The sequence below is a fragment of the Ochotona curzoniae genome, unplaced genomic scaffold (genome assembly GCF_017591425.1).
Source record: "Ochotona curzoniae isolate NIBS_2020 unplaced genomic scaffold, NIBS_Ocur_1.0 contig_3520, whole genome shotgun sequence".
Classification (NCBI taxonomy): Eukaryota; Metazoa; Chordata; class Mammalia; order Lagomorpha; family Ochotonidae; genus Ochotona; species Ochotona curzoniae.
The window spans coordinates 377256-446477 of NW_024465894.1; the positions used below are offsets into that span (position 1 = coordinate 377256).

Consider the following 69222-nt stretch of genomic DNA (forward strand, 5'->3'; position numbering starts at 1 on the left):
CACCGGCAGGACCAGAAAAGCTGGGGCAGAAATTACAGCCTGGGCAAGGAGCCGCTGGGTGGGAGGCAGGTGAACTGGAAGAGGCTTCCCAACATCTACAAGAACAGAGATTAAAGGGTAAATGCTCAAGGGAAGGATGAAAGTGCATGTGAAAACGAAAAAATGTTAAAATTAATTTCCTGCAGATTTCATTGTTTTATTCAAATCTTTCCCTCCCTGCCACCAAGCATGTGCTGAAAGAGCGGGGAGAGCTGAATAGCGCTTCCATCTGCTGATTCACTCCCTAAGTGGTTTTAAGGGCCCCAGGGCTGGGCCAGGATGACACCAGGCTGTCCCACGTGTGTGGCAGGGGCCCAGGGTCTGGGTCGTCATCAGGCAGCTGGCCTGCCGGTGCAGCAGTGGGGACTACACTGGCACTTACACGTGCTGCCAGTGTCGTCACAACACTGGTGCCTCAACTTACTCATCTTTTTTCTTTAAAAGATTTCTTTTTATTGGAAAGGCAGATTTGAAGAGAGGAAAAACAGAGATCAATCTTCCAACCGTTGGTTAACTCTCCAAATGGTTGCAACGTTGAGTTGAGCTGATTTAAAACCAGGAGCCAGCAGACTCTTTCAGGTCTCCCACATGGATGCAGGGGTCCTAGGACATGAGTCATCTTCTACTACATTCCCAGGCCACAAGCAGGGAGAGGGCTGGAAGCGGAGCAGCTGGGATTAGAACCAGCACCCACATGGGATGCAGGTGGATCAGCTTACTGAGCCACAGCGTCAGCACCAACCTACTTGAAATTTCTAGTCCTGGCTCCCATTTTGGTTTAGTTCCTTAGACATATCCTATGTGCTTGCATTCTACTCCACATTAGGAAAGGTGTGTTTTTATTCTCACTATGCATCCGTGAGCCCATGCTTCTGAGTGCCATCCTGAAGTACTCAACATGGGAATTAACAAGTGTCTTCCAGACAATCTGCACTGGCTCCTACGAACCATCGGTGGCCACCACTGCCTGGACATGCCTTTAAACTCCCTCCCACGCTAATTTTTTTCCAAGCATGCTCAATTTGGGGTCAGGGCTCTGAGACGACAGCCTTTTTGTCCACAACCCCTTCTCTACCCAAGATTCCTGGTCATAGTCCCTTCACTTTCTGTAAGGCAGGTTTCTGTGAAGTGTACCTCCTTGCTTTTAAGGGCGGCATCTCCTGGGTGCTTTCTGGCCACTGGCTGAAGTCTCCAGGCCACGCACTCAAGAGAGCTCAGGCTTCCAGGAGGCGAGAAGCTGGCCTGACTGCCAGCAGACCTGCTGGAGTCTAGAGTTCCCTTGCTATGTCAGTTCTGCCAGCTATGTTAAAGATCCAAGCCAAACTCTACCCAAGTGTCTGTGAAAACGCCAAGTACCTGGTCTGCAATATATATTAGGAAACAGAAGTCTCCTGGGCGGCTGCTGCCTCTCTCCGGCACCCGTGGGTGCTCCTTAGCAAGGCCACAGCAGAGTGCACACTGGGCTCGTCCACCCGGCCCTTCCTACAGAAACCTAGAGCTGAAGCCAAGATAGTTTTTGCTGAAGGACCCGAAGAAATGAAATTCTACTCAAAGTCTTTAACCTTGCAAAGTAGAAGAGCAAAGGTATAGAGCTGAAGGTAACTCAACCTGACTTCCGGAACAAAGCATTAACCAGTGTAAGAACCACGCGAGGCATCACTGCTGAGACATGATGTTTAAATACGGAAATGTTCAGTCCAGCTTCCCCCAGCCCCAAATAAAGCAGCTTTAAATTATCCTGATATACAAGATGTTTATTTCAGAAGCCACACATCTTTGCAAGTAACACGAGGTGCATGTTTTTTATTCTGACCTGATGTCACTCCTCACGAGTGCAGGGTACAGTCAATGAGATGCAGATCCCGAGTCCATACGGACACTGCTGGCACTTAGCCCAGCTAAAACCTGGGGGTGACTTTCCAAGAGGGAAAAAGAAAACTATTTTGGCGATACATGAAGTATCCTGATCTTGTAAATATCAGTTCTGAAACACCTGGCCCACGACTGAACTCATTCTAAAGAAGCAGACATTATTTTAACTTACAAGCAATTGAGTAGAGCCAATAGAGGACATATAGCAACTGCAGTGTGGCCATTCCAGGACAAGAGCCAGGGCAGAATTCAGAAACGCTAAGGCTCTGTGTTATAGTTCATGGGTGAAAGACAGAAAAAGTAGTGGGGAGTTTGGGTTTCTTTTAATTTTACAAAGTAGCACCTATCGATAGCCAAGTTCAAATACCAGAGTGAGGACACCAAGGGAAGCCTGCCGTGGACCAGCAGACGGAGATCTCTGCGAATGAGGATTAACACGCTGTGATTTGTTATGTTTAGAACCTTTAAAACGGCTTCACAGACCAAGGAGTTACAACAACCCGCAGGGGTAGAGCGAAAAGCAGGATTCTTCCATGGCAACTTCAACAAGTTCCTGAAACATAAAGCAACTTGTTTCGCTTTAATCTACTTCCTGTTTATCAAATGATCCCAGATCATATTTCCAGGTCCTCTTCAACCTAGATCATGAGGTATTTGGTTTTTACGTTTCAGATGAGGAATTCAAAGTTGTTACAGAGGAATCCAGAGAATTAAGAATACCTCCTAAAAAGTTTCTGGAAATTTCTATAGATAGTTAACAACACACATCCCCAATGGGAAGTCACAGTTCTTGTTGCAGAGAACTGAAAAGACTGCAAGTTGGATAAAAACAGTCAGGCAGTACTGACCATTTGGAAGACATCTGCCGGCAAAACTGGGGCCCATCATGATCACGTTCCCCATTAAACTGGGGCCCATCACCCAAACTGGATTAGAACACAGTTCTGATCACGTTCCCCATTAAACTGGTACAATCTTTTACTAAACAAAGTAATGCAGGTCCTACAAGAGTAACATGCGAGGTGTGAGACAGCTCCTAGAAGCCATGGGGAAAACCGGCCATTAGTTCTACTGAAGTGAAAATGGAAATGAAACGAGATCTGAGCTTTATAAGAAATATGTCACTCCAGGAGAGAATCAGGGATTCTCAAAACTGGCTCCAGTGCGGCAGTGCTGCAGATCCTCGGAGCCAGCTGCCTGCTCACCCGGAAATGCATGAGGAGCAGGAGGGCAGGCTGACAAAAGGACCAACGAACAATCCTCAACAGACTCACTCGTGATCTGGAAAGCACTTTAATTCTCTATCTTTCGACAGCCAGTCCTGTATTTACAAGCCCAGGGAGATCACACTGGAATAATCAGTGAACGCACAACTGCACAGATCTGCTTCCCACTTTTTCCACCATGATTCTACATCAAGGTAAAAAAAGATTCTTTTGTACAAATCCACGGTTGTCAACAGAGGTGGCAGCCCAAGGTGCCACAGCTGGCACATGACTCACTCCTGCAGGTGGCAACAGGGCACAGGGCAGGAAGAGAAGGTCCACGCCCGAACGTGGCTCAGTCGGTGGTGGACCTGCGGTACCAGAAGCGCGCTCGGAAGTCGTCGCTGCAAGTCATGAAGCCGGGGTTGGTGGGCGAGTGCACGATGCAGCGCACAATGTTGTTGTGTCCCAGGGAGAGCAGGTTCCTCCGCTCGGCGGTCCTCGAGTCCCAGCAGCACAGGCTGATGGTCCGCTCATCCGGCAGCAGCACGTAGTCCTCGGTGTGGTTGAACACGGCCTGCGTCCGGTGCACCTGCCGGCCACTCAACCCCGCGCCTGCCGCAGAAACAAGAGGTTAGTGGCCTGTGCACAGGGCTAGCCTTCCGAGCTTGCCTCTCTCAATGCTGCAGACTTCTTAAACCCTTCACTGGGAAAAAAAAAATCTACTACAGTGTTACGCTTTGAAGAAAACAACCTCAAGGCGCCCCCTGAGGCAACACTGAAACCGTTCTGCTGTACTTATAGGCATAAGATGTATTGTCATACACAGAACTAGGAGCCCAGTGCTGTGACACAGCAAGTCACCAGCATTCTGTTCTGGAGCGCCACTTCAGGCCCCGGCTGCTCAGCTTCTGCTCCGGCTCCCTGCTAAGGCACACAGCACGCTGTGGAGGACCACAAGTTCTGTCACTCTGCCTTTGGAACAAATAAATATTGTTTACAAATATGAGACTGGTGTCATATATATAGATATATATACATTTATCATAGTTTAAAATAGCTTTATGCTAGGTATATTTTAAAAAGTTTTAAATTATTTATTTGGAAAGTAAAGCGCCTGGGGGCAGGAGAGGGAGAGAGGTGGGCAGGCAGGCACACGGAACTGCATTTGCTCCTCACACACCCACAGCGCAGGGCCAGGCTAGGGCAGCGGGAGCTCTGTGCAGCCCAGGCCTGCTGGAGGCCTTCGGCTGCCTTCCCACGTGTGCCAGCCGGCAGAGCAGTAGTCAGGACTCGTCCCACTGCTGCTCTGACACGGGACAGCAGCAGCCGCAGCGCTGGCCCTCGCTACACTTCCTCACATCTCCATCAGGAGCAAAGCAGCCCAAGTGCGTACTGACCACCTCTGCTCAGTGAACACATCCGCCTGTACAGAAAGCTTTCTTTCCTATGAACATGGTAAAACGTAAGTGTAAGAACACCCACTTTCTAAAAAGAGATTTTCACTGCTTTCTATCATGAAATATGTATTTTATGTTTAAAGTACCACATAAAACAGGGGCATGAAACTTTCTTGCTGCCAAGGGCCATTCGGATAATTGTATCATTTGTGGGCCATAGGCCTAAAAATTAGCCTGTTGTAAATTTTGAGTTCTGCCCAGCTGCCTTGGCAGGGCCAGACATTCTTTACATGATAGACAAATGTTAAAACTGCAAACATCTTCACTATCCGTCTTTAGGTGACTAGCCTTTCCAAATAGCTTGTTTTAGTGGAGAGTTCCAGTTTGCATCACAGACCACCACAAAGACCTGGGGAAACATTTGTAAGCTGCTAAGCATGCCAGCAGGCCACTCACGCCAGCTGGGTAGGCAGAGGCTGCCCCCTCAGGACAGGCAGCACCCCTCGGGGCAGGCAGCACCCCTCAGGGCAGGCAGCACCCCTCAGGACAGGCAGCACCCCTCAGGGTGGCAGCACCCCTCGGGACAGGCAGCACCCCTTAGGGCGGCAGCACCCCTCAGGGCAGGCAGCACCACTCAGGGCAGCAGCCTGGCCCACAGCGGCTCTCACACTGATGGACTGTCACAGCAGTGTTCATGGCGAAATGTCCCAACCAAACCCCTGAGAATTCTTCCCTGCTTACACACCAGAAACCAGGACGAGGGTGGAGAAGTAAGCTTGGGTGACAGGAGACCAATCTGGGAGGGTTACGCTGCACAAAATGGTTCCATCTGCTGCCAACTCTGCTACAAGCATGTTCTAGAAGATGCTAATTGGTAACGCCTGGCAGGGGCCCCTGACATGAGTCATTTTCCTCTGGGCAGTGCTGTACACTGGACACTGACACCCTCTCACACAGGGAGCCTGGACGTTTTGTGCTAAGCAACAACACTTGCTACAAGGCAAAGAATGACACACATTTTAATAATATTAAATAACCATCCCTCAACCCTCACTGCTCACAGTAACATTTAATTAGGTATGCTATCAAGAGCCCACAGCAAGCAGTGAGGCAGCTGGCAATCAGTGGGAATGCAAGAACGCCCTGCCTGCTCGCCTCCTTGCTACCTAGCTCCCGTGAGCTCCTCTGCTTCCCGAGGGGGCGGCCAGCCCTCTCCTCGCGCCCTGCTGGACGCAGTCACCGAGCCCCACCAGTGGCTGCTCCTCAGATCCGGAAGAACACAGGCTGCCTGTCTGAACAGGCCGCAGTGTGGAATACAGACGAGCTCCTAGCGGAGGCGCACGGACAAGGTGAAGTCAGGAAGCAGTGGCGCCCTCTCGCAGCCCTGAGGCTGTTTCCCGGCTCAGACTAACCTGTGCCGAATGGAAAGCACCACAGAAAACGCTCCAATGCACCAACTTCCGACATACCTGTGTATCTGACCAGCGTCCGTCCTGTTGATATTTCCCAAAGTTTTGCAACAGAGTCTTTTCCACTGGAGAGGATGTATTTAGAATTTTTGGAAAAGATGGCGGAACAAACTTCAGCCCCATCATGTGCTTTCTCAAAGGTGGTGATGCAGCGGTTCGAGACGCCGTCCCACAGCTTGATGCAGCCGTCCTTGCTGCCGGTCACGTACATGTTGGCGCTGGGGTTGTAGCTGACAGAGCAGATGGCGTCGGTGTGCTGGTCCTGGGGGTTGCAGGAGACGAAGCACTGGAAGGTGTTGATGTCGTAGAGGCGAAGCGTGGGGTGCTGAGTGCCCACCAGGATGAAGTCTCCGGAAGGGTGGAAGGAGATGGAGCGCAGCATCTCCGCTTCCTGTCGGGACGGACAGTAAGGTGAGTCACTCACCGCTCAACAACCAGATCCAAAGGAAATGTGGGAAACACCGAACTGACGCAAGAGAAGGCGTAAAGCAATGGTCAGGTTCCATACAAGCAGCAGAAGGAACCAAAGCACTTTCTGGAATCTACCACAGTATCACTGGAACAAAGATCTATTTACTGCTGAGCCCAAAGCTACCAAAACGAGCTTCATCCTTTGAAAGTGAGCATCAGGTGTACTCGGAGTACACTATTACCTGACACACTCATCCACGGCTACTGGATAAACTCAATTTGCACATAAAAATAGCTTCTTCAAGAAAATGTGGAGGGTCCAGTGCAATGGCCTAGTGGCTAAAGTCCTAGCCTTGCACATGCCAAGATCCCATATGGGCGCCGGTTCTAATCCTGGCTGCCCTGCTTCCCATCCTGCTCCCTGCTTGTGGCCTGGGAAAGCGCAGCCTAGGATGACCCAAGGCCTTGGGACCCTGTACCCGAGTGGAAGACTCGAAGAGGCTCGGGGCTCCTGGCTTTGGATTGGCTCAGCTCCAGCCGTTGCAGTAACTTGGCGAGGGAATCCATGGAAGGAAGATTGGAAGATCTTCCTCTCTTCCTCTCCTCCTCTCTGTGTATCTGACTTTCCAATAACAATTAAAAAAAAAGAAATGTAAACAAGGGTCTCACCCACTATCCCCAAATCCTTGACTCTTCCCATCCTGATCAACTATATAAACATCACTAACAAAATTAACAAATAAATAAGTAAATAAACAAATAAATAGCTTCTTCAATTGACTCAAGGATTGCTAGCTTTGTCTGACATAGCAGTTAACATTTCTGTGGTGCACAAAACCAGCCGCATTTCCGGCACACACTTGACGTAGCACTTGTGGGACACTGTTTTGGTTCCCATGAGCCACACTCCATCGAGGGCAGGTGTTCTTGTTCCAAGCCTGTTGTGTGACCTGTGACCCACGGCCGTGCTGACTGGCCAGGGGAAGCAAGCACACAGCAGCACGTGATCCATGCGCCAACTGGCACGCGTCCTGCAGCTCTGCCTTGTGGGACAATCACGCAAACATGTCTAAAAAGAAATCAGCTAAATGACAGCTTACAGTACTTCAGAAAATCTCCTTTCTAAACATTCCCAACCTGAATGTACTTGAAGGCCCGCTTTGCAGATGGTTTAGAATAGTCAAATAATTTCAGAGTGTAATCCCGTGAGCCAGAGGCTAATATCTGCTCTGTGGGGTGGAAGGCGAGACACGTGACTTCATCCACATGGTCGTACAGAGTTCGAATCACCGGGTGGTTTTCCATATTCTGCTGCGCTGTCTCATTCATCATGACCTAGACCAAGCAGATGTTAAAGGGACAGAGCTGTGAGTCAGACCACAGAATCTAACAGCGGTTTAAACTGGACCCTCGTTCTCGCAGGAGAGAACACCATAAGTCCAACCGCGAGCGCGGGCCTGGGACCCTCACCTCTATGGGCATGGCACTCTTGGCCAACATCCTTTCCGTGTCGAGTATTTTTATGGACGCATCCGCAGAGCCCGTGGCTATGAGCTGCCCATCTCTGCTATAGGTAGCCACACGGCACGGTCCTTTATGGGATGTGACGTAGCAGGTTTCGTACTCGGAAGCCTCTGGGGACATGGTCTGGACATCCGCATCAAACTCCAGGTCGATGCCTGTGCCGGGAGCGACGGTATCGGAACGGCCAATCGCATACTGAACTGCGGTGTCATCATTTTCCATTCCTGAGAGAAAGCAAAATGAGGGCATGACAAAAACACGTTTCCTTGAAAAGTCAGGACTTAGTTCTGAATCTAAAGTGACAGACGTAAATCAGTGTGACCCTACTGTCCCCGGGAGCTCCCACGCCGCAGTGGGGCAGGCGGAGGCGTCTCCACTGGCACTCCCCACTCCAGCCTCCAGCAGCGACCAAGGCAATGGTCTTGGGGTCGAGTACCCGCTGTGCCTCCATCCCAAACGCCTGCATTTCAGGACTGAAATCGTTTGGTGGCTGCTCTTGACCGCATTAAGTCAGCTACATGGTCAACATTAACATCAGTGAAATGTTTCTGGAAGAACACAGTATTTAAATAAACCTAACTTTTTTTTTAATCAAGGGCATGTTTTAAATTTAAAAATCGGCACACCTCACATAACCAATACTTTTATTAGTACAGCAAGAATTAGGACCATTGATGAAGAAGATAAAAGATGACCCTGAATTTTAAACACCCAGAGATAATAACATCACAGAATTAATCTTTCTTCATGTTATCCAACGCTTATTTTTCTTCTAAACAACAATGGATCCATATAAAGTGTCATGCTGTGACTCATTTACTCATTAACCGTAAGAATAAAAATCCCTCTGGGCTAATTGCTATCCATCTGGAGCATTTACCATGTTACACTAACTGTGCAGTTTTACAGGTACTTAATTCTGTATTGTCGGGCTGCCCAGTTGATATTTATTTTCTCAGGACAAAACGCTGCCCTTGGCATAGCAAGCCAAAGGGCAGAAACGTGCCTGGGGAGCCAGCATCCAACCGAGTGCTTTCCACTGGGCAAACACTGGGCTATTCTGATCTTGGGGACACCTGTAGCACTGCTTGCCGCTGGGCAGAGGGCATGGGGTGGCAAAGGACATGACTGTGTGGCAGAGCCAACTGCCAACTGAGGAAGGCTGGGGTGGGCAGTGGGACGACCTGGGCTGAGGACTCTGAGATGGCCTGTGAGCTGACCTGGAGGGAGGCCAGCAAGCCCAGACCGCAAGCACCTCCATGTCCTCCCCACGTGCATCTGGTTGCCCCTCAGGCCTGAACTCCACTCCTGGCACACATCTGCCACCGAGGGAAACAACGGTGCTGCTGCAGCTGCGTGCCCCCTGAAGCCCGCGCCCAGCTACCGAGCTTGATGAGGTGCAGCAGCTGCTCCGAGGGCGCGCACACAGACTGCGGCTTGATCTCGTTGATGAGCCCGTTGGCGATGCTGATGTAGCCGTCGTAGAGCAGCTGGCTGATGATGAGGTTGTAGAGCTGCTGCCGGTCCTTCAGGCCCACTTTGGTTCTGTACATGGTGGAGAGGAGGACCGCGTCCTGGCCAGCTGCAACGACATGGGGAAGTGAGGCAGAGGCATGGGGAGCCACAAAGGGGACACAGGGCTCCTGGGTCCGCCTCCCTGGTCAGTGGGCCCCTCAGAGAGGGGCTCCTCAGCCACAACTCAAAGCGCTCAGCACCCTGAAAACCACACTGATCAAACAGCATAGCCCTCATCAATATTCATTCCTTGTAGTTTGTATTCTTTTTTTTTTTAAGATTTATTTATTGTCAGATATACAGAGAGGAGGAGACAGAGAGGAAGATCTTCTGTCCGATGACTCACTCCCCAAGTGATCACAACGGCTGCTGCTGTGCCATCTGAAGCTAGGAGCCAGAAACTTCCTCCATGTCTCCTACATGGTGCAGGGTCCCAAGGCTTTGGGCTGTCCTCGACTGCTTTCCCAGGCCACAAGCAGGGAGCTGGATGGGAAGTGGAGCTGCCAGGATTAGAATTGGCACCCATGGGCCCGGCGCGGTGGCGCAGTGGTTAAGGTCCTCGCCTTGAACGCTCGGGATCCCATATGGGCGCCGGTTCTAGTCCCGGCAGCCCCACTTCCCATCCAGCTCCCTGCCTGTGGCCCGGGAAAGCAGTCGAGGATGGCCCAAAGCTTTGGGACCCTGCACCCGCGTGGGAGACCGGGAAGAGGCTCCTGGCTTCGGATCGGCATAGCATCGGCCGTTGCGCTCACTTGGGGAGTGAATCATCGGACGGAAGATCTTCCCCACTGTCTCTCCTCCTCTCTGTATATTTGACCTTGTAATAAAAAATAATAAAAATAAATCTTAAAAAATAAAAAAAAAGAATCGGCACCCATATGGGATCCCGGCAAGTTCAAGCAGAGGACTTTAGCCACTGGGCTACCACGCCGGGCCCACAGTGTGTATTCTTAACAGCAGCCCAGAAGCTCCCATTTCTTCGCTCAGCATGAGTCAGGGCTTGTGACAAACAGGCAGGACACTGTCCCTGCTATCCTGTCACAACTAGATCAGCTTCCATCACGGAGCCACGTTCACTCTTAGCACCTGTTTCAGGGCAACTGTGCCTGGGGACTCTTACTGTGTGATTTAGTTCATAAATAGATATCTATAGATAGAAAAAGATACAGCAAACACACTTTAAAATTTCTTTAAAATAATTGAAAGCATTGTGATTCAGATTGTATTTGCACACACATGACCACGTGTTGCATATCTGGGGCGCAGGACCCTGGTGCTGGTAACACCGGTCTGGAACTTCACTCCTGCAGGTGTGCCCGTGGGGCCCAAGAAATCAGAAGGGGAGAGAGCTGTCCGCTCCCCGACCCGGAGGCCTGGTGAACCCCGGGTCCCCAGAACAGGGAGACCCCAGTGCCCCTACGACAGGGCAACCCCGGGCCTGCAGGACAAGCAGACCTCAAACCCTCAGACTCCGAACCCCACCCAGGACAGGGAGACCCTGAACCCCCAGGACAGGCAGACCCCGGTTCTCAGGAGAGGCTACCCCGGCCCCCAGGACAGGGAGGCCCCAAACCCCCAGGACAGGGCAACCCCGGGCCCCCAGGACAAGCAGACCCCGAACCCCCGGACGGGAGACCTCGAACCCCCAGGACAGGCAGACCCCCGGTTCTCAGGAGAGGCTACCCCGGGCCTCCAGGACAGGCAGACCCCGAACCCCCAGGACAGGCAGAACCCGGGCCCCCAGGACAGGGAGAACCCGAACCCCAGAACAATGAGACCTCGGGTCCCCAGGACAGGAAGACCCGAGCCAGCACGGCCGACCGGAGGGGTGCGGGAGAGGCCCGGGGGCGCAGAGGAAGAGAGGGCGTGCAGGCCCAGCCCGGCACGGCGGGAACCTGTCACCTCACTCCCTTTCCCTCTGCCCGCCTCGACCCCCGGCCTTTACGCGGTCCCCCGAAGGGCACGGCCCACCACCCAGCCACGCCTGCCATGCCCCCGGAGCAACATACCCGCAAATAGAGCTCTCTCGCTTCCCGCGAGAAAAATGGAGGCGCCAATGCTGCCCAATCGATCGCTCCGAGCGCACGTTTGCTGCGCACGCGCGAAGGGCGCCACGCCGAGCGCGGCGCTATCGATGGGACCCTTTCTCGTTGGGACTCCTCGCCATCTTACTTACTGGCAGACTCGAGCGCTTCGTTCGCCAATTCCGACTTATCTCCTATGAGACGACCCTGACTCCCGGCGGCTGCAGTCTCACGAGCAAACACTTGACTCCGGAGAACCCAGCAGGTGCTAGAAGCCGAACTGCAGGAAGGGCCGTTGGCGCCAGCACTTCCGGGGCAAGTGCGCCTGCGCGCCGTCTGCGTCGGGGAACGTGCCTCCGGGCGTGGGGTTCACTGGGATCCAATTACAGAGCGCCCTGCTGTCGTTCGGGCCAATCAGCTTTCGGCCTGGAGGGTTTAACTCCTATTTAAAATGAAAACCCTTTGAATCCTAACGGCTGGTCACTGCGGGGTAGTCGGCGCCCGGGCGGCGGAGGAAGGAGTCCGCCGGTGGGTCGGCCGTGAGGGCCGGGCTTGGGGGCACAGGAGGTCGGGGGCGCCGGCCTTTGGGTGAGGAGCGGCCTTTGGGTCGGGGGCGCCGGCGCGAGGAGCCCGGCGCCCCCGGTCGCTCTTGTGGTCGGAGGCGGAAGCGAGTGGCTAGGTTTTGCATTCGGTATTTGGATGCGAGTGAGTCTTGGGGTTCGCAGGGCGAAGGCCTGGAGGGTCGAGGAAGTGACAGCCGTGTGTGTGTCTGTGTGTCTGACTCCCCAGGAGCTCCGGGCCGCCCCGTCGGGGTGTGTGTGACTCCCCAGGAGCTCCGGGCCGCCCCGTCTGGCAGTGCCGAGGCCCTCTCGGGAGTAGGAGCCCGGAGGCCGGTGTTGCGGGCCGGCAGGTGCGTGTGGGTCGTGTGCCCTTGCGGCTTCTGCTGATCGAGGCTAACGAACGCCCACTGGGGCCCGCCTAGCTGCAGCCCTTGACTTGCTCGTTTCCTGAATTCGAAGCTTCTCGGCAACCTGCTCGCTTCCCTGCCCGCTTCTTCTACCCTCGCACACCTTCACCGCCCTGCGAGCGTGTTACTGCATCCCGGGACCCGGAAAGCAAGGGCCTCTCGTCCGGTGCTTCCCGCGTCTGAACGGAGCCTCTGCCGAGAATTCTGGGTCCGAATCTGAACTCCGTTCTGCGTATTATGTGGCTAAGTTGAATCAATGAGAACAGAGGCCTGGAGCCTGTGCAATCTGGTTAGCTAAGACCAGAATGAAATGCCGGAACGAGCCCCGCTTGAGAGAAGGCCTCCTAGGAGAGGGAGCAGGTGTGCACAGGCCCTGCTGCCGGGGCTTGGAGAGGAGGAGGCGGCCGGACGCGAAAGGGTGGAAGTCCTGTGTAGGAGATAGGCTGAGGCACCAGGTCTGGTGTGGAGATGGGTTCTGTGTGTGCTGAGAGCCTGGAGGGTTTCCCCTTCCCAGTGTGGAGGTACCGGGTGAGTCTGAGCTCGGGATGCCTTCGTGCACCACCGGCAGAGGTGCTTGGAGGGGCAGTTGGGGTGCTTGTTGTCTGCTCCTGAGGGCCTGGGCTGCTGGTTGACCTCCGAGTCCCCCTCGTCAGAGGAGAGGGGTCCAGGCAGAAGGTGCGTTTGAGTTAAGCTGATAGAGGCTGGATGAGGCTCCTCAGAAGGCAGGTGGATGAGACATGGGGGTCCTAGCTGTCATTCCTAGGTCAAGCCAGACTCTCCGATTGCAAGAAATGAGGCCAGTTGAGTGGAGGGCTAAGATGGAACATGTAGTGAGGCAGCGGTGAATGTGGCAGCTGAGTGAAGGAAAGGGTTAGGCAGTGGTCGGCTCTTGCAGTGCTGCTAACATGGGCACTGGGCTGGAGTGGCCTCTCTAGGGCCAGTCCGGGGGCTGACTACGTGGGAATGCGAGGGCATCCTGATGAAGGGTGTAAGGTGGCAGGTGATCCAGTAGGCCATGTGTGACGGGAGATGCTGGAGTGGCACGTTGAGGCTGTCCCAGGGGGTGGGTAGGTGTCAGGGCAGGGGAGAGGTTGGCCCTCAGGGAGAGCGAAGAACTTGTATATTACTTTAGGTGAGGATGGGGCAGCTACTCTGCCCTGCTCAGTTGTGTTTGGACACACGGAAGTGTAAATGCTGTGCTAATGGAAGGCTTTTTGTCAGAGCTGTGACCTTGCTTAGAGTAAGGATGCTTTGGAACAGGTGACTTTATTTAAATAAAATGTTTTGCTTTTCCCTTAGGCATCATGGAAAGATCCAAGGAGAACTGCATTTCTGGGCCTATTAAGGTAAATAGAGTAACTGTGGTGGAGAGCCAGCTCACACCCCACCGAGTGCAGGAGTCTTGATGAGCTCGGCCGCTCCTGCTACGCTGCAGGAACCAGCGCCCGCATGGCCCAAGCCGGGGCCTTGAGGCTCTCATTAGCACGCAGCGGCCAGGGAGCATCAGCTCAGGTGGTGCACATTACAAAGCAGTCAGCTTGCATCTTAGCCAATCAGGTACAGAAGCGGATGGCTGCGATGAGCCGCGGCCAAAGCCTAGTGCTGCCCTGGGGTGCCATAGGCAGCTGCCTTGCCGCAGTCTGATGGAGCGTGATCGCTTCGGTGTTCACAGCACTTGGTCTCCTGTCTGGAATCGGTTCCTCCGGTTTGTAACTTGCTCATGCGTGCCTGAGCACCTGCTGTGTGTACGCACCATGCCTATTTCACAGGTAGTTGGTGTGATTTTTGGAAGCCGTATGTTCTCTTTGGAAGTCCTCATCCTGGGAGCTGCTGATGGGTTTTGGGCCTTGTCGAGCTGCAGAAAATCTCTCACCCCAGGATTTTCGTTAGATCAGCTCAAGGTTTCAAAGCGGGATAAACCAGTGGCCCCGGAAGTGCACTACTTACAGGCACGTCAGTATGTTTTAGTAAAACTCAAGGGTGCATTTGTTCCTTCTTTGTTGATATTCTTTCGGCATGAATTCGTTTTCTAAGTGCTTGGAAAATGAGACATGGACAAATTATAAGCTTATTGTAGGAAATTTAGCATATACTAAAATTTAGACTGTTCTAAAATTTAAGTATAACCATTGTTGGACATTTTCAGTTTTCAGTCTTATTTAAAAGCAGAGTTAAAGAGGGGAGGAGGGAGGTAGGGGTGGGCAAGGTAGTGGAGATGTACAGCTGTCATCTCTGAATCACTCCTCAAATAGCTGCAGCAGCCAGGGCTGGGCTGAGCAGAAGCCAGGAGCCAGGACTGCTTCTGTGTCTCCTGTGTGGGTACAGGGGCCCAGGCATGCTAGCAACAGCCGGATCGAAAGTGGAGCAGCTGGGTCTCCAGCCGGCGCCCATACGGGATTCCAGCGTCTTGGGGAGCCTTAGCATGCTATGCTGCGACACTGGCCTCTCTTTTAAGACACGTCAGTGGACTTGGGATTTAGCCTGAAGTCTTAGTGTTATGGCTCTTTGCTGAGTAGCAAGGTGTATGTTGCCAAAACTGAGGTTTTCGATAGTGCTCAGTGATAGGTGAGAGGTGCTGGGGGAGGAGCCGTCACTCGGACACAGGTTTGTGCTGACACCAACTGTCCTGCAAGTGTGGGGAAAGGGGGCTTTTCCCTTCTGGTGTTGGCAGCGACGGCATTGTTACCATGGAACAGAAACATGGTCAGGTCTCTGAGCGTCTGTCTCTGGTTTCTCTCCTCTCCTAGGCTCCCCTGCTTGGTGATGGCCCCAAGCGTGTCCCAGTGACACAGCATCCCGTCTCTGTGAGCAGTGGCCAGGCTGAGCGTGTCCTGTGTCCTTCAAACTCCTCCCAGCGGGTCCCTGCGCAGGCGCAGCGGCTCGTGGCCACCCAGAAGCCTGTGCAGAAACTGAAGCAAGTTCCAACGCAGGCCACCCTTGCGCCTCGCCCTGTCTCCAAGCCGCCGAGTAGCACCCCGAAGAGTGAGGCACCCCAGCTGCCCCCGCCGCCGGCACCTGGTAAATCCTCCCTGAGGCTCATGGATTCTTCTTTCCAGCTGCTGTTCAGGAAATACTTGTTAGATGTGCACTGCTTTTATTTATTGAAGATTTATTTGTTATTGGAAAGACAGATATACAGAGAGGAGGAGAGACAAAAATCTTCCATCCACTGGTTCATTCCCCAAATGCAACTTCTGGAGCTTAGCTGATCAGAGCCAGAAGCTCCTTCCCTGGGGTCTCCCACATATTGCTGGGTTCCAAGGCTTTGGCCATTCCCCAGTGCTTTCCTGAGGGAAAGCAGGAAAGCAGCTGATGGAAAGTGGAGCAGCCGGAAGATGCACCACACCCTATGGGATGCTGGCACTTGTAAGTGTAATATGAGCCAGCACCGTCACATGCGTAGCTTTTACATCACTGTCCACTGAGAGGACAACCGGTGTGCTACAAAAACAGACCCTGTCCCCCATGTTCCCGTCCTCTCTGAGGAATGGGGCAACCTGGCAGTCGGGCAACAGTGCCAATCCCATGTGCCTTCTGTTGCTTCTGAGGGAGCTGTAGTGTGAGGAGCTCATGACCAGGGCATTTGTGGAACTGAGGCAGTCAAGGTCTGGCGCTTGGGGAGGAAGTCTGAAGTGGATGGACGGAGACCGTGTTGGGCGAGGCCTCCCCGGGCACGGCTGCCTCGTTACGGAGTGGGCACGTTGGGGAGCTGTCGCAGGGCCGCTGTGAGCTGGCAGGAAGCTTGCTATGTGAGTGATGACTCGCAGAGCACAGAGGCTGCCCTGGAGGAGGCTGGCCGAGGTCAGGCCTGATGACGTGCCTGCTGGAGCGGGCTGGATGTTCCTTGCCCTGGCTTGCAGGCTCTGAGACGGGTGCTGCCTGCTCCTGTCCCTGCCAGCCCCCATGGCCGCTTCCTGAAGGCAGCTGGAGTGGCGACTCCGCTTCGCAGAGGAGTAAGCTGGGACTCCGAGCAGTTAATGTGTCCAGAAGCAGTGAGGACAGAGGGGCGCGCACCACGCCGCAAACATTTCTGATGCAGACCTGATAGAGCCAGGTGCTAGATTGGTCCGGAAGGGCAAGTGAAAAGGCTTTGGGAATTGCAGTGTAAGGAAAAAAAGAACTTCTGTTCACCCTCTGAAGATTGGAAAGTTGTGTCTGTCACTGAATGGACAGTACATAATTTAGCCAGACAAGTTGCCCTGATGACGTGTGTGCACACACAGGCGTCACACAGATACGAGGCTCAAGGGCCAGGTGGAATCCTGCTAAGCCATAACACCAGCTTTCCAGTGGGTGTCGCTACGCCTCCTCCAGCTCCCTGCTAATGTGACGGGAAAAGCAGTGGGAGATAGTCGAAGTGCCTGGTCCCCTGCCACTCACATGGGACACCCACTTGGAGTTCAGGCCCCTGGCTTCTGCTTGGCCCAGCTCTGGCTGTTGGGGTCATGTAGGAAGTGAACGATCTGTTAGAGGGAAGATCTCTCTGTCCTCTTCCTGCCCTCTCTAAGATCCACTTCAGTAGATGCGAGAAGGCGGGGCGAGGGGCAGATGATGGAATTGTTTTATTGCGCGCTGCAGCAAAGCTGGCAGGCAGTGCAGGTAAGCTCAGGCTGTCCTGTTGCGCGGGTGGGAGGGTGTGCCGCTGCAGCCCGACAGACACTTAGGAGGACATTTGGTAAGAGAAACCCTGCAGAGCTGCTCAGTCTCTGAAGTATCCAGCCCCAGACATCCCGAGAAGTCTAGCTTGGGTGGCGTGTTCTGGTCTCCGGCATCATTTGGCGGTTGTGTGTCCTCACTGCCATGGTCATTGTGAGTGAGTTGGCGAAGCGCTGATGGCGATATAATCCCCAGTTTGGACCTGCAGTCTAATTGTGAGTGGAGCAAACTGGCTGTTTCTAGGATGCAAGTGTCCCAGAGAGCTCTTGTTTGGGTGTTGAGGAACACGTGCTCCCCTGTTGTACAGCTGGGTTATTGTGCGTGTTGCTGAGTCGTTGGATTTTGTTTCTACACTTCGGGGTGTTTCTGCTTTGTTAGCTGTGTGGGCATGCAGTCCTGTGGCCGTGGCTGCCACCCTGCTGAGGGAAGATGAGAGGTGGTACCCTGGGTGGGTTGGCGGTGGCTTTAGGTGGGTCTGCAGCCTCTCAATGTGGTGCCCTCCCTGGAGCCCTGGGAGGTGGGTGAGGGGGCACCTGTCCTGTGATGACTGCTCACGGAGCAGCTGATTCATTTTTCGATTTCATCTTAGTTAATGCTTTAAGGTCACTTGATTCACCTGTGTTATGATTGTCTACCTTATTCTATATAATAATTCTAAAAGCAGATTTCAAACTTATTCCATACAGGAGCTAATCCTGAAAAGGGACCGGCATCAAGCCAGCAAAATGAAAAATCTAAAAAGTAAGCATTTTTAGTTTACAAGGTTCTGTGACAATTTTCTAGAATACATCATTTCGTTATAAATTGGGTGAAAGTTTGTTAGATTTCCAATCTTTAAAAAAAGTGAGTTTTTAAAATTGCTGTTCACAGATATTTTTTAAATTACATTTCAAATTTAGAGAAAACACGTTTGGCTGTGTGACAGTGAATGTGCTGTGTGCTTCTAGAAGGAGGTGGCCACTTGCCATGGTGTGTGTGCTGCTCATGGTTATAGAGCATGCAGGGTTGAAGAAGTGTGTCCTGGGCTCAGACTTGGATGGTGTGAACAACGATTACATTCGTTCTGTGTCATGGAGAGGTTGGCTAGCGTGTCTTCCCCAGGGATTTTTCTAAAAACTTCACTCAGTCTGTGAATTCTCTGGAATAGGGGAAAAGCCACACTTTTTAAAAATGATTTTATTTTTATTAGAAGGATACAGAGAGGAGAGAGGAATGTCTTCCATTTGCTGGTTCACTCCCTAAGTGGCCACAATGGCTGGAGCTGAGCCGATCCAAAGGCAGCAGCCCCTTCCAGGTCTCCCACGCGGGTGCAGGGTCCCAAGGCTTTGAGCTGTACTTGACTGCTTCCTAGACCACAGGCAGGGAGCAGGATGGGAAGCGGGGCTGCCGGGGTACAAACTGGTACCCATATGGGATCCTGGTGTGTGCAAGGCAAGTACTTGAGCCACTAGGCTACTGTGCTGGACCCGAGAAGCCACACTTTTTTTAAAAAATAAAGATTCCTCAGAAATTTCTTTGGAAACCAAACCGCATGGCTTTAAGCCTCAGCCTGTGGGGTCTAGCCTGGTTTCACTAATGGTGGTGATCCCATGTCCCCCCTCTGAATGGCTCTCCACACACTGTCTGCCTTTCAAGGTCGAGGCTGCGGTTCAGGTACCCTGTTTGGTGATCTTGGTGGTTATGCTTAATATCTGTGCTTCAGGGCATTTCCCAGTGTAAAGTCTGATTGCTTTTGTCATCACCAGTTCAGTTAGTGGCAGCCAAGGGCATCGGGTTTAATCTTTTCAATTCATTAAGAGTGGCTATTGCCCTGGTTCTTACCAAGGGTACATACTGGATGCTGTTTTAAATGTTAAATTATAAAATGTGTCTAAAGGTTGCTTTTCACAATCTAGAATATTTAATTTCCTTTCTAGAAGGCAGTGGACCTTGGATGATTTTGACATTGGTCGCCCACTGGGTAAAGGAAAGTTTGGTAATGTTTATTTGGCAAGAGAGAAAGAGAGCAAGTTTATCTTAGCTCTGAAAGTGCTGTTTAAAGCCCAGCTGGAGAAGGCCGGGGTGGAACATCAGCTCCGGAGGGAAGTGGAGATCCAGTCACACCTGCGGTGAGTGTGTGTGTGTGAGCGCAGGGCTCTGAGCCTGGCACAGTGAGTGTGTGAGCATGGGCCTGTGAGAGCTGGGCACAGCGAGTGTGAGTGTGTGAGCGCAGGGCCGTGAAAGCCAGGCACAGTGAGTGTGTGAGCATGGGCTGTGAGTCGGGCATGGTGAGTGTGTGAGTGTGGGCCCGTGAGAGCCAGGCACAGTGAGAGTGTGAGCATGGGCTGTGAGTCGGGCATGGTGAGTGTGTGAGTGTGGGCCCGTGAGAGCCAGGCACAGTGAGAGTATGAGCATGGGCCCGTGAGAGCTGGGCATGGTGAGTGTGAGTGTGCAAGCGTGGGCCTGGGAGAGCCTACCTGCTGGGACCACAGAGAGCTAGTGAGTGCATTGTTGGGTTTCAAGTGTGAATCAGATGCTCATCTTTGCAATCTGGCCCTACCAGGCCTGTGCTGCCTGTGCTGGGGGTGCTCGGGCCTGGGGTTTCCCCCTGCGCTAGCCTATGCCTGGCTGTGGTGCACATGGTCCCACATGGAGTCTTTATCTGAAATGGGTATTTATCTGAGTTTGCTGCCAGGAGTAAAGGGAAAGAAGGAATGATGTTAATTAAATCTGCATGGTGAGGTGCCGTGTGGATGTGTCTGGAGAAGCCTGAGTTTACAGTGGGCTTGTGCAAAGCTTAGTTTGATGTTGAATGCTAGTCTGTCAGCCCATGGCTGCACACCCAGCGTCTTGATTCGTGTTGCAGGCACCCCAACATCCTACGGCTCTACGGCTACTTCCAAGACGCCACCCGCGTTTACCTGATCCTGGAGTACGCGCCGCTGGGCACCGTCTACAGAGAGCTGCAAAGGCTGTCCCGGTTTGATGAGCAGAGAGCTGCCACCGTGAGTTACCATTCTGTCCTTTCTGCCTGTTCTCTGCAGTGGGCCCTTGGTTACACTAGAGTGGGCTTTACCTTCAAACTAGAGCCAGACAGTTCAGATGGAGTATGTGCAGATAAAAGCAGCTGCCTGCTAGAGTGTGTGGCTTGTTCGTTTTGAGGTTTTCTGTGGAAATGTGCCTAAGAATGGTGCTTTGTTTCAGATTTTGCAGAAGTTGGGAAGACAGTGCAGGTCTGCCTATACCTCATATGTGACCACTGTCCTGCATTAATGCAGCATGCTTGTCAAACCTGGCGACCAACAGAAGCATGACTGCTCACTGAGGTCGTGCGTCCTGCAGGTTCTTCAGCGTCTGTGTGGTTTGGTTGGTCCCCTGACTGGGGCTTCTCTGCTGGGCAGGGGCCATCTTCCTCTTCCCACACTGCCTTTCAGTGGAGGGCAGAGGAGCTACCGGAGTTACTTGCAGTTCTGCATCATAGATTTAGCTGTTATCCCTTACTGATTTCATGTATTTTAAAATGTAGACTCGGGGATATTTTTTTCATACTTTGAGTTACCTAGTTCTGTTTCATTTGGTTGCTTATTTTGTCTCCGCTTTGGCCATCGGAAGATTTCTTTCTTAGGATTGCTTGCAAGCCATCGCTATAGGTGGGTTTTTGGAGGGTTTGGAGGGTTGACAGACCTCCAGTACTAACTAGTTATCCATTCCTTGATTGCTTTTATTGGCAATTTTTTTGTTTTTTAGATTTATTTTTAGATTTTTGTTGGAAAGAGACTTGGAGAGGTCCTACATTTGCTGGTTTGCTGCCCACATGTTAGTATTGGCTGAAGCTTAGCTGACTGAGGCTAGGGGTGGGGAGCTTCTTCTGGGTCACCCATGTGGGTGCAGGGTCCCGAGAACTTAGGCCATCCACCACTGCCTTCCCAGGACATAAGCAGGGAGCAGGATTAGAAAGGAACAGCTGGGACACTCTGACACCCAAATGGGATGGTGGCTCTATAGGTGGAGGCGTAGCCTACTACACCGTGGTGCCAGCTCCTGGTCATGTGTTAAAAACGAAGGTTGAAGCTGGCTCTCTTCATTGCTATGGGGGTGTCAGTTTTTCTTCTCTCAAGCTCCATGAGCTCATCCTGACGTTGCCGTCTCAGATCCACACCTTGTGGGCCATCTTGGCTTGGCCCTGGCTTCTCTGTACGCTGCTGCTCTGACAGTGAGAAAGCTGGGTTTCCGACGCTGTCTTGGGCTTACCCAACTCAAGTGTGCACATGATTGTACCAGGATCGTTAACATTTGCCCCGTGGGAAACGTCGCCAACCAGAGTAGCTTGTGGGTGCTTTCCTGCAGGTTCTTCTGTCTTGGTTCAGTTCAGACTTCACTCATATCCACAGATAGTCTCCACTTTCTCTGTGTACTCAGTGAGGTGGCTTGAGGTTTGTAACTTGGTTAACTAGTCTGGGACCCCTTGACCTAAGTGTTTTCCTTTTAAACCCACTTATAGTAAGGTTCACTTTTTGTATGATGAAGTTCTCTGGATAAGGGCGTCATGCTGCGCAGCTGCCATTGCAGTGGGGTCTCTGGCCTGGCACCTCCTCTGCCCAGTCGGTAGCAACCACTGCTCTGTTGGGTGTAGTTCTGGATAATTGGCATCAGAGCGGCCTGCAGCCTTTTTGAAGTGGTTTCTTCTCTTAGCGATGTGCATTTTGGAATCATCTGTTTCTTCCGTGGGCTTGCCAGCTCATCTGTTATTGATGAGTATGGTTCCTCGTCTCACTAGATTCAGCACCCGAGTTTCGTGTTTTGCTCATTGTAGTAGCTGAGGAGTGGTATCTCTTTGTTTAATTTGCAGTTTCATTATGATGTTGACATCTTGTCATGCACGTCTTTGAGACATATTTGGGGTGTGTTGCCATTATTATTGTTAAAATATTTCATCTGAAAATGTCATTCTGTGGTTCACTCCACAGGTGCCTGTAACTATAAGCAAGGTTGAGCCAGACAGAGCCAGGAGCTGGACCTGGGCCTGCTTGGAGCAAGCACTTGAGCTGCCCTCTGCAGTGGCTTTGCCCACCACACCGATGCCAGCCTCTCCATCCCTTTTACGATGGGCACGATTCATTGATGAGAGTGTAGATGTCTTGGGGCCCCATCCCACTCCCAGCTCTGCTGCATTGACTTAAGTTGTAGCATTTTGAGGGGGAACACATGTAAAGTTAGCATTATTCATTGTACAGTGTATCTGTTTATTGTTTGGAGTAACATTTTCCGCAAAATTTTGATGTATTTAGCTTTAAATCTTTTGTTCTACAATGGTGTTAATTTTGAAAATGGGAACTGACCGTACTTGAAAGCGTTAAGCTCTTGAAGCATTGCTTGTGCATTAGAATTCCTGGCTTGTGCCGCTCTTGAGCACTGCTTAGTGCTTCGCCACCGGGCCGGGAATCGCTGCGGGAAGCGACAGTTGCGGCTCGGCCTCAGTGCCTTCTCGGTCCCTGGGCATCACATGAGCTGTCTCGGCAAGGAGCTGGCTGCGCACCCAGTGCACACAAGTCGGGGCTATTGCCTTTCATTGGGTTTGTGTCTTATTTCTTCAATCTCCGCCATACACGTCCCTTGCTGAGTCTCCCTTTCAGGAGAGGTGTTGACTAGTAACTTGCATTACTTCATTCCTAAAACAGACTTTTAATGTTTTTTAATTAGTATATCACCGAATTGGCAAATGCCCTGTCCTACTGCCATTCCAAGAGAGTTATCCATAGAGATATTAAACCGGAGAACCTGCTGCTTGGGTCAGCTGGAGAGCTGAAGATTGCAGACTTCGGGTGGTCGGTACACGCCCCGTCCTCCAGGTGGGTGACCTCAGCGCTGACGCTTGTTGCTCTGAGCAGGAGCCAAGTTCATGTGGGTTTTGTATGAGGCTGGGCAGAGTAACTTAGGCCTGGTAACGACCCTCGGGCCTTCAGGATGATCTCATTCTCTAGCTGTTTGGGGCTGTCAGTAGTGCTCTGTGTTTGGGGGTGAAGATGGGCGAAGGGGGCAGGTGAGCCAGCAGACCAGTGTGTGGCACAAGGGAGGAGCCCCTGGGCTGAGAGGCTGGGCCTGCAGGGGTGCAGTGCGGCAGACACCCTGGTAGTTGGCTGGAGTTCTAGAAGGCAGCATATCTATCTTGCAGTAAGATATTTTGTCTGGGAATGTGGAAATACTTCCAAGTTCAATGGAGACTAGAACCAGCACCCATATGGGATCCTGGAGAGTGCAAGGCAAAGACTTTAGCTGCTATGCTAGTACACTGGGCCCATAAAGCTAGTTTAAAAAAAAATTATGCCGGAGCCTCGTGTTGTGTGTACGGGCTGATCTTGGACCTGTGGCAGCAGCATACCATACGGGCACTAGTTTGTATCCCAGCTTTCTATTTCCCATCTGGCTCCCTAGTTACAACCTGGAAACGTGGTGTAGGATGGCCCTGCACCTGCGTGGGAGACCCCACGCAGCCCCTGGCCTTGGATTGGCTCAGCTCCAGCTATCTGCTGGTTGGAGTGAACTAGCAGATGGAAGACCTGTTTCTTTCTCTCTGTAAATCTGCCTTCCAAGTAAATAAAGTATTTATAAAAAGTTTTTATGTGGCCTGAGAGTTGCAGGGATGCCTGTCTATTACACACACCACTTCTGATTATTTCCATCAAGGCATTGCATCTATTGGAGTCTCATTTTCTTTTTAGTGGGGGCACTTGTTCCCAGTGAGACAAACGAGAGATTCTAGGTTTCATGGTTCGCAGGATTGTTTAGGTCTCCAACTTACCCTGTCTTGTGGTGTCACCGTGGTAGAAAAGGTAGCGTTTGTCCTGTGCAGTCCTCCGAGGGAACACTGCTGGCCGTTTTCCCGCCACGCAGGTGGTGCTGCGGCCAGTCCTTGGTCCTGTGCACAGTTTCTGTTGGTGTCAGTGTGCAGGCCCACGTCCCTGCTTGCTTGCCGGGACACGCCTGCATTCACTGGGCCAGACACAGCTGGACAAAGTCCCCGCTCTGTCACAGACCTCCCAGGCCACTGTTGGCTGAGTGGCGGCCACCCTGCCTATGAAGACAGAATAAAAACACTGGCTTGGCAGCCACTGGTAGATCTGTGTACACTTGCATTCGACAGTTGCCAATGTTTCACCACACTGACTGCGCTGATTTTTGGTGATTTTTTTTCAGGGCAGAGAACAGAGGGAGAGGACAGTATACCATCTTTGGGCTCATTCCCCAGAGGCTGCAACAGCTCCAGCTGAAGCCAGGAGCCAGGGACTCCCCGCGGGCTCCCATGTGGGTAGCGGGGGCCAAAGCACTTCAGCTGGATTGGAAGTGGAACAGCCAGGATGAGAAGCAGTGCTCAGAAGGGATGCTGGCATTGCAGGCTGTGCCACTAGCTGGCCCCTTTGGTGAATGTTTGAATATAAGTTGCGAATGTGATGCTTGTTCATTGAGCACTGCAGTATACATCTCCTCAAAATCAGGATACTCGTCTGTAATCATATGTGGTCAGTCTTAAGAAAATTAAATAGTTAAACCCACTATTTTTCCATGTTTGTTTCAGCAGGGGTCCATGGAATTTGATAGGTGATTTTTTTTTTCGATTATTTCCCTGAGTCAGGCTGTTCTAGGAGGTCTTGGAACAGTTAGGAGCAGCCTGGCTGCCGCAGGGCTTGTTCCGCTTGCTGCGTGGAGCTGGGATGTGCAGTGCCCACCTTAGCACTGGGTCTGGCCTAGGAGACTGCATGTTCCATTCATGCTTTTTGAGCCATCAGCGAGCCTCCCCACTGTCTGTGTTCAGGAGGACCACCCTGTGCGGCACGCTGGACTACCTGCCCCCCGAGATGATCGAAGGCTGCATGCATGACGAGAAGGTGGACCTCTGGAGCCTGGGAGTCCTGTGCTACGAGTTCTTGGTGGGGAAGCCTCCTTTTGAGGCCAACACGTACCAGGAGACCTACAGACGCATATCACGGGTAAGCCCTAATGGCAGAGGAACTGGCACCTGCCATGGGTTCTTCCCTCAGGAGCCTGGGCACGATCTGTGGCCTGAGGATGTGGACTATGCGTAGTCTCATCTGTTTGTGATGCTTGTTCCAGGTTGAATTCACATTCCCCGACTTTGTGACTGAGGGAGCAAGGGACCTCATTTCCAGACTGTTGAAGCACAGCCCCAGCCACAGGCCCACCCTGACGGAAGTTCTCGAGCACCCCTGGGTCACAGCCAAGTCAACAAAGCCCTCCAGCTGCCCAAACAAAGAGCCTGCTGGCAAGCAGTCATAATCCCACGGGGCGGAACGGTTGAGCCAGGGCTGCTGCGGAGCCCATCTGCCAGGAACACGCTGTGACTCTCGTGCAGAGCATGACGGGAAGCGCTGTGTCTGGACCAGCAGTACCACAGCCTCCTGCTCAGTGAGCTCTGCTTCAGGGTCAGAGTAGCCACAAGCGTGGTGCGACGGCTGCTGATTTCCTGATCAGGAGGCGAGTACTGACCACTCACCAGAACCTGCACTGCACAAGGTGACCTGTGGGAAACAATTTGGTGTCTGCTTGTGGGGCATGTGACCACATGCCCCGACTTAATTGGCTACATGGCAATCTTGCAAGTACCTGAGTGTGTGTGTAACTTATTGGGTAGCCAAACCCGCTAATGCTGTTGGAATGAATCTGTGATTCTTTTAAGTGTTAAAATAAAGACTCGAGACTCGCAGCTTTCCTCGGTGCTCTTGCATGAGCTATGGCCCTGGTCCTCAGGCACTTTGTGAACGGAAACACCTGCTCTACCTCGCTGTCAGGACTCACTTGGGACATGGAAGAGACTAAGTGTCTTGGAGCCATCTTAAATGTTCAGGGTGTTCTTCTCTGCATTGGAGTTATGGCATATGTGTAAACTCTAAATATACAACTAAATGTCTACCTGGAGTGCCTGAGTAATTCTTTCTCCTGCCCGTACACTGCTAGTCTGGAACATAGCTGGCGCCCTGAGAGCAGCAAGTCCCGCCCACTTCTGGTGTCCTGGATGTGTTGGAATTGGTACTAGCACAGAAATACGCTCTTGTGGCCAGTTGTCAGAAGGCAGACAACGTAGACACAAGCTTTACAGAGATCCTTGAATCACCAATTTAAGCTGCTGTGTCAGATAAAATCAGAGGCAAACAATGCTTTATATTTTAAAAATAGCTGTTTTATTTCCTAGTTCCATAAAAACAGTGTAAATACAAGCAATCTATACATCCTGCTGGTGAACCTGCACAATGGTTACCTGACCCTCGCCCCGTTTCTCCAGTGTAGTTAGTGGCCACAGGAGTGGGGTGGGCTGGGCCTGGGAGACGGCCATATGGCTGTATGGTATTTGTTATTGCTTGCCTTTGAGTCCACTCCCATGACTTCCAAGTTTGAGACTTGAGCCCTTAAATCTGTAGACCTTGCTGCTGTTTTGGTACATTCTTGCATAGGCATTCTCCAGGGCCCAAAAGGGGAACTGGCACAAAAAGTGGTTAGGAGCCTCAAGCCAGCAAGTCACTGAAGACACGAGATGAGAAAGCTTGCTCGGCAACTGCCCAGCGCCAAGAACGTGCATGTCGCTTGCTTGGCTGTGAGGTCCAAGGGACCAGAGCCCCGAGAGGCATTCCAGGGTTACGTCATCAAGCCTTTTAGCAATGGGCTAATTGGTTCAGAAAAAAGTTGCACTTTAAACATTTTAGAAATAAACTTGTCCCACAAAGAGTTAGTGACATGGACAACTGGGCCAACTAGGAAACTGTCAGCAGCCAGATCTGAGTAAAACCAGGACAGGCAGGTTTTCTGATCGTGACCTGTGTGACTTAAAGGGAAAGCAGCCTGGCTCCACAGCAGCAGGCTTTGGGGATGGGAGCCTGGAGCAAGAGCCTTGCATCCCAGCAGGGTTGGGAAGAAAGTGTTTAATGATGCACCCAGCAAGGGAATTCATTTTCCAACTGCTGGCTCCTGACTCCTTCCCACAGGGCAGCTTGCTCTGGATTTCTAAGCTTGAATTTGTTTCAGCTAACACACACCCTATCTGGGTAAAACTGGCTTTGTGGCCTGAAATTACACCTGCCTGGTCTCCCTCCTTTCCCAGCTTGAATCACTTCATAGTTGCCTCCCAGTGTTCACAATTGGTAAACTTTGCTTCTTAGGAAGTGGGACAAAATCTTCCTGCATACACAGTTTTATCTAAAAAAATAGTGACATGATGTAAACATTGTGACAGTTCTGGAATGTCTGAAGTTTGAGACAAGAAAAGATTGTCTAAGAAGTGTTAAGATTGCCTCATGCCTCGGCTTTCTGCATGATGGCTATACAAATTCCTCTGGGAGGAAGGGCCTGAGGAGCCGCGCGGCTCATGACCCTTGGCACGGCCCCATGGTTTTGCAGGCAAAACTGCGATTGATGTTACTGAGATTTCTGGAAAGCAGGTCCTTCGAGCCCAGAGTTGAAGGTGTTTGGAGTTGGACACCAGAACACTTGCTTTTCTTCAAGTGTAGTGACTGTCAGTGCTGTGCGGACTGGGTCGCGGTTACATACTGTTGGAGTTCATTCCATTCACCGAAGTACTTGCGGCTTTCTGCACAATGTTGCATATTACACTGCAGGCAACGACAGCAAGTATCAGAGGAAGGGGAGTTAACTAACTCAATCATTTCCTTTTAAGAATTTCAGCAGAGATCGCTCCCAGGGCTTTTGCAGAAGACCCTCCCCAAAGATGTTCCAGAAGGAACACTCGCAGGCTTTCGGGCTGCAATGTTGACTCACTGGTGATGCCTTGCTGACATTTTACATTAGATACACGAGCCCTGTGCTAAGCAGCATTAACAAAGTTTATAAAGCCGAAAAGTGTAATTCAAAACCTGACTTTCTAGCAGAAGAACCTCTGAGACAGCTCTCTGCCCATCCGTGGCCACCCCCTACCCAAATTCCTAAGTGCTAAAACCTATCAAATCTGCCCACAACTAAAGAGATCATTAAGGTTTCACAGCTGGAGGCTTAAAGAATCCCACTTTCCTGAAATGTCTGACAATGAAGGGCACAGAGACCAAGGTGATGCTGATCCGCACTGGCGCGAAGAGCTTGTGGATCGCGTAGGCCACCACAAAGGTGCTGGTGCCTGCTGCCAACTTGGACTGGACCAGCGCCTCCGAAAACCCGAGCTTCGTCAGGACTGTAGACATGTCCACGCCACTGGAGGGAAACGAGGCAGGAAGAGTTACTACAACAGAGGAAGAAGTCAACCCGGCCGTAAGACTGACAGTGTCTTCTGAGATGGGATAAAAGCTGCATGAATAAAAAATCTTCCGGCAGCAGAAGTACATACTTGGACTAACACGGCAGCACAGCAACGATCACCGTCCAGTCTCACCTTGAAACCACCATGTAAAACAAGCCCAGGGAGATGAGCGAGATGCCAACGTGCAGGGACACGGCCACGGCCCCGTATTCCCGGAAGATCTTCTTGAGCTGCTGAGCCTTGGTCTGCTTGCCTTCCCCCGTGCTCACTCTGCCACCTGTTGTCTCCGTCACTCTGCTGGGATCCTGTGCGCAAAGCAAACCAGGAGAAACCTGCTCACCGGTACAAGGATATCTAGTTCCTAATCCCCAGAAACTGTGTGGGGCCATCAAGTGAGGCTCTGGAGATGGGATTCTCTGGGTGGGACCAAGGACATCGCAAAAGGCAGAGCTGGTCAGTGGAAGGTGCTGTGCCATCGCCCCAGATGAGGCCTGGGAGCCAAGGGATGCAGGTGGCTTCAGAGGCTGGACACCACCAGCAGCAGGCTCTCTGGCAGGCCTCCAGAAGACACTAACCCGGTGACGTCAGCCCCGAAAGAGCCACTGCGGGCTTCTGACCTCCAGGGCTGTGACACACGCCTGGGTTGCTTTACCCCACCTGTCTGTGGTCAGCCGCCACAGCAGCCACTGTAACTACAACCCGTGGTCACAGCAGCGACACTTCATGGGGCGCCTTCCCAAAGCCAGGCTGGCCCCCTTGCTTTAGCCGTCACCCCTCGGGGTAGATGCCAACATTTTCTCCACCACAGGGGAGCAACCCAGGCCTGGAGGGGCCGCGTAACTGCACCGAGGCCCAGGCAGCGGAGGCCACAGCTAACTCACAAGGACAGCAAGTACAAAGTAAAACAGCGTGAATGCTCCGGTGGACAGAGCTGGGATCTAGGACAAAGGGAGGGGCAGCGCTCAGTGCACTTGATCACGATTCAGCATCCAGCAAGCCCTCCAGGGCACGCGCAGCACAAACACCAATGCTGACATTGCATCAGAGGGAAAATAAAGCCACCGTCTCACTAAGGGACCACTTTTCTCAGAAGTTGTGACAGTAACGCCTGGCGTCCTGGCCTGTGGTGAGCGCCAGTGCTCTGCTCCTTGAAGTTGGTGGGAGGATGAGGAGGGGCTGAGGATTCCTCAGGAGGGAAAGGAGACAGGCCAGAATAGCAGCCTGCAGGCCCATGGGCCGCACCTCTGCAGCCTGGCACACCTGGCCCTGACTCGCAGTGGGAGCCACCGCATGTGGCAGGGAGCAGGCGGCTCTGGTGGCAGCCTGGGGTGAGACCTGGACCTGCGCTTGCCACAAGTTCCAGGTGGCTCAGATGCCACTGCCCGGTGTGGATGAGTCAGAGTTTAGCACAGTAGTCACTGTCAGGTCGTGTCCCAGAGATAAGATTCAGATGGGGTCATGTTCCTTTAAAGGTGGCAGGAAAATCCATGTCTTTGGGGTTGGCCCTTCCCGCTGAGCCAGCAGCAGGCCTTCACCAGGGTCACTTCCTAGAAACCCTGGGACCTGTGGCTCCCACTGGACTGCCAAAAGACAGGCTGGAGTTGGTGGCTGGCTGCCAGGCTGGATACTGTGCTGGCCCTCACCAGGCCTCATGGCCTCTGCAGTGTTCAGCAGGCTCCTGCCTTCACGTCTGCCTGAAGGCAGAGCCCTGCAGGGGAAGGGACACAGCCAGCAGCTTCCTTTTGGTGGGCTGGTACATGCCACCTCCTTTTTCTCCGAAGCTTTTTGCCTAGTGCTGCCACCACCCCCCTTCCCCGCCACCAGGGCTGAGAAACCCAGTTCTCGCTGATAAACACGCCCCACCCGCCTTCCAGGCCAGGAGTCCCACACTGATAGGCCACACGTATCTGCAGAGCCTGCCAGTGCCAAACCCTGCTCTGCAGGCTGCGTCGGGGGAAAGCCACTCCCTTCCCACCCTGGACACAGGGCCCAGCCAGACTGCCCATCAGCAAAGCTCTCTCCTGAGGGCCCTCTTTTTTACACAATGAAAGTCAAAGGCCTTCCGCCGAAGGAGAAAGCAAAAGGGCAGCCAGACTTCCAGCCACAGGAGCAGCAGTATCTCTTGCAAGACCGGTGGGGGCAACTTCCTGTTGACTAGCGCAAGGTTAGTTCCTGGAGTTCCAGAAGGCACCATTCCCCCACCCTGGTGAGACCTAGCTGCCTCCAAGCACAGCAAGACAGGCATTCCTCCTCTTAACCCTCAGGGAGACTCAGAAAACTGTGACACACAGGAACTTAGGAGGGGAGATTCAGAAGCAATGGAGAAACTGTGGGACACTCATTTTTTTTTTTTTTTATGAAACATGACCTGTCGGGCACTGCCCTGGACAGGGGTGCCATGCTCCATCCTGCAAGTGCCTGCGCTTGGACAAAGTCCTCTTGCACACCTGTGTGCGTTGCGCACTCAGCTCTGCCCTGTAATGGGAACACCAGGAGCTGTAATTCAGACGGGCAGAAGGCTGGAGGCTTGAGCCAAAGGCCTTGTCTACAGTGTTCACGCTGTTCAGAAGGACACCTGTTCTCAATCCTGTGATAACACACAGTGCAATATACTTGGAACCAGCATTCTGAGTACTTTGTACTTTGTTCTAAGTTCTTGGAAAATACAAATTCACAGAACCCCTACAATCCACCTGGGAGACAAACATTGGGTGCATTCCCCCTGCCCCCAAAGGGATCCTGGAAGCCCAGAGGGGCTGAGTCACGGAGAACCATGCAGGGCTTAGCACTTAGAGCTGGGACCCGGACAGGCCTGCACCCAAGATCCCAGATGGCCACAACAGTAAAGGATTCCCCCCACCTCGGTTTTAAGTAGTTAATTATTGAAAGAATTACAGAGAGAAATCTTCCATCTGCTGGTTCCCTTCCCAGATGGCCACAGGGCTGGGCAGGGTGTCCCCTGGATGGCAGGGGCCCAGCTACTCTGGCCATCTGCTGACTTTTTCCAGTGCACTTGCAGGGAGCTGGATGGGAAGTGGAGACTCAAGCCAATGCCCATGTAGGGTGCCGGGGTGCCGGCAGCAGCCTTACCTGCACCACAACGCTAGCCCCAGCAACGAACTTTTAGCTTCTCACCGCCCCCCACCAACCCCAGAGCATCTGATCTAATGGCAAGAGCAGATAACAAGTAGAAAAGTAAAACTCCAGGTGTTGTGGAAGAATAGCAAGCTAGGGAGGGGACAGGCAGGCCAGGGGGAGGGCTGCTGCAACCGGCTCAGAGAAGGTCTCCCAGAAAGGGCAGTGAGGGGTGGGTATTTGGCTTGGTGAAAAAACATCACTTGGGGTACACGTAGGCCACGCGGGGTATGATGCACACCCCGGGAGGCAACAGAACCCAATACCTGGGTCCCCCCACTGAGGTGGGACACCTATGTGGAGTTCTGGGCCCCTGGCCTCCCAGATGTTGAAGGCATTTGGGAATGTGAGCCAGTGGGTGGGAGCTGCCAGTCTCGGTGTTTCAAATAAACAAAAGCCAAACCAAGTCAATGAAACCAGACATGGTAGCCCTACGCCAGAATGGAGGGGGACTAGAGGTCCGGAGGCTCCGGCAGAGCTGTGCCCCACCTGAGTCCTGGCCGCTGCAGGGGGAGGCTGGGCACACTTGGGCTGACCCACTCAGTGTGACACCAAGATATGCCAAATGAAAAGGGCAGAAAAAGGGTCTGTCCCTTGGACACCTAAGCAAAGGTCTCGCCCATTTAGAAACCCCGCTGGGACCTACACTGGTGCCTCCCCCTGCGGGCTGGGCCTGGACCCCTCTACCCGCCCAGGTCCTTCGCAGGGAAAGTGTTCTCCCAGGGAGATGACCCCGGGCAGGCCCTGCTCCCGCCTGTCATAGGGCAGCAGAGGCCAGGTAAGCAAGGGTGACCATCACAACTGCTCATGGCAACTTAGGCTGTGCCAGGGAGGGACAGTCCCACTCCACGGAGTGTGAATGATCGACAGTACATTCCAGAACACAGGTGTCTGTGCAGTGAGGGGCCACACGTGCCACCACCCCCCCACACACACCCAGGACCACCCCACGTGCCATGAGGGCGCCCAGAAGGGGCATGCAAGGGTGTGAGGGAAGGCTTCCTGGGGGGGGGGCATGCTCTGCCGTGCCCAGCTTTGCAGACAGCACTTTTGGCCTGATGGGAGGGGAGGTTGTGCATGAGTTGCCGGGAGCTACGGGTTCGAACCTCCCTTCCCCCTCGAAAATCTACCAAACGTTCTGGAAGGCTCGCTGAGGCAGCCCAATGGTGCCCAGGCCAGCCTGAGCTCCTGGAGTTGTCTCCCAAACTTCCACAGGGAAGGCATGATCGTGAAGGTCACGCAACGGCCTGGGTGCTGGGGGTGCACCCAGAGCACCTCTAAACACTTCTTCCCCCAACCCAGGAGAAGCCACTCTCCTCACAGATTCACTTTTTAAAAACAAACAAGAGCTTTCCTTTTCTTTTTAAGGAAAGCTTGTCTGACCACTCGGAAGCATTCGCCGAGGGCATCAGCAGGGCCCGGCCCACACCCTGGAGTCACCTGATGTGCCCTTGGAGGTGCCAAGGTGGGGGTGGCGTGGGGGGCTCACCTGGCGCTGGCAGTTCCCGCGGGTCGTTCGCAACAGCCGGGCGTCCGGCCCCGGCCGGAGCGAGGCCAGGGCCAGGGGCGGCGAGGCGCACCGGGCGCACGGGGCCGCGGCGCCCAGCAGCCAGCTCACGCGAGGCCCGACCCGGGCGCTCACCCTGCCCGCCGGGCCCAGCAGCGCCAGCAGCCCGGCCATGGCGCGCAGACAGAAGCTCCGGTCCGCCCCGAGCACCCGACAGGCAGCGGGAGGCCGCCCTCCAGGCCACGCCCCTAGGGCGGGGCTGTGTGCGGGATGGGCGGGCCCGGAAGCTTACGCCAGCACTCGGCCCGCCCATAGGAGCGGGAACCCCTTTCTGAAGGAACCGGACGGGAGGAGGAGCGTGCGCTCTCCGGACCCCGCCCACTGGCCCCGCCCCATTCTAGGGCGTTACCGCTTGCGTGTGGCCCTCCTGGAGCCTCTCCCGCCGGGTGTTCCCGGCCCCGCCCCGTCCCCGCCCCCGAGGGCGTGTCCTTGCGCGGACGTGTGAGCCCTCCCCAGGCCCCGCCCCTGAGGGCGTGTCTGCTCGCGTGTGGCCTTCCCCGAGCCTCGCCCGCCGGCTCGCGTGCCGGGGTGTTTTCTGAGGGGACGAGGGCGGCCTGGTACCCGGGAAACTCGGAAAGTGACGTTAGAAGTCCGCTAAGGGACCCTGGTCTGTGGTTGGCGTGCACTGAAGCAGGAGTGTGTGCGGATCCGTGCGGGGCCAGCACGAGCAGCCGGGAAGCCCGCGCGGACGGGGAAGGTTCTGGAGGCAGCCGAGCAGCCCCTGCCCCGGGACCGACACCGTCCCGGCCTCCTGGGGTGCGCTCTGTCGTCAGGGCGGAACCCCAGGTGTGTTTGCCCGGCAGAACCTGAGGTAATACAGGCTGAAGGGGTTTTTTTGTTTTTTCTTTTTTCATTTAAAGGTGGTGACAAAAACTTTCTACCTTTTTCACAAAAACTTCCTTTTCAAACAATTCAAGTCCTGTTGTGTGCGCACTCTTGGCTCACCTGAGTAGCCTATTTTGCTTTCTTTACTTCTGTGAATGGGGAAGGTAGTCTGATGTTTCAGGGGATTTGTCAGCCCAAGTGGAAAAAAAGGCAACGAGAGATTTTCCACAGAATCGAGCTCAGGGAACGTGGGGATGTCACGGCCTGGCAGCCTGTGTCGCAGGAAACCAGGGCAATGCAGAGGAGATCCTCCCTCCCTCTCTCTCTCTCTTTGTATTTATTTGAAAACATTACAGGGCACAGGGGAAATAGGTATTGCATGTTTTGAGTGCGCTGCTCAGGCTGTTTCTCGCAGCTTCCACTGTTCCCAGTGTGTTAACCCTAAGTTGAGGAGTTTAGTCCCCCAACATCTAATGTCAATGGCGACAAGAAGGTGGGAACTTAATCCAGTGCTGGTGGTTAGTGGGGGGCAGTGCTGGCCTGGGGTCAGGTGGTGGGATGGGCCTTCAGGCGTCAGCACCAGGCCCCTGGGGTGTTGTGCTCCCGGGAGCACCGTGGGAGCCAGCCGCAGGCGTGGGCCAGAGCGCAGCCTTCTCTTATAACGTGTCTGGCCTCCTGGGTTTCATGGCAGGCATAAAAGGCAGATACAAACACGCAGTGCCTGTGCCTCTTGGCTCCTTCCTGCCTGCTTTTTCCTTGAAAAAATGAGGCATTGAATGCTTAAAATCTTTTTTTTAAAATTTGTTTAGGGCCCGGCGCGGTGGCGCAAGTGGTTAAAGGTCCTCGCCTAGCACGCCCGGGATCCCATATGGGCGCCGGTTCTAATCCCGGCAGCCCCGCTTCCCTTCCAGCTCCCTGCCTGTGGCCTGGGAAAGCAGTCGAGGACGGCCCAAGGCTTTGGGAACCTGCACCCGCGTGGGAGACCGGGAAGAGGCTCCTGGCTTCGGATCGGCATAGTATCGGCCCGTTGCGCTCACTTGGGGAGTGAATCATCGGACGGAAGATCTTCCTCTCTGTCTCTCCTCTCTGTATATCCGCCTTTCCAATGAAAAAATAATAAAAATAAATCTTTAAAAAAAATTTGTTTATTTGAGAGGCAAAAGTTAGAGAAGGAGAGAGGGAAATGAATAAGGAGAAGGGGACGGGAGGGAGGGAGGGAGGGGGAGGGGTCTTCCGTTCGCTGGTTGACTCCCAAAGGACGTCTGCATGCTCTGTAGTGATGTACAGTGAATTTTTGAATCAAGAATTATTGTTGAACTTGTCTTCCTTGGAAATTTTGTTTCATTTTGTCACTGAAAGTATATCACATGGCTCTTTTTTTAAAAGAGATTTTGTTTAAATTATTCTGGCATTTGTAAAGGAGGATTAGCTAATCGAGCCACTGTGTGGGACCCAGTCACATGGCTCTTGGTGGCTCTGTGTCACGCAGGGAAACACTGGGAGAGTCCTGCAGCTGCCAACATCTGGTTGAACACAGACACAGAAGGGGGTCTGTGAGGGAAAGGGAAGAGCGTGGAAACCACCCGAGGTGTGGGCAGCACGTGGCAGTCACTCCTGGAGTCTCTTACTGTTGTGAAGCAGAAGCAGGTGGAAGTCAGCAGTGTTCAAGTCTAGCGCTGTGGGGCTGGTGCTGTGGTCTAGTAGGCAGGGCCTCCATCTTTGGCACTGGCATCTGACATGGGTACTGGTTCAAATCCTGTCTGTGCCACTTCTGGTCCAGTTACCTGCTGCTGCACCTGGGAAGGTAGCTGCAGGTGATCTAAGTCCTTGGGCCCGTGCACGCATGCAGGAGACCTGGAAGACACTCCTGGCTCCTGGCTTCAGCTTGGCTCGGCTCTGGCCACTGAGGCCATCCAGGGTGTGAAGCAGTAGCTGGAAGATCTCTGCTTCTGTATCTCCCTTTCTCTCTATAATTCTGTTTTTCAAATGAAAAAGTCCAGAATTCAAGCTCAAACTTTTAAAAATTGAAACTGAAATTTGATTCCACAAGCACCACTCTTTAAAATTGTTTAGTGATCAGCTAACCAGCTTACAGCTCTTTGCAAGTGAGAGCCCCCCATGCGTGACAGTGGGACACGCGTGTGGCAGGGAGGAAATCAGCTGAGCAAAGGCTGCCGCTGATAGCGGGCTTTGTTTCTTACAGGAGCTGCATGAAAGCTCCTCCTAGAAAGTGATTTTTCCAAGTGACGGGGATGAGGACTAGGAAAGGTTTTGGACTGGACTGTGCTGGACTCTGGGTCAGTTCTCACCTTCCCGTGCCTCACTGAGTGCGCAGCCCAGCCTCTGAGATGCCCAAGGCGTGCTTCCTGCGGTCCATGCGCTCGTGGCAGCTGCGTGTTAGGCATTAGGTGGACCTTTGACCGTGAATGTCATCTATAAAAGACTGTGGTTAGGTTACAGAGTCATTTTATTTATCTTAAAGCAGAGAGAGAAAAATTTTCCATTGCTGGTTCACTCCCCAAATTAATGCCACAACTGGGGTCAGGTTAGGCCCAAGCCAGGGGCTCAGAGTCCAGTCGGGGTCTCCCACTTGGTTGATAGACCCCAAGTGCTTGATCCATCCTTTACTGCCCCTCAGGGAGTGTGTGTTAGCAGGGAGCTGGTATCAGAAGCGGAGCCAGGACCCAAGTGCACACACTCCCCGAGGGATGCAGGCTTCCCACATGGCATCTTCCCCACGGCTCCCAGCACTGTGTCACTTAGTGTTATCTGCAGGGGGCCTGCAATTTCAGGATCTGGTGAGCGGAAAGGCTGACGTCCAAGCAGGCTCATCATTGTCTTCCTGAATAGCATGGAGCTGCTGGAGCAGAATGACTACTGAGGAGTGGGCATGTCGCGAGGGGGTGAGAGCGCGTGTAGTGGGAGGCGCACATGAGCAGGTGCGTGCAAGGGGAGGGGTGGCAGAGGGGCAAAGTTGCTGAAGGAGGAAGGAAGGCATTTTCCCTTCATGTGGAGCAACCCACAGGGACAAGTGTTACTACACCTTGTAGTTACTCATTGTGGCCTGTGTTCATGTGACTGTGGGAAGATGGGTGCTGTTTCATCCCGCTTGTTCTTTCTGAGGCAAGAGCATTTGTGTTCCAGTTCTTGGTCGGGCTCTGCAGTGATTGTACCAGTGTGGCCAGCCTGTCCTGGTGCCTTCTCCTTGGCTCTCACCTTCTTGGCTTGCAGCTTTGCGTCCACACAACACCTGTTGCCTCCTCTGCCCCTCCCTGCTCATTTCCTGCCCACAGTCACTAACCTGGACACCCATGGTGAGCCAATACTATGCTGGCAGTGGGAAGGTTTGTTTGTTTGTTTGTTTTGTGAGGTCCAAAGACTATATTGAGGAGTCTGAAGGGGTGGCAGAACTTGGGAGTCATTCTGAGATTGAGGGAAATGTAGAGTTCGCAGCTGGGACCTTCCTGCCGCCGTGTCTCCTGAAAACGTGGGAAGGTTTCACGTGTGTAAAAGTTTGGTGCTTACTGCTCTGGCTTCCGTGCAGGACGTGCTTGTCTTAGGACTTGACTCTGCCTTGAACTTGGGATCAATGGCTCAGACCAAGTCTGCTTGCTTACCTAGAAACACCTGTCTAAAGGGCCGCAGGAAGGTGAGATGCGATGGCATGGGTAGGTGCTTGAGGAGAGCTGGGCCTGCCGAGGAACCCAGGCCGGGAAACATGACGGGCGCATGTGCCATTTTTGTCTTCTCATCACTCTGCATGGATGGCAAATGCTTCTCCATTAACCCTCTGCCAGACTTTTGGTCAGGGAATGGCACATGGCCCAGATCTTACCAAAGTGCCCCACATCACTGGCGTGAATAAAAATGGGGTTCTATTTATTATCCTAGCATGCCTTTTTTGTTTAATGGGTTTCTAATGTTTTCCATTTGTAAACCATAGTTGATGGACCATGGTCAAGACTCCACAGCATTTTTTTTAAAGGCTTTATTTATTTATTTATATTGGAAAGTCAGATTTACAGAGAGAAGGAGAAACATAGAGGAAGACAGACATAGAGGAAGATTTTCCACTCGCTGATTCACTCCCCAAGTAGCTGCACTGGCCGGAGCTGAGCCAATCCCAAGCCAGGAGTTTCTTCTTGGTTTCCCTTGTGGTTATAGGGTAGCCTGAGGCTTTGGGCCATCTTCTACTGCTTTCCCAGGCCACAAGCAGGGAGTTGGATGGGAAGTGGAGCAGCCAGGATATGAACTGGCACCCGTTTGGGATCATGGGACATGCAAGGCGAGGACTTTGGCTGCTAGGCTACCACGCTGGGCCCTCCACAGCGTTTGTGATATGGATGCACTGCGATGAGCTCAGTCTCCCTGAGGAGGGGATGTGGGGATGCAGGTGAAACCAAACCTCTTGCTGGCCCGATCACCTTTACAGAGTAAACAGCAAGTCGTCATGCTGTGCATGTCAGTGTCTGTTTTCTGTTATTGTAGTGAAGTACTCAAGGACGCCTACTTCACAGAGAAGAGGTTTGTTTGGCTCACAGCTTTGGCAGCTCGAGACACCAGCAACCTGGCACGTGGTCTGACCAGGAGACCCACTGCCTGCCTCCTGTCATGGTGGACCAGGCATGTGTATGTCTGGCTGTGTAGTGTTGTCCCCTGCTTGCCAAGTCCCCTCAGGGTCCTGGGAGCTCACCCTAAGCGCTATAGTCGGGCTCAGGGTCCACTCTCACAGCGGCAGGAACAGATTAACTTTGGGGAACACACGCCTTTGTGAATGGGATGGGGAGGACTCACTCCACAGCAGGCTGTGGAGACAGAGAGCTAATGCTTTTGTGTAGCCCAGCAGAAGCCACCCCTTGGTCCCTGTCCTCAATGCCAAGACACGCTCTGAGTGAGAGGACTTAAGCTGCACTTGGGGGTCATTGGGCTGACCACTGGTGTTTGCTGACTGTCTGCATTGCAAGAAACCACGGGCAGCTCTTGTTCCCAACAAGTTTCATAACCTGTCACCCGTGTTTAACTTTCACTTGGACTAGGAGGCAGAGCAGTCTCCCTCAGTGTTTGCTGTAAGAAAGACATTGCAAGGTTCTAGAAGCCATCAGGAAGCTTAGTTAACTTTTTTTTTTTTTAAGATTGATTTATTTGTATTGGAAGATCAGATTTACAGACAGATCTTCCATCTGCTATTCCTCTTTATTCCCCAAGTGGCCACAATGGCCAGAGTTGAGCTGATCTGAAGCCAGGAGCTTCTTCTAGGTCTCCTGTGTGGGTGCAGGGTCCCAAAGCTCTGGGTTGTCCTTGACTGCTCTCCCAGGCCACAAGCAGGGAGCTAGAAGCAAAGTGGAGTAGCCAGGACACAAACCAGCACCCATATGGGATCCTGGTGTGTGCAAGGTGAGGACTTTAGCCACTAGGTTATTGTGCTGGGCCCGCTTGTTTAGCTTTAAACAGATTTACACAGATCCCAAAAGGCAGAGGAAGAACTGAAAAGTTTCCTGCTCTAAGGAAAAGGAGAGGATATCTTTCCCTCTGTGCAACAGGGAAAGTGACTTTTTCTGCAGTGGTTTGATGGGGATGGGCTTTAAACAAATAGTGATACACTGCGGTGCTTCAGGGATGCAGTGACAGGTGTCAGAGAGGAACAGGCTGTGTGACAAGGGTCATGGAGCCTGGGAGCCCGGGCAGGCCCGGCCAGGGGCCCCTGCATCCTTCCAGCATGTCCCGTGTGCAGCAGTCCTGTCTTGGGCTTCTCTGTGACGTGAGCTTGTAGCATGTCCTTCGTGTGCTTCTCCGTTCACTGCCCTCTCCCAGGCATCTGTGGCTGTCGGTAATCAGGCGGCCCAGGCTTCCTCCACGTGTTTATGTTGGTCCCCTGCTGTGGCTGCCCTCTCTCGCTTGATGGACTGTTAGGTGTCCTTGGAAGAGCTGGAGAGAATGGATATGGGAGTGAGGCTGAGGTCCAGAAGTGGGCTGTGCCACTTGCTTTCTGTGTGACTCTGGGCAGGTTCCTCAGCTGTGCCTCAGTTTTCTTGAAGGCAAAAGGGCAATAGTACACTGGGTGGGTGCACGATGGAATTGTGCGGACTAAGATATGCTGACCTGGATGGCTTTTGGTGGTAGGGACCTACTCCTTGCACCATCCCCCACTGCCTCCAAGGAGGCACATCAGGTGGAAGCTGGCATCAGAAGTGGAGCTGGACTCAAACCCAGGCACTCTGGGAATGCTGGCATACCAAGGGGCATTGCAACTGCTGCAGCAAATGTCTGCCCATCTGATGACCACTTTGAACAGGTCCCTCTGCTTCCCAGGTGAACAACTGACGAAAGAAGCAACCAGAAGTGAGGAAAGTGGTGGGAGGATTCTGTGGTGCTCTGCTGAGAGAGCCAGAGAGCGTGTGCCCTGGGTCTGAAGGTGACTTCAGGGCCCTTGGGGAAGGCCTGAGGGCTGGTGCTGGCCTGGAGCTGGGCCGGGGAGGGAGAGTCTGGGCATGATGTGGAAACCTCGCACTGAGCTGGTTGGATGGCTGGGCGTGTCCTGGGTAGGGAGACTGCACGAGAATAACTTAGGATTCTCTGGACCAATCACATTCCTGGGTGTGAAGCACCTGTGGGGGTGTCGGGAGGCGGGCATGCAGGTAGGAACTCAGAGCTCCACTCGCTTCCAAAACCACCTCTCAGTTGGCCCCTTCACCACGTGGGCCAATTCTTAGACCTCACAGTGCAGGGATACCTTAAAGTGGGCTGGTTTCTAGATGAAAGGGGTAGGGTGTGTGTGTGTGTGTGTACGGGTGGTCTCCTTGGGAACGGTTGTTCCCAAGGCTCCTTCCTTCAACCTCAGCAAGGCTGGCAAAGGCCACATCATTGAGCATCACGGTGCCATCCGAGTGGGCTTGCTCAGGTCACTGTGGGAGACAGCAGCTGAGAGCACCGCTGCAGCCTGGCTCCCATATGGACTGGCTCCTGGGTTGGCAAGCAAGGGACGTGAACTTCCTTCTCTAAGATGAAGACAGACACCAGGGCCACCATGTGTGTGTTGGAGAGGAACTCAGCACAGGAAAGCATCATCGGGGAGTGAGTTGGAAAAGAAAAAAGCACACTCGATGAGTTTAGTTTCTCCTTTCCTGTCGTTTGCCAGGGGTGAAGGTGAGAGGCAGGAGGAATTGGCCCGGTGTCAGTCTGGGAAGGCAGTGTTAGCACTACTGGATGCAGGCAGCGGGACTGCTACCTGCAAGTAGTTGGCCTGGGCAAGTTCGTCCCTCTGAGTTTAGTTCTGTATTGGTGAAAAGGTGGGGGGATGTTGACTTCACTGAGATTTCTTAGAGCCTAGCTGATGCTGTGTGCACCTGCTCTCCTCTTACTTCAGTGACAAGGAAGACTACTCTTTTTGTGATTGCTGTCATAAAATGTTATTCAGTGACATTCAGACCTAGCCATAGCTGCCATTTATTGCACATTCCTCGCCGTGCTAGGCTCTGGACATGTGAGATCGGGGATGGCTGCACGGGCATGGAGCGCCCAATGGGGCTGGCAGGAGAATCATTTTCAGTTTGCATATGGGGGACCCCAGGTTTAGCAAGTTAAGGGAGGACTCCGGTGTGTGGGAGGTTTTCTCAGTCATGTGCTGGCCTGGAGCAGACTTTTCTTGTGAAGTATGGCCCCAGCCCAGGGCTGCGTGCTGTGCAGGAAGGCGACCTGTTTGGTTTGGGAAGCGGAGCTTCAAGCTCCGCGTCGGTGCGATCAGCTAATCTGAGACGTCAGTGCCCGGGAGGTGGCGCTGCAGACCCTCTCAAGATTCCAGCCCTGGGAATGATTGCACAGCAGTGGCTGAGCTGTTTGCGGGGCAGTTGGAGTTGGAAATTGTTGAGGTTTAAGGCCACCGGGGGGCGCGTGTGAGATCTCTGCGTCTGCATCACAGATCGCCTTAGTGGGAGGCCTGACACCAACTCAGGCTCACAGGTGCTCTCTGTCCCTGAAAGATACTTTTTTTTTTTTTTAAAGATTTATTTTTTTATTATTTTTTCATTGGAAAGGCGGATATACAGAGAGGAGAGACAGAGAGGAAGATCTTCCGTCCGATGATTCACTCCCCAAGTGAGCGCAACGGGCCGATACTATGCCGATCCGAAGCCAGGAGCCTCTTCCGGGTCTCCCACGCGGGTGCAGGGTCCCAAAGGTTTGGGCCGTCCTCGACTGCTTTCCCAGGCCACAGGCAGGGAGCTGGAAGGGAAGCGGGGCTGCCGGGATTAGAACCGGCGCCCATATGGGATCCCGGGCGTGCTAGGCGAGGACTTAACCACTTGCGCCACCGCTCCGGGCCCGAAAGATACTTTGATTGTTAATACTCATGTGCTTATGGAAAGTCAGAGTTACAGAGAGGGAGAGAGCTCTCTCACTGGCTGACTGAATTACTCCCCAGTGGTCCAGGCCAGGCTGAAGCCAGGAGCCAGAAGCCTCTCTTATTGTGGGCGGCAGGACCCCAAGCACTTGGGCCCTCTTCTGCTGCTTTTCCAGGTTTATTAGCAGGGAGATGGATAGAAAGTAGAGCAGCTGAGACTCAAATCAATGCTTAAGTTGGATGCCAATGCTTAGGTGGTGGCTTTACTCCACAACAGTGTTCTTCACCCCCCGGAAGTTTTTGTTGCACAAAATTGGGCCTACATCGATGCAATACGAATGACTCCATGCAGTGTCTGCCAAGAGAAGTGTGCAAACAGAACAGGCACAGTCTTCCAGGTGAGCAGACAGAGGCCCTGAGTGTAGCTGTGGAGCCAAGGCAGGACCCAAGGCCACCTGGCTCTAAAGTGCCCCCCTTTCAGAGGCCCCTGGTGGCCGACTAACCCTCCCTGCTCCTATAGACTGTTCCATTAGACATCTACTGAAGGAGGACACAGTGAAAGCAGAAGGGAGGCATTTTCTGAGATGTGCACATGGATTCTTGGGTCATGCACAACGGCTGTGTTCATGACTGAGCATGGGTTTTTAGGATATATTAGGGTCAAGGTCATCTTGAGGTCAGGAAAGCCAAGCCTTCCTGTCTCTTAGGGTCGGACAGCTTCATAAATGAACTGAGACGCAGGGCAAGCCTTGTGCAGGGACTGCCGTGCCTGTCAAAGGCACCTGCTGCTGGTGCACAGATGCTGGCCGGGGTGGGGGGTGGTGTTCCTTTATGGCCACATGTACTGATTCCTTCTGTTAATTTATGTGGGGTTCTGCCGAAGAGGCCACAGATTCTTCCTCTTCCGTCCCTTAATTCCAGAGAAACTGTGACCTTGCTGGGCTCAAGCCCAGGTCAGCCTGCAGCGCAGTGAGACAAGGGGGAGCTGAGCAGCCAGCCCAGCCCATGTCACTGAATCACACATCATGAGCAAGTAAATGGCTGTCACATGGAAAATGCTAACTGATCCAAGCTTTGTGTCTGGACTCAAGGAATCCAAAAATCTTGAAATTTTGAATGTTGCCAGTGAGTTAAGAAAAAAATGAAGTTGGGGCTGGAATTATGGCATAGTGGGTACCATCTGAGTCTTTGCTGCTCCACTAATCCAGTTCCCTGCTATTGTGCCTGGGAAAAACAGCCCAAGTCCTTGGACTCCTGTGTTCACAGGAACCCATCTTGTTATTCCCTGAGTGGGCTGGGCTCTGGAAGGCTTGGATAACTGTAGGTGGGGAATAATCAGTAAATGGGTTTTGATAAGGGCTGGGAGACAGTTGTTTGAAACCCACATCCCTGAGTGCACTAAGTGAGGCGGCTGAAGGAGTGTACTCTTCACAGCAGTTATGAAGGGTTTCAAGTTGCTCTCACCACATTGCTGGTGAGATTTTAGGAAGCCCCTAAATGCAGATTTGGCCCTCAATTACCACACAGATATAATTCCCAGAGATTTGAAAAGTTAGGAAAGAACAAAAAGATCCAGAGGAAGGGTAGTAGTGGCCCTGGATCTTTTGGCTGGAATTTTCTCGGAGTTATTCACTGGTTGATCTTTTGTGAGATGCAGAGAAAGGATTGTGATTGCACACATTACATACAATAGGGCTCAGCTTGCCGTCCTCTGCCTTCAGGCTCTGAGGAAGGCCTGGCTCATTTGTGCTGGTAAATGCTTTCAATGCCATGCCCATTTTGTAAGCTGGCTCGTTTGTGCCTGCAAATGCTTTCAATGTCATTTTGTCTAGTAAGCTGTGATCGCTTGAGCTAATGGGTCCAGGGAGTGATGGTAGCTCTGAGGATATCTTTCTTATAGACCTAGACTGGGGACTGCCTGTATCAGGATTGCCTGGACAGGGGCAGGGGCCGAGGCAGGGGAAGGGTCTACACCACTGATTTGGGAGTGGCATGGTGCTGTTTGCAGCGCCAGCATCCCATATGGGCACTGGTTTGAGTCTTGGTTGTTCTCTTTCCGGTCCTGCTCCCTGACCATGGCCTAGGAAAACAGCAGAGGATGGCCCCTTGTGCTCCTGCATTCACGTGGGAGATCCAGAAGAAGCTCCTGGCTCTTAGCTTAGGACTGACTCGGTGCTGGTTTATTGATGCCATTTGGGGAGTGAACTAGTGGCTGGAAAAATCTCCGTGTCTCTCCCCCTCTCTGTAACTCTGAATTTCAAGTAAAAGTACCTAGATCTTAAAAATGTGAAAAATGTAAAAAGTCGCTGATTCAGGAAGCCGTGGGCAGGGGTGTAGGCTCTGGGGATTTGCAAGCTCCTCAGGTGCCTGTCCACAGTGCAGTGGGGCAGAGGAGTAAGGGGTGGTGTGGCGCCAGGGTGAGCTCTGCCAAGGCTTATCCATGAAATGCCTCAGCACAGAGAGCCCAGGAAGATGCTGGCCTATGGCCTTGAAGGTACAGAGCGTTAGCTTTGATTTTTTTCCACTAGAACCAGGAAGGAGTTTTGCAAAGAATTAAAACTGTGTCTTAGCACAAGCTCAAAGGACTGTCTCTGGCCGAGAGAGAGACTCATTTCTGTCTGACTTAGAAAATTGGCTTTTGGAGCAAGTCACGGACTATGGAGTGTGGCCCTTCAGTGGGCGGCTGACCCTGTAGGACCCTGTGATTACCCACTGCAGTGTGGCAGGTTCTGTTTCTGTGCTGCACCCCTCCATCTCTGTAAATACCTCTGTCTACTAAGAGTCAAAGGCAAGGGCTGATGGGTTCTTTGGATCCTTTGCCTTCATCATCCCTAACATCCCATGCAGGTATTGTTGGCTCCAAGCATCTGCCCATAAAAAAGCAGCCTTGACCTTGATTGTTTCTTCTGTTATAACAAAAAGTTAATTTTGATTTGGTTAAAACAGTATGAGCTGAAATCTTGTCTTTGTCTCCTGTTAACATGGGAGGAAGATTCTTAGTAGCTCATTTCAAATCCACCTTTCTCTTGGAAAACAGTATTTCCCAGCCTCCCCTGGCCTGAAGGCACAACCGTGTGCCTCCTATCCTGTGAAGAGCTGCTAGGTGCTGTTGGCCTGAACTAGCAGCCAACTTCCATAGCTTTGGGAACTTTTCCTAGACAAGACTCCCCACTACCCTGCCCGAACCCGCTGCAGCTGACTTTGTCTTTCTGCTGTAGTTTTTTTCTAATTTGAGCTTCATCATTTCTGTACTGACCAGAAAGTCTCCCTAACTCCACCTTTGTCACTGTCATGCAGAGTTCTTTTCCTAAATCCTGTCTTGTCATTTATTTCACCGCTTCAAACTCCTCAGTATCTCCTTGTTACCCAAGATATAAAGTCATAATATTTTAGTATAATACAAGGCATCGTGTGGTCTTCTAACCTCATTGCTTGCCCTCTCCTCTCAGAAACTATACTGCAGCCTTCAAAACTCACTGCCACTCATCAAATTTGACTTTCTATATTTTGATACGTGCTGTATACTCTGCACAAAAGCCATTTTCACCTCTTTTCCACTTGGAAAATTGTTTCTTTCAAGCCCCCTATGTCTTCTTTGGATGCAGTTGAAGGTTGAGGCTGTGATGTTCCATTCTCATCCTGTTTCCACAGCCCCGCAAGTTTCAGCACCACTGTGGCGGACAGTTCCCTGTGTTTAAAGAGTGGGCCGGTATTGTAGAAATTTGAACTCTTGGGCCTGGCACGGTAGCCTAGTAGCTAAATCCTTGCCTTGCATTTGGCAGGATCCCATATGGGCACTGGTTTGTATCCTGGCTGCTCCACTTTCCATCCAGCTACTTGCTTGTGCCTTGGAAAAGCAGTAGAGAGTGGCCCAAAGCCTTGGGACCCTACACCTGCCTGGGAGAGAGACCTGGAAGAAACTCCTAGCTCCTGCCTTCAGATCAGCTCATCTCATCTCTGGTTGTTGCAGCCACTTGGAGAATGAACCACCAGATGGAAGATCTTTCTCTCTGTTTATCCTTCCCTGTACATCTGCCTTTCCAGTTAAACAAACAAAAAAAAAAGGCTTAAAAAAAAAGGTTTGAACTCTTGTGCATTGCTGATGGGAACAGCTACTTTGGAAAAACACTTTAGAGTTCGTGCATGATGCAGATGTTTTACTCCTAGGTTATATAGTTAAAAAAATTGGGAAATATGTCTACATAAAAATTGTGTGTAAATATTTCTAGTAGTCTTCATAGAAGTAAAAAAATTGGAAAAAACTAAAATGTCCATCAGCTGGAGAGTGAATAAAAGTATACTATATTTCTATAATTATTTGGTAAAGGAATGAAACACAAATGTGTGTTACAATACGAAAGGACTTTGAAGATGTTATGGTTATCATGAGTGAAAATATTGCATAACTCAATTTCTCTGAAATGTCCAGGCTAGATAACTCTAAAAAAGAAAGCATGTAAGTGGTTGCTACGAGTTTAGGGAAGGGGAAGATGAGGAATAACTGCTAATGGATGTGACTTTTTTTTCTCCTAAAAGATTTTATTATATTTATTTGCAAGGAAGAGTTATGGAGAGACTGAGACAGAGGTTTTCCACCTGCTGGTTCATTTCTCTAAAGACCATTATGGTTGCTGTGGGGCCAGGGTGAAACCCAGAGCTTAAAACTCTGTCAGGTCTCCAGTGTGGGTGGTAGGGCCCAGGCACTTGGACCTCACTCACTGCCTCTCCAATTGCATCAGCGGGGACCTGGATGGAAAGTGGAGCAGCTGGGACTCCAGCCAGCACTCTGTGAGATGCCAGTGTCACAGGCGGTAGCTTAACTCTGCGCCACAGTGCTATCCTGAAGTTTCTTTCTTTCTTTCTTTTTCTTTTTTTTCTTTTTTTTTTTTTTTGTGTGTGGTGAGATTTGTCTAGAATTAGATGATGCTGGTAGTTCTACACTTCAGTGAAAGTTCTATAAACCAATAAAAGAGGTAGTTTTTATCATATGTTAATCATATTTAAGTTTTTTAAATGCACTTTCTTGCCACTTTTCACTTTGATCACTGCTTGTGAATGTCCTTTATGTGACTCAATTGCCAACATCCTTGTTTGTAAATTCCCCAGGGGGACTGATGCTTGAATGGGCATACCTGGGCAAGTCAGGTGCCCTGAGAGATGTGTTGCATCTGCATCAGTGAGAGCTGCCTGCTGTCCTAACTTAGGAAGGACCCATCACACTTTGTTCCCATCTTCTTAAGTGGTACTTTATTTTGTAGACTCAGGGAGTAAGATATGAAGCTTGTTCAGAGTCTGCCTTAACTCTGAGCAGTTAGGGAAGGAAAATGATGCCCAACTCAAGTCATGGATGTTGCCAGGTTAAGCCTCAGATACCTTGCAGGTGCAGCTTAGGAATTTCCATGGCCTGCACAGGAAGACTCAGACATTGGGACCATGATATTCTAAGTCTTCTGAGTTCAGTGGTCTGTGAGCCTCAAGTTCTTCTTTGTGAACCATGCTACTCCCCTGGGAGACTTGGGGGCTTGAGAGGCCTAGAGGAGGCCTAGATGCAGATGGTGCTCCCTGCTGGTGCTCAGCCTCACAGAAGAGACATAGGCACAGTGACCTTGTGGAGGATCTCATCAGTTTAACCTTGGGCTGGAGTTTGGAATGTGCTAGAAAGCACAGCAGGAAATTGGCATACATAAAATGCACCCTCTTCGTCTCTTCGTTTTATAAACAACTTTTCAGTGACACCTGTGGGACTGAGGCCTGGGGAGATCAGTACAGGACAGCTGGTTGCTTTTTTTTTTTTTCTCAGAAAACGTCCAAACTCCTTTAACATTGAATAAGTACAAAGCAGTGCATTTTGTCTCCCTGGCAACCAACAAGTCAAATTCCACTTCCAGGTTCAAAATATGAGTTTTCTTCAGGGAGGGCTTGAACTTAATCCATGCGTGTCTGAGTGTCTATCAAGAGCTACATTTCCCAACTGCAGACACTAGCCAGGTGCTATGTGACATAGATTGTGAGTCTGGGTTGTGTAGACATGGTTCAGAGGGTGCACCTCTTGCTGAACCTGCTCTGTGGCTGGGCATAACCGTGGTGTAGCTGAAAAGCCCATCTATATGTGACACAGGAGTGAAAACTAAAATAGCTTGACTGTGATCTGACTCTGCTTCGCTTCTCATTTAAGGCCCATTCCCATTACTGAGGAACAACATTGGTCTCTTTCCTTGGCACTGTGTCTGCATTTCTGAGAGGTGTATACAGTGCTGAGACATCAAACTTCTCAGCTCTGTGGCTTGAGATGCTGTCATTCACTTGGGGATTCCTCTGAGACCTCTGTTGTCTCCTGTTCTGAACCCCAGGCCCTGGTGTGCACAGCTCACTGTTGTCCCTTGTGTCTAACATCCCAGTCCCTTTACATCTCTTCTCACTCCAGCATTGCCCTTGAAGGCTTGAGGCTCACTGATGTGTTTATACGTCACTCTGGGTATGAGGCTTGCCACATTGCCAGGCACCCATGCATTGGAATGGACCAGAAAGCAATCCTTCCTTGTCCTTAACAGGCTCAGAGTCTTTGAAACTGTCTAAATATGAAGACCAGCTCACTGCCCCAGATGTTTGTGTAAGACATTTATTAGTGTAAAGTATAGAAGGAGATCCAATTCTGTGTCCCTAAGTAGGTAGAAGATGTACATCAAGCTAAGCAAGTGCTAAACTCATCACCTGCTGGCGGCTTCTGTGTTGACCAAAGCACTCCATACCTAGAAGGTCAGGTTTAGATTTAGAGGTCTTGAGCTCTTCAGAGTTTCCCCTCAGACCATGGCAGCTTGGGGAGAGCTGACTCCTGCCTTTGGGGCACTCTCTTGATCACACTCATCCTGTGCCTATGTTGAGCCTTGAGGAAGCTAGTGTAGGCACAGGTGCATAGGTTGTGGGCAGGCACTCCCAAGCTTTATCCAAACCCCATGGACATAGTTATGTTTCTTACCCAGAAGAGAGATGTGGTAGTATTTGAAAGCAGGTGGAGCTCATTGAGCATGGAGTTCCAGATCATAGTAACTCTGGTGGGAAGAGGGATGCGGGGAGGTTGGAAGGGAGTGGGATACAGGCTTTCTAGAGCACTGAACTTGGGGCAGGAGCACTTCTTACCCAAATGGAGGCCACTCAGCCACCAGCCTTAATTCTTGGTGCTTGTAATGGAGGGGTGGGGACAGACTTGTGGGAATAGCTTAAGAAGGAGTCAACCCATTCCTTATAGGAGACCCTGACCAAATGGTTTGGGAAGAATTAATGAAGGGATTGTGCATGGTGCAATTGGCTGGGTTAATAAAAGCAATGGGAACTGTCCCCCTCAGGGACCTTTCCTAGGTAAGTGTTTCCACCGAGAAGTAGGGTAGGGAATGGGACAGCTCTCCCCATGCATGGATCAGCTTGAAGGGGTGTGTGTGTGTGTGTGTGTGTGTGAGCTGTGGGGAGTACAGCCACTGTCAGGCCAGAGCCTAGGAATGAGGACTAGAGGAATGAACTGTGAGTCCTTTGGATTCTTATGTTGAAACCCTTGTCCCAGAACCTTGAATTGTGATTGTATCTAGAGATCCACATTAAAGTGAGACTGCCAGGATGGGAGCCTATCCAGTTCTCCTGGTGTCCTTAGCAGGAGAGAGGATTCCAGGGGTGCACCCGTGAGGAGGCAGTGAACTGACCAGTGAGAGGCCTAGGAGGAAACCAGTCCTGCAGTTTCTTGATCTTGAATTTACAGCTTCCAGACCAACGGGGAAACATTATGGCTGTTGAGGCCATCTAGTTACTGGCACAAGGTGGGGATTTGCGTGACAGTGCCCCAGTCATTCCATTCTTCTGCCCTTAATCCTTGTGTGGGTGCCATCCATAGACCACACGTGACTGGAAGGCAGAGTCCAGGGGAGCTTGGGGAAAGCAGATCCAGAGTCAGCTTAGAGCACAGAGTGGGGGAGGGAGTGGGGATGGCAGCAGGGTGGACAAACAGGAAACACCCAGCTCAAGCCCCTGGCGTGGTCACTCAGAAATCCATGCAGCAAGCCCACACCAAAGGAAAATCTGGATTTCCCGGAGACAAGGGCTCTGTTGCCTTGGAGCAGCCATGGGGCTTAGTGTTGGATGGAATGGATTTCTGGAACCTTCCGTTAAATGAAAAATATTCCTCTTGTTTCTAACTTTTATTTTCTTTTGAATGTTTTGTCAGAAGAAAATGTCCCACATGTTAGAAACATTTTAAAAATCACTCCTGAGAGCCCGCTGACCCCTGCGTTTTTTCTTGTCTGCAAGTAATAGGGTACAGTCAAGCAGAATGCTCCACAAAGCCCCGCTTGACCCTCTTTTCCACAACCTGGAGTGGCAAATTCTTTTGCAATTGGAGTTGTCTCTGATCTTCTGCCCAGGAGGAGAGGCAGCAGCCCCATGGAGCAGGCCTGACATTTAAGATCTCAGCATCCTTGTTTTGCTGTGCTTAGTAGAGGCAAAGAAGGGCAGGTGCAAGAGGCTGTTTTGGGCTCTGTGCCCTCCCTGAACTCTGAGCTGTTTGTGAGGAAGTGGGGAATCGGTTCTGCTAAACAGTTTTAAAGACAAAATTCAAAGAAGGCACTCTCTTGGCAAGTGAGATTCTGAGTGGAGAGAGGCTTCCTGGTGCCTCTCAGCAACTTCTTTGATGCGTGTATGTTCTCTGCTGTGTGTGCACTTGGCGCAGGCACAAAGTGAGGGAACAACGGAGAAGGGAAACTGTGGTCCTATCTCCCTTCCCTTACCCCTGAGGGTGTTTATGAGGGAACTGAGAGCAGGAAAGGAGAGTGGAGAAAGAAGAATGGAAATAAGATGCAGGGCAGGTGCCAGGATGGGCATGGTTCAGGTCTTGGTGTGGGGTGATGGTTTAGGGTCACAGTGCAGACTGCAGCCATTTTGTACTAGGGACCCAAACAGCAACATTTAGATGTCCACTTTCCAGCCATGATCTTTCTTTTATAAAATACTTTATTTATTTATTTTTACTTATTTGAAAGGGGAGGAAGGAAGAGAGAGAGAAAGAGAGGAAGAGGGAGAGAGAGACAGAAAAACGGGAGGGGGAGCTCATCTGTTAATTCATTCCTAAAGTTCCTATACAGTCAGGATGAGGCCAGGCTGGGAACAGGAGCTGGGAATTCAGTCTGGGTCTTTCGGTGGGCGTCAGGGACTCAGTGTTTGGGCCAGCACCTGCTGTCTCCTTGCATGTGCGCAGACAGGAAGCTGGGCTAGGTGCTGAAGCAGGTACGCACCCTCATGCTCTGTGCTGGGATGTGGCCTCTCAAAGGCCAGCTCAGGGGACAATCCAGAGAGGGAGATGACTGATGAGGGATCTAGCACTAACCCCTGGAAGTCAGTTTGAGTTGAACCTCAAGTTCCATGGCACTCAAGGGCACAATCTTGACTGAAATCTCTAGGTTAAAATTTGCTTTTCTCCCCTACACACGTTATTTAATAAATCCTCTTGTTTCATCTTCAGTGTGCTTGATACCATGCGCCCAATTCTGAAAACATGGGCCGTTGTAATCTGAATGAAGAGAAAGCAGCAGGGTTGGGCCCCGAAACAGCTTTTCTTGAAGAGCAGTTACTTTGGTAACATTGGGGACTGTGATTGAATCATTCTTCATTTGAACTAATTGAAATGAGAATGGATTCTGGCCTTGACATTTTTCATTTCCCTGGGGACCTTTTAAATATTTATCTATCTTCTGGGTTGCTCATATGAGGTTTCTTTGTAATTGAAACCAGCTTCAGTTCTGATAATCCATTGGTGTGTGTGGGGGTGTCTCTCTATTAATAATGGCAGAGCAAAGGCTGCCACTGAGAAAGAATCTCTTGTTGGCAGATTGCATGCAGAAGGCATGTCTGTGTATCTGCTTCTTCTGTTTGATTTGCACAAAGTATGAATGTATGAGCTAAATTGTTTGCTTTTATCTGTAAAATGAACTGGCACTATTCAAGAGATGCCAGGGACCATCTCACTGGGGTAGGTTTCTTAAAAAACAAAACAAAACAAGCAAACCAGGAGAATCAAGATGGCAGAATATGGTAAGAACACATTTAAACAGACGGAAAAACATTAGCCAGGTGAAGCAGAGAGGGCACATTCCAATGAAATTTTTGACTATATCTTGACAATAGGATGCTGGACTCTCTGCCATTGTGCATGCCCACAATGATGGACATTTGACTGTCTATGAAGAACTATATTATAGTGATAATATAGGGGAACTCATGGAGACATAGGAGCAGCATCATGGACAGCAAGCAGAATACGTTTTTCTTGTGACAGGTCCATTGACATATGTGTCTCCTTGAGCCCAACTTAGCAAAATTAGCCCAGAGGCTAATGCTGTGTAAGGAAGTATACTCTGCATTTGTGATGATTGATTTATTAGCTTAGGCAAAGTGTCTGGTTGGTTCTGGACAGACTGGTGCTGACAAGTGGAATAAGAAAGCCAACACTGGGCTTAGCGCAGTAGCAGAGTGGCTAAAGTTTTCACCCTGCATGCGCTGGGACCCCATGTGGGCGCTGGTTTATATCCTGGCTGCTCCACTTCCCATCCAGCTCCCTGCCTGTGGCCCGGGAAAGCAATGGAGGACAGCCCCAAAGCCTTGGGACCATGCACCCGCCTGGGAGACCAGGAAGAGGCTCCAGGCTCTTGGCTTTAGATTGGCTTAGATTCAGCCATTGCAGCCACTTGGGGAGTGAACCAACAAAAAGAAGAGCTTTCTCTTTGTCTCTCCTCTCTGTATATCTGCCTTTCCAATAAAAACAAATAAATTTTAAAAAAAAAGAGAGAGAGAGAGAGAGATAAAGCTCTGGAAAGAGAATTTCTGCGTGAGAAAAAAGTTTTTTTTTTTTAATTTTTTTTTTTTTTAAAGAAAACCAACGTGGGGCGAAGTAGCATGTGCCAACTTTGGTGTGGCCTGAATCCAGAGAAAGTCCTGGGATTCAAATTCTAAAGTAAAGAGAGAATGGGCCGACTGACTGATTGGCCCAGGGAAGGGCAACACTGTTCATCCACTTGCAAAGGACAAAATGTTGGAATATTTCTTAGTTCCTCTCTCTTTCACAGCCCATGTTATCAAATCTTGCAGGTTAAGAGTGATTGGTTCTCACTTCCTGACTGTTTCTTGAACAGGTCCGGGAATTGCACACCTGAAGACCTTTGCGTGGGCTATTTCCTGCCTGACGCACTTTTTCCCCGAGTATTCCTGTGGCCTACACCCCATCATCCTCAGCTCCTCGTCAAGATGTTGCATCTATGGACATCCTTGTTGTTATGTTGAAACTGTAATCTTCACTACCTGCCAGCAGCAGCTTTCTCCACCACAGCACAATGCTGCCCTCTAGGTTTTCTGTTATGTCCTGCTGTGCCCTGGGCCTGGTGAGGCTGACCTGTGCTATGCCCTGGGCCCTGGGAACATGACCTGCCTGAGTTGCATCTCTGTGCTCTCTGGTTTTCCAGTTGGATTTGCCAATGAGAGCCATCCGAGATTGGAGTTCAAGTCATGCTATCACAGGGTGGCCAATGCCCAGCTCTTCACAAGTGGCCTTGGCTCCAGTCTTGGGTATAGGTTCCGGACACAGCCACTTCTTGCCCCTTAAAGTCTGGGCTGGGTTGGTTTTCTGCTGTTGTCAGCTCGGGGTGTTTCCTTGTTTCTGTTGATTTCCCTTGACCTTGTCCCGGAGCTCTGCAGGTTGATTCTTTAGGCAACCCACTGCCATCATATGCTTGAGCATGCACTTACTGCCTGGATCCCGAGTGGCACACAGGGAGCTAAGGCACAGGTTGATTAGGAAAATTGGGGCCAAGTGGGCACAAGATCATAAGCAGTTTTCTTTGAGAGCTAAATAGAGATTGTGTTGAAATCTAAAGCTGACCAAAATCACAAACTGGCTATTTTTTCCCTCAGAGAATTTTGAAACTAAATCAAATAAAATATCCTCGATTTAAAGAAAGAGAAGTTTTAAAAAAGATTTATTTATTTTTATTGGAAAGTCAGATTTACAGAAAGAAGGAGAGAGACAGAAAGATCTCCTACCTGCTGGTTTACTCCCCAGGTACCCACAATGGGCAGAGCTGTATTGATTCGAAGCCAGGATCCAAGAGCTTCTTCCAGGTCTCCCATGTGGGTGCAGGGTGCCAAAGCTTTGGTCCATCCTCTACTGCTTTCCCAAGCCACAGGCAGGGATTGAAAGGGAAGTGGAGTAGCCAAGATGCAAGCTGGCATCCGAATAGGATCCTAGTGTATGAAAGGCAAGGACTTTAACCATCAGGCTACCAACTGGGCCTAGGAGAGAGAATGTTTAATAATTAAGTGAAACATGTTCCTTATCTCAAAAGAGTTGTTCAAGAATGGGCATTGTGGCAAATGCATGAAACCACTGCTTAAGACACCTATAATCCGGGCCTGGTGCGGTGGCCTCGCGGCTAAAGTCCTCACCTTGAACGTGCCAGGATCTCATATGGGTGCCGGTTCTAATCCTGGCAGTTCCACTTCCCATCCAGCTCCCTGCTTGTGGCCTGGGAAAGCAGTCGAGGATGGCCCAAAGCCTCGGGACCCTGTATCTGCGTGGGAGACCTGGAAGAGCTCCTGGCTCCTAGCTTTGGATTGACACAGCACTGACTGTCGCGGTCACTTGGGGATTGAATCATCGGATGGAAGATCTTCCTCTCTGTCTCTCCTCCTCTCTGTATATCTGACTTTGCAATAAAAAATTTAAAAAGACACCTATAATCATATATCTGAGTGTCTAGCTTGAGTCCCCACTACTTCACTTCCCATGCAGCCGCCTGCTAATGTGCACCGTAGGAGGCAGCAGATGACAAGCCAAGCTCTTGGGTCCTTGGCACCCACATGAGAGATCCTAAACTTCTGGCTTAGGAGGGCTATCGAGGATATTTGAATTGAAGACTTTATCTCTTATTCATTTCTCTCTTAGTTTGCCTTTCAAATAAATAACTAAATAATGAGTAAGTAAATAAACAAATCTTAAAAAGAGTCGTGTAAAGAACTAGAAAGTGATAAAATGGAAAAAGAAGAATGCTTTATGTCACAAATCATATTCTTGCAAAAGAAAAGCATAAAATCAGGGCACGTGTTCTTCCAAGGAGACCCAGACGCCAGGCTTGCGAGGATACGGAATGCGATAGGGTAGGGCTACAGCTGCTGTTCTGTGCATTAGAGCTACAACTGTCATCTTCATTGATAAAAAGTGGAAGTTATTTGGCAGAATGATAAATAACTTTCCTAAAGCCCAAGGTTGTTGTCAGGACAATTTCCACCACACTAATGCCTCGCAGCTCTCCCTGTCTCATGGTGAGTGAATGATGTCAGCAAGTTGGTGACCTAGAGGGAACAGCACAAAATTCTGGTTGTTTGTCACAATAAGCACTATAAATATCGTTTGTTCTGGCTCCATGTGTCCCACACAGGTTGGGCTGGTTGCCCTGGCTTGTTGTGGTCACGGAGAACACAGGCTGACAGAGGCTTTCCCATGTTGTAGCTGCATCGTCTGGAGGCCGCACAGCTGCTCCTACGTATGTTGGCTTTGATGGCCACGCCTCACTTCTGCACAGAGTTCACCAGCTGGCACTAGTCGGCTGGCCCATCACCTGCCAGGGAGACACGGAGAGCACATGATGTGTAGAAAGCAATAAAGTCTCTGTGATATCACAAATATAAAATAGAGTCTGGGTGTGGGCTGTGTTTTAGGGATTCTGACCATGACATCACACATTTCAGGAAGCATTTTGGAATGCATGTGAGGATGGAAAACATTCTGATGTGAAAAATATTGGATGGTGTAATTTAGGAAGGACTTTAAGTTAACCTGCAGCCTTGGAGCTTGTGATCCACCTCATAACCGGGCTCATAATCCACCTTTTTCCCCTCTTCTTTCTCGTCGTCTATTTATCCATCCATCATCTGTCCCTCCCTCGCTCCATCCATTGTATTAGATAAAGGACCTGTGAAAGTTAAAAATGACTTTCTCTTGCTTTCTGGATCTTACAGTCTGTTGAGGCAAAGAAAGATAATGTTAAAAATCTCACAAGCATCTACGTAACATCAGTTGGACAATTATTAGGAAAAGTACAGCAATGGACTCTCCCCCAACAGCCGCTTCTTCTATCTGCCTTCTCTGTATTTTGATGTTCACCATCTGACTTGACATTAACTATGATTTGAGAATTCCCAGAGGGTAGAGCTGGTAATGAAGAACTATTTCTTGGAGACTGAGGCCATGATGGCACTTGATATGTGTATTTCATAAAATTATCAATTATATGATGGATGTTTATTTCTAAGCTGTACCTCAAGTATTGATTAAGCAAACAAAATATAATTTCTTTGCAAATGCCAGTCTGATAAATATCTTTGATTTTTTTTTTTTGCAGCCTATTCTGCAGTTTTCTCCTGGAGCATTCACAGTTCATCCCACGGCTCCATCCTCCAATACCTGTGACTTGGCAATAACTGGATGGCCAGCATCAGGCTTAGTCTGTCCCCAAGCCATCAAACACGAGGCAGATCCTAAACCGAGGCCGGAGACTGTCCCTGCTGCTTGTTGAAGCTGACGTCCTGATTCCCCCACACGGCCTCACAAAGTGCATGTTCCTGTGATCCTCCTGTCTTTTGCAGGTGAGACCAGAGGCTGAGAATCATGTCAAGGGTCCCAGAAGTGGTGGTGGGGACCAAGCTGCAAGGCTTGCTGAGGTCTGAAATCCAGTTTCTTTCACAGGTGATTGCGTTGTCTTGCAGAATTTCTACTCTAAGTCATTACTAGGAGTTCCTTTTGTGCCTTCACTGTGCCTTAGGACTTGGGAGCACTCTGTGGACAGGCAGGCGCCAGGCTCTGCCCATCCTCATGGCCCCTACTGCACCCAGCGCAGGGCAGGGATCCTCAAAAACTTCACGGAAAATGCAATGAAAGGGTATGAAGGTACGCTTATTTATGCCTTTCTTTTCATAGTACACATTTCCCCACAGATTTTTTGAAGTGTCCTGTTAGGAGCCCACAGCAGGCATGGCAGGTTCTTCACTCTTGGCCTTGGAGGTCAGGTCACCTCCCAGCTGCTGATATATGACATTTAAAACAAAATGTTCCAGAAACTGCTCGCCAGGGGAACCTGGCATCAGCTCTCTGCACAAGCTGTTCCCTATTGTTTTAGTGAGTCTAAGCAGGGAGGTGGTGAAATCGTGTTTCTCCTGGAACATAGAAAGCTCTTGTGCCTGCATAACTGGAACCCCACAAAGAAGGACCCAGTGACCGTGAATCTAGGGTGCCTCTGAAGATGTGAGCAAGTGCAGGACCCCCAAACAGTGAGGTCACTGAATGTCTGGAGTTTGGGAAGCAAGCTGCTGTCCTTTCAGCCACTCTACACGATGCAGAGACATCATGTTAGACTCCCGATTATTGGGGTGAATTGATGAGGGTGCTCTTCATGATGGCTCATACATTACAACTGCCTGGAGGAGACAGAAGGAACCCCAGTGCGCTCCACGGGGCTCTGGTTTAACTTCTGCATTCTGCCCAGTGATAGTTTGAGCATGTCTGGGCTGGTGCTGGCTTCTCCAGCATCACCAAGTCATGGGCATTAGGGAGTGGGAGGCACCGGCAATGAGATGTGGACATTCCAGGAGCAACATTAGGGAAAAAACTGGCGGAAAGAAGAAAGGCCCAAGAAATTTTCCAGGCTGACATTTGCAAAGGAATGGTTTTCTTTTGTTTAATGAAATGTTTACCATTTTTTTTTTTTTGAAAGGGGAAGAGAAGGGAACTTTAGTTATTAGGCTGGAAATCTCCAGGTTTGGGTACACCCTAAGGTACCTCAGAAAGTTTAGGGGAAAAGCAAAATGAACAGATAAGCCTATTTTGGGACAGAAAAATTAAAATATGCAATTTGTTCGGAACATGCGTCTTCCATGAGAAAGAACCTCCTTAGCTTCCTTCAGGGAGGCTTCTCCGATTCTAAAGAAGCTGTGTGAGGAGGGACAGGAGTGGGTTTTGAGGAACAGCTAAGGCTTGTGGCCCAGCTCTGGGAGGGAGTCTGTTGTGCTGGTAATAACTCTTCCCCGGGAAGGGAAAGCACAGGCCATCAGGAAACCCTGGGGACAGATGTGCGTCCCGACGGCTGTGTGCTGAGGGGCTGGGGAGGGCCTCCGTGCTTGTGTTTCCACAGCACTCCATCAGGAGTGGCCCCCACCCAGGTTCCCTGATCAAACAGGCGGCACAGGGGTGGGTGTTGCGTGTGACCAGTGGTCAAGCCGTAGCGGGATCACCTCCGTTCCGTTTAGGAGTGCCTGCTGGAGCCCCAGCTGCTCTGCTTCAGACTCAGCTTCCTGCTAATGTACCTGGGAAGGCAGGAGAGGGTGGCCCAAGTGCTTGAGCCTCTGTCACCCACGTGGGAGACCTGAATGGAGTTCCAGACTCCTGGCTTCAGCCCGGCGTAGTCCTGTCAGGTGCAGCAGTTTGAGGAGTGACCCAGCATATGGAAGACTTTTCTGTCTCTCACTTGGTCACTTTGCATTATAGATACCTAAATATTTAAACCCAGCAAACTATCAATGGAAGAGATAAAATAGCAGAGAACTTAAGGGCACTAACAGATCATTAGCATATAAGCCTCTCCACTTCCCACCCTATACCTGGGATGTTTCTAGTTCTGTTGTCTTGATCATAAAATATATTAGAGATGATCATAAAATATATTAGAGACATAATGGAAAGAAGAATAAAAATATCTAAATGTCACCACTTTTAGCATGTGCACTCTCATATTTTGACATATTTTCTTCCAAATTCAGTTTGCTCACATATGGTTGGAATCATTACATATGTGCTATTTGGTGTCCTTATTTTTTATTTTTCACTTAGCATGTATGCCTTTTCGCGTATCTTGTGTACTTTAGAACTGTCGCATTTAGGGAGAGTGTTGTGTTTCATGCAGTGAATCTGAGACAGTAATGACTTTGTGATTCTTTTCCTGTTCTGAGTAATCTCCCTCTGTAACACATCCCCTCCCCCAATACAACATCTTGCAACATAATATTTGGGCATTTCATCTTAACATTTTTTTTGGCTGAGATTTTTGCAGCAATTCCCATGCTAGACAGTTCAGTGTAAAAAGGGCACCTGCACAGTCTGGGTTCAGCCCCTGTGCAGACTTGGTGAAGCTGCTGTGGGTCTCTGAGCTTTAAATGGGAAACGTTGAGAGGCAAAGGTTGATCTGCCCTCTGAGTTCTGAGCTGTGCTGGCTCACAGTGGTGCTCAGGGAAGATTCTCGAAGTGGCAACATGATTTCCAGGAAAAGTGGGAGGTTTGTGATTGGAACCTATGCCTCGTCCGGTCCCACTTAACTGCTGTTCAGGTGTCACTTCTGCTTTAACTTTTCTCCTTCGACTTTTCTTAAGACACCTTTCTTTGTGACTTGAGAAAGCAGGTGAAGTTTCTCCTGCTCCAGGGTTTTGGTTGCTAAGAGTACAAGTCCAGAAGTTTGTGGAAAGTGCATGTTATCTTTAATTCCCTTTTCCCACACAGTTGAAAAATATCCCATGCGAGCTGTCCCTCCATGCATGAGCTGTTCTCGCAATCTCCCAATGGTTGTTTAAATGCATGCTTTATGTAGCTTCCTGTCTCATGGCACTGGGGACATTGGATGGGCAGAGAGCAGTGGTGCCTTCTGCTTCATTTCCATATAGCAGGTTTGCAGATTGAACCCACGCTGGAAGAAGCAGGGAACTTTTCAGAATAAAGGGTTCTTCAGCCAGGAGCAGTGCTCTGTTTCTTCCTCCTCTGTTATCCCAGTGACTGTAACCAAAGTTTGTAGGTCAAACATCACCTGATCTTAGAGGGAAGGTGGGGATGGTGGCAGAGACAAAGAATATCTTCCATTTTCTACTTCATGCCTCAAATGCCTCAACAGTCAGGACTAGATCAGATTGAAACCTGGAGCCAGAAACTCCACCTGAGTCTCCTACATGCTTGGCAGGGGCCTAAACATTTGAGCTGAGCTTATCCAAAGCCAGGAGCCAAGAGCTTCTTCCAGATCTCCCAGGTGCAGGGTCCCAAGGCTTTGGTCCATTCTCTGCTGCTTTCCCAGGCCACAAGCAGGAGCTGAATGGGAAGTGGAGCAGCCAGGACACAAATTGGTGCCCATATGGAATCCTGGCAGATGCAAGGTAAGGATTTAGCCACTAGACTACTGCACTAGGCTGCTGGGTTTTACTTCCTGACTTGTGAACGCATGAGGCTGGAGTGCAGCCCAGGTACTGTCTTAGAACTGGTCCCACCTCCCTTTCTGCGTTGTCACTCCCAGGGTCTTTGTTTTCTTGCAATGTTTGTCATCTTGTGACTGCAATGTGGCTATTGTACCTCCAAGCATAGCTTATGCATCCTGGGCAGAAAGAAGAGAGAAGAGTGAAGACATGGGCTGGGAGCCACTTCGCTTTTTATGCCAGACTGTAGTGTTGACTGCTCGTTTGTTTATGGGTTGGCCAGTGGGCCAATCAGCTGTGACCATGGTAATTAATAGATATACAACAGTCATGAAATAGATGTCCAGCTTTAGCCTCTCTGAATCAACTGCTTCATCTGTAAAATGAGGAGAGTAATGAGTGAGGAAGTTGTTACAAAGGCTTTGTAAGTATTTAACGTTTGTGTATGTGTCTCAGTCAGTTGAGGGTGCTATAGTAAATCGCTGTAGGCTGAGTAGTGACAATCATAAGTATTTTAGTTTTTGCAGTTCTAGGAACTGAAAATTGGAGCTTATGGTGCCAGCACGATCAGGTTCATGGAGAACTCTCTTCTGGCTGCAGACTACTGAGCTGCCATGTCCTCCTAACAGACTAGTGCTCTGGCTTCTTTGTCTCATGACACCAGCCTCACTCATGGGGGCTCTACCTTCATGCCCTAATCAACTCCAGGTGTCATCACAGTTAAGGTTTCATTTCAACATAGGAATCCCGAGGGTTACACAAACATTCCTGCAATCATGGTTTGCTGTATGCACTGCCTGCCATTTTCTTTGTAAATTAATAAATATGTGAAGGGGACGTTTTGTTCCCCCATGTCCACTCTCTGGAATGTATGCCTGCATCAGTGGCTTCCTTCATTCTGGCATTGGTTGAGTTTGACCCACAGGGACTCAGAGCTGGAGGCTGGAGCAGGAATGAGTGTGAACAGTAGGACCAGAATGCCCCTGACCCACCCCTGCAGCGTTGGCTGCGGGTGGCTGCCTTCCTTGACTAAGCAATCAAATTCTCAGTGTTGGTAGTCTCTCCATTCCATTTCCTTTCCTGTAGTCACCCAGGGTTTGATGAGTACGGGAGGTGCCTGGCCGTTCTTTTAGAGCTTGAGTATTACCTAGCTCTTGTGAGAACTCTAACCTTTCTCTCTGGGCTTTTGATGATAAGTTTCTCTTCCACTCCCCAATTTGAGTGCGTATAGACCTTGTGTCTGATACTCTCATCCTCCCTTTTAATGAAAATTCCTACCCCTCTCTCATCAAAGCCTTATAAATGTATAAATGGGATGACTTTCTTATGTGACATTTCATGTTTTAATTATTTTTCTAGGAAACTGTGTTTCGTAGATGATTAGCACTGGCTAAGCAAACAACTGGTTTCAGAGGAATTATCCTCTCGATAGTGACTTAGTGAGAAAAGGACCTGATTGTCCTCCCAGCCAGCCAGTGCTGGGAGAGGGCCCTGCGCCTCCATGTCAGTGTATCTGAAAGAATTAGCAGAGTTCTTGAGGAAAGTTAGTGATGACATTTCCCAGGCTGGGCAATGATAACAAGTATTTATCTCAGTTGATGCGTTTCAGAGCTTTGTGAAGTTGGTAGCACTGTTTTTCAGATGAGGAAATTGAACCTTTGGGGAGATTAAGGGATTGGCTGATGTTTGCACAGCAAAAGTAAAGGAAGTTTCAGAGTTAGCTCTCTGGGAGGCAGAGCTGAGCCCTTGACCAGCAGATGTTGCTTACTAGAGTGACCAGGAGTGAGTTCTGGGTATGACACGTGCCAGGCTGGATGGCTCCAGGCCAACCACAGATTGAGCAGGCAGAGGGAAAAGGGAGATGGGAAAGGCTAGCCGCGCTGTGTCACCCAAGACATGCCCCTTCCTTTTGGGATTCAGTTTCCGCATTTGCAAAAAACAAAAAAGAAAATGTTAAAGAGACTCAAGATGGTGGAATAGAGTAAGGACATGTTTAGACAGATGGAGAGTCATTAGCCAGGGTGAAGAGAGTGCACACTCCAGGAAATAGGAGAGGACAGGCTGATGGCAGAGAGGTACCTAGAGGCTGACGGACGTGGGAAAGCAGCAGGGACCATAGTGTGGTGTTGCAGTGCCCAGAGGCCACAGAGGCAGTCAGTGAGTGGTAAACTGAGCTCCACTGGAGGCCAGAGCTCCACCAGCAGCCAGGGGCAAGAGTAGTTCACCAGGAGATCAGGAGGTGAATCCAGACAAAGAATTGCCTGTCCTGCCGATTTGTTTGATTCAACTGGGAGCACAGACAGAGCAGCAGATCCCAATCAGGAGGTGCAGGAACAGGGTAGATTTTACAACCTAGTCCCCTATCAGAGCTGCATCAGATGCCTTTTTGTGTAGGAAGACAAAGACTGTGGGACAGTACTCTGCATGCACTAAGCTGGGAGCTTAGTGCATCATCTCCTTAACCCACAACAAATAGAGGGAGTGGCATAAGTAACTGCAAACAAAGAACTGGGTACCATCTGCAATAAGTAGAATTGAACTGCAGACCTGTGAGTGACACAGGTCACTCACAAAATTTACCCCTCTTCAAGCGACCACGAGTGTTCTTGTTCCCGCAGGTGAGGGCTAGAGAGCTGCCTGTGAGACGTTTTGTAATCACTATCCCGAGAGCCCCGCCCTCAAGAGCCCTACCTCCTGGTACCATCACATTTGGGGTTGTTGCAACATGATGGATTTTGTAGGAATACATTTGGTCCATAACATGTGAGTCACTTTTATGCATTTTGGCATTGACACCTAAATTTTTTGTAAGCTTAAATAATTGCAAAGGACATTGCTTTTGTCATGTTATAAATATTGATTTTTTTTAAAAAGATGTACTTATAAGGCAGTGTTACAGAGACAGAGAGAGACAGAGATCTTCTAGTAACTGATTCAGTCCCCAAATAGCTGTAATAACTGGGACTGAGCCAGGCTGAGACCAGGAGCCTTCCAGAACACTGATGTCCCACACCGATGGTGGGCCCAAGCACTTGCACAGTCTTGCACAGTTTCCCCAGGCATGTCAGCAGGGAGCTGGATCCGAAGCGGAGCAGCCAGGGCTCGAGCTGGGGTTCATATGGATGGCAGTATTGCGGATGGCAGTGTAACTTGCTACGTCACAATGCCTGCCTAATGTTGATGTTATAAAACAAAAATGTTATGTTTCTAAAAAATTACATCAAATGAAATCCAAACCCATCACTATTCATTTAAAAATATATGACTTAAATTGTGTCCTTTACTCCTTGAATTCACAATTTAATTGTTTCTGAATTTTTATTCCTGATGAAACATATATTAATGCCTCAGACTTTTTGATGATTCTATCATGATTTTATGCAAATGAATTTATATACATTAATTCAGAAATGTTTTCCTGGTACTGTAAGACTTTAGTGATGAAAAAAGTCTAGATTTAATTTCAAATTTAATTATTACTAGTACAATTGAGACACATAATGCTAATTCATTATAAAATATGAGAAATAATTATTGAGCATCCAAAGAAGCAGGTCACTGGACCCCCCCCCCCCGAAAAAAATGAGTAGGACTTTAAAAATGGTCATTCAAAAGAGAGAAATTACTTATTGCTTTAGTGACACAAGGCCCAGCATGAATTCTGTTCTTAATTTTTCAATTTTTATAAATGTAAATGCTCAGAAACCTTGTTCACACATGAATAAATGGAGGGAAATGAGTTTTGTTTTAAATACTAATGTCATTTCATTAAGATCCTTCTGAATTATGTTAAAATTGCATGATGGTTTTTCATAAAGCCAACTTTCAACGATCTGTGAATGGACTAGTCGATTAAACATGGCTATAGTGCTGTCAGAAGCAAAGAACTGGCAGTTTTACGCACCTCAGGCACACTTGCTGCACACTTGCTCCAGTGCTTAGAGTGTTCTTTGTCGGAGATGCCCCTTGAGTTTTTGTGCCTGGGGACAATACACTGTAGAACTGTTGTGGGTGGAGACAGGTGGAGATAAGAGGGTGATTATGAAGGAGGAGGGAACAGAAGGGTTTTGGAGGCTCAGGTAGAGCCTTGGGACAGGGGGTCCCTGGACAAGGGTTTTGCCCTAGCCCTGGCCCTTTCATTCTGTACAGCCATCAGGAACCAGGAACCTGAAAGAAATTCCCTGCTCATGAGTCCCCAGACCTTCTCCCAGGGCCTCATGTCTCCTCTCTGGTCCGCCTTCCCAGGATGCACCATGTTGGGTGCCTCCCAAGGCCCTTCAGGGTTGTAGGACTGAGCCTGGTGAAGAGAGAACAGAGGCAAGGTCAAGAGTGTTGTCGGGGGTGGAGGACCTGGTGCAGCTAGTAGGTAGAAGGTGCTAATTGTGCATGCTGGACGCACTTCCATGGTCCCTGTATAGAGAGGGGTGTTAAGCAGACAGCGCTGGTGGGGGGTGGTGCTGAGAAACCCCCCTTCTCAGGAAGAGGAAAAGGACGTGCTGCCTATGGGTTGCACAAGTGGAAAGCAGAGGCCAGAAAGCACAGATGCTGGTCACCTCCTCCGTCTCCGCATCCCCCAGGGCTGGTCACGGATGTCAGCAGGAGACGAACTTCCTTTGAATTTGTTCCATCATGACCTCTTTTCCATTGTGTTGTGAGGTGGGTGCATTTACCAAGTCAAGAGGTTGAACTTCCTTCTGTTCAGCAGGTTGTCATCAGTAACTTTGATGTTTGTGAGCCTCGGTCTGTGTTTTGGCCCAGGTCCTGTCATGCTGGGGTCAGAATGGTTTCTCATGTAATTTTACATATTTTCTATATTAAAAAAAAAACAATCAAACAAACAAGCAAGACAGGAAGAGGAGGAGGGCATTGCCTTGGCCAGTCACGGTGCCTCCTCCGGAGCACGGTGCTGCAGCAGAGGCCCCACGCAGCAGGAAGCAAGATCTGCTTTTGGCATCCACCTCTGGGGAAGCCAGAGTACTGCCAACCTTGAGAAACCAGTTTTTCATTTGAATCAGAACTAGTTTTCAATAAAGAGGAAGGCACTGTTGTTTTAAGAGATGTTGACTAACATCTTTACCTTCTCTATCTCAGTCAGTCAGGACTTATGCTGAAAATAATGCTGTGGCAGGTCGGGATAGATTGGGCAGCCCTTCTTGGCTTATCAGTAAGCCAAAGGTGGCGGTGCTGGTAGTGTGTGCACATACGAAGAAGGGAAATAAAGTCAAATTATTTTGTGAGGATGAGATACATACGTATATATGAATTATTGATTGTGTGTAAGTTAAATGCTCTTACATGTACAGTTAAACTGGCATTGCATAATACGAACAGTAAAATTAATGTCAATAATTTAACATTGTAATTTGTCTTTCCTCAGAACATTGAATTGCAGCGACAAGACACCAGGGTGATGGAGGGACCAGAAAGAAAGGAAAGCGCTTTCTATTTTAGTACCCCGAACAGTGTCTCCTCTCCACTCTTTGGACAGGCAGCTCACATTTTCGTTGTTCACTGGGCCATGCAAATTGCCCAGTTGGCCTTCTCTGAATTATAGTGCTAGAACCCATCAGTCAGTGGTAAAGGTGGTAAAGGCACTGGCTCCTAAACTGTTAAGCCCCCCTTAAGTAGGTTGCTGAGGGAGGGAATTCAGGGAGCACCTACGGGAGCATTGTTAGCCTTATGAACACCCATTTCTTCATTTTCCAGTTGACTACTACTGGCAGGCTTCCTCACTCTTTACGTTTTGGTGGCAGGACCACAAGCGCAGTTCAAAGGCAACGCTGGTGACCCAGAGATCAGGCAGTCATTCTATTGTGGCCACAGTGATTGACTCAGAAACTAAGTGCCTTAGTCACAGCCAATGAAATGAAATGTAAGGAGTCTCAGGCTGGGAATCCTGGAAAAGAGGCTCTCCCTCCTGTTTGCACCTGTCAGTGGGTTGGGTTTAGGCTGCTGCTACCTTGTCACCATGAATAACCCGAGAAAGACGCCAGTATATGAGGATAGGGGCAAACCTCGTTTCTGTTCCAACATCTGCACCGGGTAGACTTTCCAGTATACTAGCAATGGAATCTGGGTGCTTGCTGCTCTTCTTCTTCTTTTAAAGATTTATTTTATTTTATTGTAAAGGTAAATTTACAGAGAGAAGGAGAGACAGAAAGATTTTCCATTCACTGATTCACTCCTTAAGTGGCTTCAATGACCAGAGCTAAGCCAATCTGAAGCCAGGAGCCAGGAGCTTCTTCCAGGTTTCCCACATGGGAGCAGGGTCCCAAGGTCACAAGCAGGGGGTAGCTGGGACTTGAACCAGTGCCCATGTGGGATACTGGCATGTTCAAGGTGAGGATTTAGCCGTTGAACCAACATACTGGGCCCTGTTCATTGTTCTTCTTCCATTACATGAGAAATGTATGCCACATTATTTCAGTTAACTGAGCTTCCATAACTTGTAGGAATAAGGCAGTGATAGAGCTAACAGGATGCTACATTGAGACTTTTCCCAAGCATCCAGGGCAGCTTCCATGGTTCTTTCTCTAGAGAGGCTTTGGTGAGCAGGAGAGTGATACTCCCCAAAGGACTTTTCTCTCCCTAATTTTTTTTTTCACAAAAATTGTGGCCACAAAGTGGAAACCACGGGGCCTGTTGTGACCTACTGCATATTTTTGATTGATTTGCAAAATATTTTAAGAATTGGACCATTTGACTTAAGCCATTGGATCTCTGAGATCTCCAGGGAGATCCGATCATCTGGCGGCTCTGGGTGCCTCTTGCCTGGTGCTGGCACGTGACTCCTCCAGAGACTCTGTGGGGTCTCAGTTTGCCCTCCACTCCCTTTTACTTCTCTGGTGGTTTCACTCATTTTCCTACTCAGGCAGTCTGGAAGGTGTTTGACACTGTGGCTTTGTGCCTGAGCCCGGCGAGAACAGGTTTGAAAGGACAGAGGGAAGCACTGAGAGGGGAAGTGTGAAGACAGGTGAAAGGCATTTTTTGCAGCTATAAAAGCTGGAGGAGAGTAAAGCAAGCCATGGGGTTCTGAACCCTGCTCCCTGGAGACGCCTGCTGATGTGGCAGGGCCGTATGGGGGGCGGGGTGGGATTCTGAGCCCTGCCCCCTGGAGATGCCTGCTGATGTGGCAGGGCCACACAGGGGGTCTTGGAAAAGATGGCTGTGTTTATTGCAGGGACTGTACCCCGGTCAGCATCTACCATGCTCACCTAGGACACAGACAAAGTGAAATAGACCCTGAGGAGAGCAGGACCGGAAGTGGCTCTCTCAATTGCAGCTACTACTCACAGCCAGTCCCTCGCAGCTTCTGTGTGGTGCTAGTACTGCCTGGCACCTGTGCCCTGTGGGACACTGAGTACGGTTAAGGCTGAGTTTCTCAGCAGCCTACTAGAGAATACCGATTCATGGAAAATAAAGAACTCCTCTTTGGAGGAGGAGAGTCATTCTTGAAACTGAGTATCTTTTGGTCTGAGGCTTTGGAGTTAGGAAGGTCTGTGCTGGAATCTCCAGTCCCCGTACAGAAACAAACGACACCACAGGGCTGGTTTTGAATTCCTTTGTGACTTGGTTTTCTTATGTGAACTGGAATGTGCAGCCTTGGATTGGCATGTATTAATTTTGAGGACCAAGTATCAGTGACATCTAAAGCATTTAGCTCAAGAACTAGCATGTAGACACCCTGTCTTCTCCTAACCTTTATTCATGTACATGTTTTTATGAAGTAAATATCTCATGGTTATAATCTTATTTTTGATATTTATTTGTTTGAAGGGTACAATTGCAAAGAGAGTGAGAGACAGAGATTTTCCATGTGCTGGTTCACTCCCCAGATAGCTGCAACAGCCAGGGCTGGGCCATACTGAAGCCAGGTGCCAGCAGCTTCTTTCAGATCTCCTACATGGGTACAGGTGCCCGGGGGTTGGTTCATCTTCCTCTACTTTCCCAGGCACATTAGCAGGAAGTTGGATTAGAAGTGGAGCAGCTGGGACTCAAACTGGTGCCCATATGAGATGCCAGTGTCATGGGTTTTGGTTTTACCCTCTACGCCACAGCACAGGACTCTCATAGTTTGTGTTGATGTTTTTCCATTTAGTGTACGAAATTTTCTGTGTTGCTGCCTCATCTTAATTGTCAGAGTTATCATTTGCACTGAGCTTCTTTGTTTGCAAATGTGTGATAGATTGTCTTCTCAGGCTCAGTGACCTGCACACTTTAATTAATTTATGAATCAGTCTGATCCATATGATCACAACAGCTGGGGCTGGGCCAGGCTGAAGGCAGGATCCTGTTGTCCTGCATGGATGGCGGAGCCCCCGCCAGAGCCATCACCTGCTGCCTCTCCGAGTGTGCATTAGCAGGGAGTTGCCATTGAGAGTGGAGCCAAACTTGAACCTGAGGCACTCTAGTAAGGGATGCGGGCTTCCCAAGTGACATGTAATAACCGCACTGACACCCACTCCAGAAATATATCTGTCTCTCCAAATTTAAAAAGTACTCCTAACATTTTGAAGTCAATTTTAAGACCGTTTATATGCTGACATGACAGTGACTAAGAAGGTAGCACAAAGATAACTTGCAAGGGCAGGCTTAATGCGTAGTAAGGCAAGGCGCGAGGGAGCCTTGGCTGTAGAGAAGATGTGGGCTGTTTGCAGCTCGTCTTTGCTCTAGCTGGCTGTGAGCAGGCAGTGGGAATTCCCAGTAACTGGACCTGGCTCTGAGTGTGAGGAAGGAGTGGAGGCTGCAGGTGGCGTTCTGATGGGTGAGCCTGCACTGGAGATCCCTAGGAAAAGGTTG

At 50.5% G+C, this 69222-nt stretch overlaps 3 protein-coding genes across 5 annotated transcripts; 1 reads left to right on the top strand and 2 right to left on the bottom strand.

Moving 5' to 3' along the window:
- Positions 1-1772: 1772 nt before the first annotated feature.
- Positions 1773-11748, bottom strand: CSTF1 (cleavage stimulation factor subunit 1). Of its 2 annotated transcripts, none has more exons than XM_040981280.1 (6): positions 11612-11748; positions 9305-9502; positions 7867-8144; positions 7534-7731; positions 5986-6376; positions 1773-3731 (listed from the first exon to the last, which is right to left on the bottom strand). In XM_040981280.1, the coding sequence occupies exons 2-6, from the start codon at positions 9471-9473 to the stop codon at positions 3472-3474; spliced, it is 1296 nt and encodes a 431-aa protein (XP_040837214.1). In that variant the 5' UTR covers positions 9474-9502; positions 11612-11748; the 3' UTR covers positions 1773-3471. The 2 variants fall into 2 exon arrangements, with proteins under 2 accessions (XP_040837214.1, XP_040837213.1); XM_040981279.1 differs by lacking the exon at positions 11612-11748 and adding an exon at positions 11445-11531.
- Positions 11749-11927: 179 nt separating this feature from the next.
- Positions 11928-25778, top strand: AURKA (aurora kinase A). 2 transcript variants are annotated; one of them, XM_040981282.1, is made up of 9 exons: positions 11928-11987; positions 13726-13772; positions 15174-15444; positions 17769-17823; positions 19002-19190; positions 19928-20066; positions 22762-22910; positions 24872-25046; positions 25171-25778. In XM_040981282.1, the coding sequence occupies exons 2-9, from the start codon at positions 13731-13733 to the stop codon at positions 25351-25353; spliced, it is 1203 nt and encodes a 400-aa protein (XP_040837216.1). In that variant the 5' UTR covers positions 11928-11987; positions 13726-13730; the 3' UTR covers positions 25354-25778. The 2 variants fall into 2 exon arrangements, with proteins under 2 accessions (XP_040837216.1, XP_040837215.1); XM_040981281.1 differs by having other exon boundaries at positions 11929-11987; positions 18999-19190.
- A 454-nt stretch (positions 25779-26232) lies between these two features.
- Positions 26233-33153, bottom strand: FAM210B (family with sequence similarity 210 member B). Its single transcript, XM_040981283.1, has 3 exons — positions 32940-33153; positions 28448-28620; positions 26233-28269 (listed from the first exon to the last, which is right to left on the bottom strand). Exons 1-3 carry the CDS (start codon positions 33129-33131, stop codon positions 28053-28055), a joined length of 582 nt encoding a protein of 193 aa, XP_040837217.1. The 5' UTR covers positions 33132-33153; the 3' UTR covers positions 26233-28052.
- Between the last annotated feature and the right edge of the window lie 36069 nt (positions 33154-69222).

Bases quoted from the DNA above. Each gene is read 5' to 3' on its own strand.
- CSTF1 (XM_040981280.1), bottom strand. From the start codon at position 9,473: ATGTACAGAACCAAAGTGGGCCTGAAGGACCGGCAGCAGCTCTACAAC. The intron at 7,732-7,866 runs GTGAGGGTCCCA...TGCTTGGTCTAG, and splicing joins AGAGTGCCATGCCCATAGAG to GTCATGATGAATGAGACAGC. The intron at 6,377-7,533 runs GTTGGGAATGTT...CCGTCCCGACAG, and splicing joins GGGCCTTCAAGTACATTCAG to GAAGCGGAGATGCTGCGCTC.
- FAM210B (XM_040981283.1), bottom strand. From the start codon at position 33,131: ATGGCCGGGCTGCTGGCGCTGCTGGGCCCGGCGGGCAGGGTGAGCGCC. The intron at 28,621-32,939 runs GTGAGCCCCCCA...CTTTGCGCACAG, and splicing joins GCGGGAACTGCCAGCGCCAG to GATCCCAGCAGAGTGACGGA. The intron at 28,270-28,447 runs GTGAGACTGGAC...GTTTCCCTCCAG, and splicing joins TTTTACATGGTGGTTTCAAG to TGGCGTGGACATGTCTACAG.
- AURKA (XM_040981281.1), top strand. From the start codon at position 13,731: ATGGAAAGATCCAAGGAGAACTGCATTTCTGGGCCTATTAAG. The intron at 17,824-18,998 runs GTAAGCATTTTT...TTTCCTTTCTAG, and splicing joins CAAAATGAAAAATCTAAAAA to AAGGCAGTGGACCTTGGATG. The intron at 19,191-19,927 runs GTGAGTGTGTGT...TTCGTGTTGCAG, and splicing joins GAGATCCAGTCACACCTGCG to GCACCCCAACATCCTACGGC.